The sequence below is a fragment of the Peromyscus californicus genome, unplaced genomic scaffold (assembly GCF_007827085.1).
Source record: "Peromyscus californicus insignis strain IS unplaced genomic scaffold, ASM782708v3 Scaffold_12__1_contigs__length_115047231, whole genome shotgun sequence".
Lineage (NCBI taxonomy): Eukaryota > Metazoa > Chordata > Mammalia > Rodentia > Cricetidae > Peromyscus > Peromyscus californicus.
In genome coordinates, this window is record NW_026294413.1 from 52,123,176 (window position 1) to 52,195,264 (window position 72,089).

The following is a 72,089-nucleotide window of genomic DNA, read 5'->3' on the forward strand; positions in this document are numbered from 1 at the left end:
ATGTATCTTTTTCTGGGTCTGGAGTACCTCACTCAGAATGATTTTTTTCTAGTTCTATCCATTTGCCTTAAAATTTCAACATGGCATTGTTTTTAACAGCTGAGTAATACTCTATTGTGTAAATGTACCACATTTTCTTTACTCATTCTTCAGTTGAGGGGCGTCTAGGTTGTTTCCAGGTTATGGCTATTACAAATAAAGTTGCTATGAACATTGTTGAGCAAGTATGATTGATCATCCTTTGGGTATATGCCCAAGTGTGGTATAGCTAGGTCTTGAGGTAGATTGATTCCCAATTTTCTGAGACACCATCATATTGATTTCCAAAGTGTCTGTACAAGTTTGCACTCCCAACAGTGATGGGAATGCAGGTTCCCTTTGCCCCATAGCCTCTCCAGCATAAGCTGTCATTTTTCATCTTAGCCATTCTGACAGGTGTAAGATGGAATCTCACAGTCATTTTGATTTACATTTCCCTGATGGTTAAGGATGTTGAACATTTTTTTAAGTGTTTCTTGCCATTTGAGAGTCTTCTGTTGAAAATTCTCTGTTTAGGTCAGTACCCCCATTTTTAATTGGGTTATGTTTTTTTTTTATTTCTAGTCTTTTGACTTCTTTATACATTTTTAAAATTGACCCTCTGTCAAATATGGGGCTGGTGAAGATCTTTTGACATTTTATAGGCTGCCATTTTGTTCTATTGACAGTGTCCGTTGCCTTACAGAAGATTTTCAGTTTTCATGAGGTACCATTTTTTAATTGTTGATCTTAGTTTCTTTGCTACTAGTGTTCTATTCAGGAAATTATCTCCTATGCCAATGTGTTCAAGGCAATTTCTAACACTCTTTTCTAATATGTTTAATGTAAGTGGATTTATGTTGAGGTCTTTGATTCACTTGGACATGAGCTTTGTGTAGGGTGATAGATACGGTTCTGTTTGCATTCTTCTATGTGCCAACATCCAGTTATACCAGCACTATTTCTTGAAGATGCTTTCCATTTTATAATTTTGGCTTCTTTGTTAAACACTAGGTGCCCATAGATGTGTATATTTATGTCTGGGTCTTCAATTTGATTCCATTGATCCACCTTTCTGTTTTTATGCTAATACCATGCTGTTTTATTACTGTAGCTCTGAAGTAGATCTTGAATCAGGGATGGTGATGCCTCTGAAAGCTGTTTTATTGTTTTATCTACACTGAGTTTTTTTCCATTGAAATTTGAGTATTGTTCTTTCAAGGTCTGTAAAGAATTGTGTTGGAATTTTGATGGGAATTGAATTGAATTTGTAGATTGCTTTTGATAAGATGGCCATTTTTACTGTGTTAATCTTACAGATCCATGAGCATGGGAGATCTTTCCATCTTCTGATATCTTCTCCAATTTATTTTTACAAAGACTTGAAGTTTTTAATCATACAGGTCTTTCAGTCGCCTAGAGTTACCACAAGACATTTTGTTATTTGTGGCTATTGTGAAGAGTATTGTTTCTCTGAATTTTTTCTCAGACCTTTTATCATTTGCATATAGTAGAGCTACTGATTTTTTTTTTGGTTAATCTTGTATCCTGTCACTTCACTAAAGGTGTTTATCAGCTGTAGGCATTCCCTGGTAGAATTTTGGGGGTCACTTATGTATACTATCATACTACTTGCAAATAATGATACAATGATACTTTGACTTCTTTTCCAATTTGTATCCCTTTGATCTCCTTTTGTTGTCTTATTGCTTTAGCTTGAACTTAGAGTACTATATTGAACAGATGGAGAGAGTAGATAGCCTTGTCTTGTTCCTGATTTTAGTAGAATTGATTTGAGTTTCTCTCCATTTAATTTGATGTTGGTTGTCAGCTTGCTATATATTGTTTTCATTATGTTCTCATTTATTCCTTCTATCCCTGATCTCTCCAAGACCTTTATCATGAAGGGGTGTTAGATTTGGTCAAAAGCTTTTTCAGTATCTATGAGATGATCATGTAGGGTTTTTTTTCTTTCAGTTTGTTTATATGGTGGATTACACATTGACAGATTTTCATATGATGAACTATCCCTGCATCTCTGGGATAAAGCCTACCTGATCATGGTGGTTGATCTTTTTAATGTATTCTTGGATTTGGTTTGCCAGTATTTTATTGCATATTTTTGCATATTTGGGTATTAGGGTGACAGTGGCCTCATAAAAAAATAATTTGGCAATCTTCCTTCTGTTTCTGTTTTTGGAATAATTTGAAGAGTTTTGATATTAGCCCTTCTTTGAAAGTCTGGTGGAATTCTGCATTAAAATCATCTGGCCCTGGGCTTTTGTTGGTTTGGAGACATTTAATGAGTATTTCTATTTCCTTAGTGTAACGTAAATCTTAAAAGGTCTTGCCAGTTCCTCAGCTGATCCTGTTTCCTCAGACTGGAAGCCTCTGTGTCCTCATCCAAATGGATCTCAGCTGAACTGCTGCTCAAAAGCCTAAAAGCTTAACCAGGCTATAGTTCCTCGCTCTCATGCCTTAAATATCTTTCTGCCTCCTGCCATTACTTCCTGAGATTGAAGGCGTGAGTCACCATGCCTGGCTGTTTCCAGTGTGGCTTTGAACTCACAGAGATCCAGGCCGATCTCTGCCTCTGAAATGCTAGGATTAAAGGCATGTGCTACCACTGCCTAACCTCTATGTTTAATATTATGACTGTTCTGTTCTCTGACCCCAGATAAGTTTATTAAAGTGCTCAATATTTTGGAGAACACAGTATCACCACACCGTAGAGTTTATAGGTCTATTTAAATTGTTTATCTGATCTTGATTTAATTTTGGTATGTGGTATAAAGAAATTTGTCCATTTATTTTAGATTTTACAATTTTGTGGAGTACAGGTTTTTGAAGTATGACTAAATGATTCTTGGGTTTTCCTCAGTATCTGTTGTTATGTCCCCCTTTTCATTTCTGATTTTGTTAATATGAATATTCTTTCTTTGCCTTTTGGTTACTTTGTATGATGGTTTGTCTATCTTGTTGATTTCTCAAAGAATCAGCTGTTTCATTGATTTTTTTGCATTGTTCTGTTTCTATTTTATTGATTTCAGCCCTGAGTTTATTTCCTACCATCTATTCCTCTTGGTTGTCTTTGCTTCTTTTTGTTTTAGAACTTGCAAATGTGCTTCCAAGCCACTAGTATGAGATTTCCACAATTTTTTTGTGCAGTCACTTAATACTTTGAACTTCCTTTCTTCTTAGAACTATTTTCATCATGTTCCATAAGTTTGGGTATGTTGTGCATTAATTTTTATTGAGTTCTGGAAAGTCTTTAATTTTTCATTTCTCCCTTAACCCAGTGGTAATTCAGTTGAAATTTGTTCAGTTTCTATGAGGTCATAGGCTGTCTGTAGTTTGTGGTGTTGTTGAAGTTCAGCTTTAAATCATGATGATCTGAAAAGATTCATGGAGTTATTTCAGTTTTTTTTTGTATCTGTTAAGACTTGCTTTGTGATGAGTATATTGTCAATTTGGAGAAGGTTCCATGAGGTACTGAGAAATTATATTCTTTTGTGTTTAGAGTAAATATTCTATAGATATCTACTAGGTCCATTTAAGTCATGAACTGTTAGTTTTATTATTTCTCTGTTGAGTTTCTGTCTATATGACCTGTCCATTGGTGAGAGTTGGTATTGAAGTATTCCACTCTTAATGTGTAGGATTCTAATGTTTCTTTTACAAATGTGGGTACCCTTATATTTGGGGAATAAATGTTCAGAATTGAAACATCATTTTGGTGAATTTTTCCTTTGATGAGTATGGAATGTCCTTCTCTATCTCTTTTGATTAATTTTGGTTTGAAGTCTATTTTGTTAGATACTAAGACAGCGAGACCAGCTTGCTTCTTAGGTCTGTTTGATTGGAAAATCTTTTTCCAGCCCCTTACTCTGAGGTAATGTCTATCTTTGATGTTGAGTTATGTTTCTTGTATGCAACAGAAGGATAGATCCTGTTTTTGTATCCATTCTCTTAAACTGTGTTTTTATTGTGAGTCAAGTCCATTATTATTGAGATATATTAATGACCAGTGATTGTTAATTCCTGTTATTTTGTTGTTGTTGTTGTTGTTGTTGGTGGTGGTGGTGGTGGTGGTGGTGGTGGTGTGTGTGTGTGTGTGTGTGTCCCTTTTCTGGGTTTTGCTAGTGTGAGATTGTCTATTGTCTGTGTTTTTGTGGATGTATCTAACTTCCTTGGGTTGCAGTTTTCCTCCTAGTATCTTCTGTATGGCTGGATTTGAGGATATTGTTTAAATTTGACTTTGTCATGAATATCTTTTATTCTCTATCTATGATGATTGAAAGTTTTGCTGGGTGCAGCAGTCTGGAATGGCATCTATGGTCTCTTATAGTTTGGCCGATGTCTATCCAGGCCCTTCTGGCTTTGAGGGTCTCCATTGAGAAGTCGGGTATAATTCCGATGGGTCTGCCTTTATATGTTCCTTGGCCTTTTTCTTTACAGCTTTTAATATTCTTTCTTTATTCTATTAGTTTAGTGTTTTGATTATTGTGTGGCAAAGGGACTATTTTTCTGGCCCAGTCTATTTGGTGTTCTGTAAGCTTCTGGTATCTTTATAGGCATGTCCTTATTTAGGTTGGGAAAATTTTCTTCTATGATTTTGTCGAATATATTTTCTCAGTCTTTGAGCTGGGATTCTACTCCTTCTTCTATTCCAATTATTCTTAGGTTTGGGCTTTTCATTATGTCTCAGATTTCCTAGATGCTTTGTGTTAGAAATTTTTTATATTTAACATTTTCTTTGCCCAAAAATATATTTCCTCTGTTGTATCTTCAAAACCTGAAATTCTCTCTTCCATGTCTTATATTCTATCGATGATGCTTGTATCTGTAGTTCCTATTAACTTACTCAGATTTTCCATTTTCAGAATTTCCTCAAGTTTTTTTCTTTATTGTATCTATTTTCATTTTCAGGTCTTGAACTGTTTCCTTCACCTGTTTGTTGTTGTTGGCTTTATTGACATTCTGTACAGGATTTCCTGATTTCCTTCAATTATTTTGTTGTCTTTTCCTCAATTTCTTTAAGAGATTTTTATTTCATCTTTAAGGAGCTCTATCATCTTCATAAAGTTATTTTTAAGATTGTTTTCTTATGCTTCAGCTCTGTTGGAATGCTCAGGTCTTGCTGTCATTGAATAGCTGGCTTCTGATGGTGCCATATTGTCCTTTCCTTTCTGTTACTGTGTTCTTACACTGGTGTGTAGACATCTGGGTTTGGGATGATTATAGGTCTATGTGTTTGTCTTTGTTGGATTGTATTTTGTTTTTTGGTTTCTGTTTCATCTCTGGTCTTCTGGCCTAATTGACCAAGGATTCTTGTGACTGGCTGTAGCTAGAGTTTTCAAAGGTTAAATCTACCACAGAGCAGCAGTGTAATGTGCAGCTTGGAGATGCCTCCTTCCCGCCATACTGCTGGTCAAGCTCACATGCCATGAACCCACCATAGAGTAGCTTAAACCCATAGGTTGCCCCTAACTTGAGAGAGACAACTAGGAAGCTGTTTTTAGCTCTGTTTTAGAATCTTTTTTTCTCAGGTTTTAGGTGGAAACTCTTGTCAACCTGTTGGGTGCCATTTGTAGCTAGAGTTTTCCAGTCCTGCCTAACCCACTGTCAGGACAAATCTCTCTCAACTAGCGAGTCTTATGTTGCTCTTGTTGGTATCCAGCTTTAACCCATGGTGGTCAGATAAGATTCAGGGAGTTATTTCCATTTTCTTGTATCTGATGAGACTTGCTTTCTTTCTGAATATGTGTTCAATTTTGTAGAAAGTTTTATAAGGTGCTGAGAAGAATGTATACTTTTTTCTTTCTTCCTTCCTTTCTTTTTTTTTTTTTTTTTTTGGTTTTTTGAGACAGGGTTTCTCTTGTAGATTTGGAACCTTTCCTGGATCTCACTCTGTAGCCCAGGCTGGCCTCAAACTCACAGAGATCTGCCTACCTCTGCCTCCCAAGTGCTGGGATTAAAGGCGTGCACCATCACTGCCTGGCCTAAGAATGTATATTCTTTTGAGTGAAATATTCTGTAAATATCTATTAAATCCACTTGGTTTATGTCAGTTTGCTCCTATATTTCTCTATTTGGTTTTTTTTCTGGGTTACCTGGCTATTGGTGCGAGTGGGATTTTGAAGTCACTCACTATCAATGTGTGAGGGTCAATATGTGATTTAAGATGTTATAGTTTTTTTTTATACAAACTTGGGTATCCTTGTGTTTGGGGCATGGATGTTAAGAACTGAAATGTCCTCTTGGTGAGTTTTTCCTTTATTGGATACGTAGTATCCTTCCCTATCTCTTCTGATTAGCTTAATTTGAAAGTCTATTTTGTCAGATATTAAAATGGCTATACCAGTTTGTTTCTTAGGTCCATTTCCTTGGCATATATTTTTCCAACTCCTCACCCTGAGGTAATGTCTCTCTTTGATGTTAAGGTATGTTTCTTGGATGCAGAAAGAGAAGAAGAAGAATGGGTCTGTTCTCACATTTGTCCTGTTAGTCTGTGTCCTTTTTTTTTCCCATATAGCATTTTTATTGATTCTTTGGGAGTATCATATCATGCATCTTGATCACAATCCCTTCCCAGTCCTTCCATGTCCATCCCACCTTTGTAAACACCCCTCAAGAAGTAAAAAATAAAAATGAGAAAGAAAAACAAAACAAAACAAACATACAATAACAAAGTCTGCTTTGTGTTGTCTGTATACGCACTGGAGCCTGGTCAAATTCTTAGTGGCCTGTCCCTTAAATAGAACTGAGTCCTTTCTCTCCCATACCTCTGGCAGAAGCCATCAGTTGTGGAGAGCTACTCTTCAGCATCTCCATTACCCTTTTAAAGAGTTCTCTTTGGTGGCTTCCTGTCTAGGCTGTTACTTCTTTGGTGGGTTGGGAGATCTAGGAATTGTCACAGAAGCCTTCCATGTTTCTCTCAAACACATGTCTGCAGTAATCAATACCACAACAAAAGTAGCTTCCTTGCTCTTCACAGTAGTGAGAACATGGATCATGGACTTCCACGTGATTTCTGGTGATAGCAGAGACCATGAACATGACCCCCTACTACAGTAGGACCACAGACCCATACAAGGCCCTTAGAGACAGCCCAGACCTCAGACCTCAATGTGGTCTCAGGTAGTAGCATAAACCACCCACATCAATGTGTCCCTCAGTGGTAGCACAGCCCACAGACATCAGGCTGAGGCACATACCATGGACATCCCCATGGTCTTGGTGGTAACACAGGCCATGGACCTCAACACGGACTCTGACTACAGTAGGACCATGAGCTCAGTCATGGCCCTTGGTGGCAGCATGGGACTGGGTATCATCATGTCCTCAGGTAACAGTGCAGGCCATTCAGATCAGTATGGCCCCCAGTGGCCACACAGCCTAAGGACATCAACATGGCTTCAGGCAGCAGCACAGACCATGGACATCTGTGTAGTCTTTGGTGGTAACTCAGATCACAGACATCAACACAGGCTCCAGCTGCAATGGGCATTGGACCCTGATGAGGCCTTGGTGGCAGCAAAGACCTAGGTATCACAATAGACCCTAGTTTCTCAGAAAATAATTCCATTAGTGAACAAATCAGATTTAAGATATTAAGAAGCTTTTGGACAGTATATGCAATTATCCCAAATATCCCTCCAAATCTAAAATCTAAAAATATTCTTAGTCCCAAACATTTCAGATAAAAGATACACAGCCTATATCCCACTTCATTTTCCAGTTAGAGATCACTTATTCTGGAATTACATACTTTTCTTTCTTATGCATACCTTTATGAGGTTATAACTGTGTAAGTAAATTGGTTGCAACTCTGTAGGTTTGGTACCAGGTTTTGCCACCAAAATGTGACCTTTCAACTACTTGGGGAGTCAGGCAATACCTTGAGCTGCTTGGGACTGCTCTGATAGATGGAGCTGCAAAGAAACAGCTCAACCCTGGAGGGCAAGGTATCCTGGACACCTTGAACTGCTCAGGACAGCTCAGCCTTGAAGGTGGCCAGGACACCTGGAGCTGCTTAGGACAGTTCTGACAGCTGGAGCTGTAAAGGGACAACTCAGCCCTGGAAGTTAAGTTTTTCTGACTGCTCGAGAGTCATGCCTGGAACTGTCTCAGCAAGGAAGGGTATCCTGACTGGGAAAGTCAGGCCTTGAACTGCCAGGACAGCTCTACAGGAAAGGGTATCCTGACTGGGAGAGTCAGACTATACCTGGTGTGATGGGGGATGGTCTCCCTGAAGGATATAGCAATCCTGTTCCTCTCCTGGAGAGCCACTACAGCTAAGGTTTGCTCAGCCCCCACATAAGGGGGTTTCCTAGCAGAGCTCTGCTTTTCCAGCCTAAGATGTTGCTTCTTTTGCTTCACTCTGCAAAAGGGGAAACCCCTGCAGAAATGTAGCAATCTCCTCTGGCTCTGGAGAAAAGTGTTACTTTTTCAGCTCTTTCAGCTCTCCCTTGCTCTGTCCATTGAGGGACATCTCAGCAAGGACCTTATGCTCATCTCCTCCTTGCTCTGTCCACTGAGGGACATCTCAGCAAGGATCTTATGTTCAGCTCCTCCTTGCTCTGTCCACTGAGGGAGTCTCAGCAAGGATCTTCTCTATATCAGTGAATGAAGATCTTCATATCCAAAACTCTTTTGAGAAAGAGATTTATTTGGGATGGAGGAGTCCAAGAGAGTAGCTGCCTCTACCAGGGTAGAGAGAACAGCCCCCAACTAACCAGACAGGGTGGTTTATATAGGGTGTTTTGGGGGCAGAGTCAAACGAGGGTTGACTTGGGGCCCAGGATTCTGTGACTGGTTGGTTTCACAAGTCAGTTGACCAGGGGCAGTGATGGCTCTGACCTGAGCCAAACTGTGTTTCTTTCACTGGCCATATCTGAGCCATCTTTCCCTAGTTCTGGGCTCTAGGGTCATGGTGGGTTTCTTTAGCCAGCCCCTTTTCCCTAAAAACTGTATCTCTAAAAAGAATGTAACATTAACTTTTATACTTTAAAATTACATTTAAACATTACCTTAATGCAAGAAGACTCTGTGACTTTTTTACAGTAATTTTTATCCATGTGTTATCAATTATTGTTTTTGACCATTGGGGCCAAGAAAAATTTTCATGCTTTGCTTAGCATATCACTAGGCCTAAAATATGAATTCAATAAGATTAATCTAGAAAAGGATGGTATTGAAAAGATTGTTATTGTTATCAGTAATTTTTACTAAAGATGGGCAATTATTATTCTTTTACTTTAACACACAGAAATGTTTGCAAACATGGTAGCATAGATTTCTTGTAGTTGTACTTTAGAGCATAAAGAGATTACTATCTACATGTAAAACAATTTTCCTAGATGGACACAGGTCTTTCAAGTGCTGTCTTAGACTTTTCCTCTCCCACCTTATTGCTACTGAGTTGTTCAGTCTTGTCTTACAAAGATTATCTCTATAGAATTTAAGACAAGGAGGAAAATGAAAGTCAGTTTGTAATGTGGTTTCATCAGATTTTTTTTTTTGCTAGGAAATGCATGTGCCAGAACACATATATATCAGAGGAGAACCTGTGGGAGTTGGCTATCTCCCCATAGCATGTGGGTACTAGGGATCAATAACAGGTGACCAGGAATGGCAACAAACATCTTTAACCACTAAACAACCTTGCTGGCCCTTGTTCATCAGACATTTTAAAATGCAACAAAAAAATAGTCCTGTTAATGGCTGAGATTAGGAACGAATAAAACATTTTTTTAAATGTAAATAGCCAGGTAGCAAATGTTTTAGGCTTTGGAAGCCTACAGTCCCTGTTGCAAATGATCAGATCTAATGCTATGGAGTGAACGACAACCATAGATAATATATGTATGCAACTTGTATCTAGGTGTCAATAGAAATCTATTTGCTTCTGGGCCTGAGTGATCATGTCTATAATTCCAGTACTTTGTAGGTAGTTTAGAGAAAGTTAGATCTGTGAGTTCAAGGCCAGCCTGAACTACACAGCAAATTCTAGCCCAACCACAGCTACACAGTGGGACTTAATCTCAAAAAGTAAAATAAAATTAAAAAACATATTTGTAGAACTAGGCATCAGGACCCATGCATCACTGCCCCAGTTGCCGGCCAGCAAGGAACACTTCTGCAGGCAAAATCCCCCACCAAAACCCACCATCAGATCCTGCAGTCTACAACACCCATACCATATCCCAAACCTACCCATCCCCCTGTGACCCTAGCAGCTACCCAAGACACAGAATCTGCCAGTTCTCATTAGACCAAGAGGTGAGTGACTCTTCTCCCACCCAGAGAGTCCTGCCTCTAGGACCTAGGCCCTGGGATACAACCAGTCCCCAGGAATCCATTGCTACCCCAGTTGCTGGCCAGCAGAGAAGACTCCTGTGGGCAGGCACCCCACCAAAACTCCCCATCAGACCCTGCAATCTACAAGGCCCATGCCCTACCCTAAACCTACCCATCTCCCTGTGACCCCAGTGGCTCCCTGAGACACAGAATCAGTCAGCTAGGATTGGACCAAGACCAGCTCACTGATACACAGAATTCACCAGCTCCAATTAGACCAAAAGCTAAGATTGGACCCAGAGTGGCCCACTGAGACACAAACACAACAAGCACAGGTTGAACCAAGAGCAGCTTGCTCAGACACAGGCACCTCCTGCACCTATTGGAGGAAAAGATGGGTAGACACCAGTGCAAAAATACATGCAACAACATAAAGAGCAATATAGCATCACCAGAACCTAGAGTTCTACAACAGCAAGACCTGAATATCACAACACAGAAGAAGCAGAAAAAAGTGAAAGACCTGTATTGTAACTGGAGTTGTCTCTAGTTCTGCCTGGGCCCATAGCCACTCAGACCCAAATAAACACACAGATACTTATATTATTTAAACTGTTTGGCCTAATGGCTCAGGCTTCTTGCTATCTAGTTCTTATATCTTAAATTAACCCATTTCTATTAATCTAAAAGTTATCACGTAGCTTGTAGCTTACCGATACTTTACATCTTACTTCTCATGGCAGTGGCAGCTGGCAATGTCTCCTGACTCAGCCTTTCCTTTCCCAGAATTCTCCTCTCTCTTTGTCCTGCCTATACTTCCTGCCTGCCTACTGGCCAATCAACTCTTTATTTATTAACCAATCAGAGCAACACATTCACAGTATACAGATATCCACAGCACTGTGTGACCAGAAACTCTAAGTCTCTGAAGAAATAAATTGAAGAAGATATCAGAAAGTGGAAAGATCTCCCATGCTCATGAATAGGTATGATTAAAATAGTAAAAATGGCAATCTTATCAAAAGCAATATACAGATTCAATGCAATCCCTATCAAAATCCCAACACAATTCTTCACAGAATTGGAAAGAACAATACTCAACTTCATATATAAAAACAAAAAACCTAGGATATCTAAAACAATCCTGTGCAATAAAGCCACCTCTGGAGGCATCACCATCCCTGACCTCAAGCTCTACTGTAGAGCTATAATAATAAAAACAGCTTTGTATTGGCATAAAAACAGAAATGTGGAACAATGGAATTGATTGAAGACCCTGACATTAATCCACACAACTATGAACACTTGATTTTTTACAAAGAAGCCAAAACTGTACAATGGAAAAAAGAAAGCATCTTCAACAAATGGTGCTGGCATAACTGGAGGTCAACATGTAGAAGATTACAAAGAGATCCATATCTATCACCAATGCAAAAAACGCAAGTCCAAGTGGATCAAAGACCTCAATATTAAACCATATACACTGAACCTGATAGAAGAGAAAGTAGGAAGTAGTCTTTAACACAATGGGACAGGAGACCACTTTCTAAATATAATACCAGTAGCACAGACATTGAGAGCAACAATTAATAAATGGGACCTCCTGAAATTGAGAAGCTTTTGTAAGGCAAAGGACATGGTAAATAAGACAAAATGACAGCCTACGGAATGGGAAAAGATCTTCATCAACCTCACATCTGACAGAGGGCTGATCTCCAAAATATATAAAGAACTCAAGAAACTAGACATCAAAATACCGAACAATTCAGTTGAAAAATGGGCTACAGACCTAAACAGAGAATTCTTAACAGAAGAATGTCAAATGGTGGAAAGACATTTAAGGAATTGCTCAACATCCTTAGTCATCAGGGAAATGCAAATCAAAAGGACTCTAAGATACCATCTTACATCTGTCAGAATGGCTAAGATCAAAAACACTGAAGACAGCTAATACGGGAGAGGATGTGGAGCTAGGGGAACTCTCTTCCACTGCTAGTGGGAATGCAAGCTTGTACAACCACTGTGGAAATCAATATGGCACTTTCTTAGAAAATTGGGAATCAATCTCCCCCAAGATCCAGCTGTACCACTCTTGGGCATATACCCAAGGAATGCTCAATCATACCACAAGGGCACTTGCTCAGCTATCAGCATTATTGGTAATAGCCAGAACCTGGAAACAACCTAGATGCCCCTGAACTGAGGAGTGGATTAAGAAAATGTGGTACATATATATATAATTGAGTACTACTCAGCAATAAAAAAAAAATGATATTATGAAATATGCAGGCAAATGGATCGAACTAGAAAATATCATCCTGAGTGAGGTATATCAGACTCAGAAAGACATAGCATGTACTCACTCATAAGTGAATATTTTTTTGGGGGGGGGGTTTTGGTTTTTCGAGACAGGGTTTCTCTGTGTAGCTTTGCGCCTCTCCTGGAACTCACTTGGTAGCCCAGGCTGGCCTCGAACTCACAGAGATCCGCCTGGCTCTGCCTCCCGAGTGCTGGGATTAAAGGCGTGCGCCACCACCGCCCGGCCCATAAGTGAATATTTGATGTAAAGCAAAGGATAACCAGACTACAACCCATAACTCCAGAGAAGCTAGCTAACAAGTGTGGCCCAAAGAGGGACATATCATTTGCCCTGGGAAGGGGAAATGGATGAGATCTTCATGAGTAAACTGGGGATGAGAGGTAGGCAGTAGAGGGTTGGGATGAGAACATAAGGGAACAGGATGGTTGAGCTGGAACAGAAATGGAGTGGGAGAGCAGTGAAAAAGATACCATGATGGAGGGAGACATTACGGGGATAGGGAGAAACTGGATGCTAGGGAAGTTCCCAGGAATCCATAAGGATGACCCCAGCTTAGACTACTAGAAATAGTGGAGAGGGTGCCTGACCTGGCTTACCCCAGTAATCAGATTGGTGAATACCCTAACTGTCATCATAGAACCTTTCTCCAGTAACTGATGGAAGGGGATGCAGAGATCCACAGCCAAACACCAGACTGAGCTCCATGAGTCCAGTTGAAGAGAGAGAAGAGGGATTCTATGAGCAAGGGACATCAAGATCATGATGGGGAAACCTACAGAGATAACCAAACCCAAACAGTGGGAACTCATGAAATTTTGACCAACACCTGTGGAGTCTCCACAGGAGTGGACTAGGCCCTATGCATAGCAAGACAGTTGTGTAGCTTGATCTGCTTAAGGGGCCCCCTGGCAGTAGGATCAGAATACATCCCTGGTGCATGAGCAGGCTTTTTGGAGTCCAATACCTATGGTGGGACACCATGCACAGTCTTGAGGCAGGAGGAGGGGCTTGGACCTGCCTCTACTGCATGTACCAGGCTTTGCTGACTACCCATGGGAGGGTTTACCTTCTTGTAGGAGGGAATGGGGTGGTGGGTTCAGTGGGAGAGGCTGGAGGGGTGGGAGGATGGAAGAGGCAAATATGTGATTGGCATGTAAAATGAATTAAAAAATTCTTAATAAATAAATAAAATGAACTAGGCATCAGGACAGATTGACATCTGGCTGTAGTTTGCTGTTCTTTGGTCTTGTAAGAAGGAATTCCAGAGTGAGTTTGAGAGACTAGAGTAGTAGGTTTGCTGATGTACTATTGGACTGATCTAATCTCTGAACTCTAGTTTATGAGCTGATGAATATGCTTTGCAGGGGTCTCCTGTCGATATTCATTATAAATGGAAACTACTTGACTTCCTAAACTACCACAACACCAACTGCTAAATTTCCTTTCATCTGGAGTTGTTTTATTTTGTTCTCCAGATTTTGACTAACATGCCAGCTATGTGTAACCCATGTCCTCAATCAGTATACCTTAAGGAACTATTTTAGCTCTGAGCATTACATAAATTAACAATTACTTTCGCCAGCATAAATATATACAATGTTAGTTTCCCCTGAGCCACATAGATTGAGAGTACAATCATGAGAAATTGGTTATAATGGCAATATTATCTGGTTTAGAGTCTTCTCCAGCAAATGAGCCAGAAAAGCAGCCCTACAAATTGTTGCCTTCTATATTTATGTACCCCTGTGCTTGTCTGGAAGCTGTCTTTCAGTAGCAGCTGTTATGATCATCCATTTGGGTACCTGGTCGCCATCTGTTTTCTCATTCACCTATACATACAGCTTTTGTTTTGTGGGAGCCCCTTGTGAACATGTCTCCAAGATAACCTTGTTGGAAGACCCCAAGACAAAGCAAAGGAAGACAATGTAAGTGAAGCCAAACAGTGCTGCTTCTCAAAACTTTCCCCACCTGAAGTTCTAGGCATGAGAGTTTCTTGATGTAGTTCATAAACTCTGATTCTACTCAGTCTTAAAGCAGAAGACAGTTGATACATTCAAATGGAAGAACACTTAATGACGTGGTATGTGCAAACATAGACAAAGTATAGCTACACAAGATGTGGTATAGAACTATTATAACTAGATACACAGCTGGGACTATAGGGGAAAGGGTAGTGAGTGCTTTCTAGTACCTTGAGGGGGTGCCTCTATCAACAGGAACAGTGAAAACTCAGTTGCTCACAACTGAACAAGGCGGTGGCTATAGGCCTTCCCTCCAAATTCCTATTGAAATGTATATACTTGTCATTGGTAATAATTCCCAATATACCTTCTCTTCCTGCTCACCAAATCTAACCAGAGGTTAAGATAGGAATCAAAGTTAATCTCATTATAAATTAGCTTTCCAAAGCATAGAGCTGAAAGGATAAGTCTCAACATAGACAGTGAGGGGATAGTAGAAGTGCCCAGGGACCCTACTTGTCCCATTTGCTTTTCGAAAAGATAAGGATCCTTTGATTTTTGGATTCATGATTTATGTGAAAGAGGAACTATCCATCCTTCCCTCTCCCACTCCATGCAGAAGCTTCTCAAAACTAGCAATGTAGTGTCAGCAATATTGTTTCTAAAACTGCATTCCCTATGCTTACATCCCAGCCTCATGCTGTCTGGGTGTTTGCACAAGTCATTTAAAGCTTCTGTGCCTCAGTTTCCTCATTTAGAAGGTAAGAGTAAAAGTATCTACCTTACAAGGTTGGGAATGATGTGTAAATTGCTCAAGAGTGTTCAGGAAACTTTAAGAAGGCTTAGGCTGTTACAACAGACTTATTTGACTGGCATCATTGTAGTGACAATCTTTGGGTTTAGTTCTGGTGTAACATACACTGTAATTAGTGCATAGTACAAGGTTGGCGATATTCCAGATTTATTTTAAATGCCTTGACTTTAGACTTGGTGGAATCTAGTTTCTAGTAAAGTCTTGATTTCTCTCTCTCTCTCTCTCTCTCTCTCTCTCTCTCTCTCTGCTTCATTCTCTTTCAGGCATTCCATATATTGTGGCTGCTAGCTTACAAACAATTAATGGCCTTTCTGTGTTTTGGTGACTGACAGGCTAAACTTACCAATGTCTGTGATGTTAAAATATATTTTCATAGCTCCATATGTTTCAGTTCTAATCTGCTGGTCTACAGATCTGTACAAGGTGGATGCGTAAAGCTGTTTCTTGTATTCTACATAATTTTTTTCAGTGTTCTGCTCTGACCACTAGCCATGTGAGAAGAGTTCTACTTCCTCCACTGTGGAGTACCTGCAGTGGTGAATTGGCAGTTGCGGTGGTGACAAGCCTCCCACTTCAGGTGGTGGCTTCAAGCAGTAAGTGTGTACCATTTCAGAGTTTCTGAAGATCAGGAATACAAGCAAGACAGAGGTGGGAATCTATGACTTACACCCTATAAAAAAATTATCATTGGATAACCAATTTGGGGCTCTTCCCCATGGAAAACTATTTCTCCAAGTGTCATATACATACAAATGACATTACGAAAACTGAATAACATTCCCCAAACAATGCAATAAATAGCGGTATGAATTTAGCAAAGGGGGTTCATGGGCAGTGTTGGAGTGTAGAAAGAGAAGTGGGGAAAATAATGTAATTGTATTTTAATATATAAAAGATTATACCTGGGTGGTGGTGACACATGCCTTTAATCCCAGCACTCGAGAGGCAGAGCTAGGTGGATCTCTGTGCGTTCGAGGCCAGCCTGGTCTACAGAACGAGATGCAGGACAGGCACCAAAACTGCACAGAGAAACCTGTCTCGAAAAAAAACAACAAAAAATTACTACACAGCTATCAACAAGAGCTGTTTCTGGGGCTCATTTGGGACCGAATGACTTCTCTAGATCAAATCCAAGATTGTCTGCTGAAGGGATAAATCAGTTCCTTACCACATGGGTCTCTCTGGAGAAGCTCACAAAAGGGCAGTTATCTTCTTTCAGAGGCAAATAAGTGAGCCATAGGGGTATCCAGATTTGAAAATCCTATTAACAACTTCCACTCACCTCTGCTTTGTCTCTACCACAAATAAGATACTCTAAAGGGCCCATACTCAAGAGAAGTACTTAAAGATACATGGCAGGAGGTACTTTCACTGGAGAGCATCTTTGAGGTTTCTTGTTGCAACTGGCAACAAGTTTCGCATAGATGTCTATGTCTTGAAGTGAGAAGAAAAAACCCCTGCGTGCTGAGAGCTGATGAAAAGAACCCCTTACCAACAAGCACTGTAGTCACCCTGGTTATGTTCTCTTTGGCTTTCAAGATTATCTGAGTGAAGCTACCAGGTCTCTGCAGTCTGATGTTTGCATGTTCTCGCTATGTGGACCATAAATACAATGTGTGGACTGTAAGCTATTCATATTGGTCAGTTCTGGAGGATGTCAATTGCTCCTGTAGCTTTAATAACCACTTCTGTAGGTGAACTCTTGCTGCCCTCTATTATCTACAAGTTCACTCTTTCAAGTTAGACTGGTCTATTAAAACTGTAGGTAGAATAGCATGTTGGCAAGTCCAACATTGAGTTCTTCCACTCCAGATTGCTCTCTCCTCCTTGATTTGTAAAGGATGGACCAGTTCATGATTCTGGATGGAGACTTTAAGGAGATCACCAGTTTGCCTCTTTCCCCACTTCCTATGTCTAAGCAGTTGTCAAACGTAAAACATCTGAAGATCCAAGTAGACAGTAGAAATGATAGAAAGTTTAAAAACTGGCAGGGTTAGTCTAAAATTCTGGGTCCATCAATTGTTACTTCACCATCTAAGTGTATAGAGAGGAGAGTAGGGGGTAAAAAGAGAAATAGAAAAACTGTGGATATCAATCTAAATTATATATATATATATATATATATATATATATATATATATATTTACATTGATGAGGATTATTGAAATATTTTAAAAAAGGTTTAAATTCAGAAAACTATTTCTTTCCCTCCTTTCATTCCTCTCTTTCCCTATGCCTTGATCTCTCTCTTCATCCCTCCTTGTCCTGATGCCTTTTCCTTCTTTGCTACTTCTCACCTTTTCCCTGCCTTCCTATTTGTGAAGTGCAAAGAATAGAAAGAATTCCCTGATTAATATCCACCAGTGAAGCGCCTTGTTCTCCAATAGCATTGCCTATGGGCATTTGAACTACTCTCACAATGTTTGTGGACACACTTACCTCATTAGTGTACTTGGGACTTTTAAGGAAAGGAAGTTGTCATTATTAAGCATGGAATTTCTCATGGTACTTACCCCAAGCATGGCATGTGGTAAATGATCCATGAATTATTCTGCAATATATTAAGGAAAGAAAAATACAAAGAGTAGGATCTAGAATTCTTGACGATCAGCATGGTGGGCACCTCCGGTGTAACCTCAGTGATCCTTGCTAATCATGCCATCACTTTATCATCTTAAGTAGGAATAAAGACTTGATGACTGTCATCTAGTGAAGATAATATGGAAAAAGTGATGAATTTTGCTTCTAAGTAGATGACAAAATAATTACAGCTACTTTCTGGGGACCCTTTGTTGGTTTCCCTTGAATCATTTACCTTATAGAAAGTCAGCTACCACCTTATGAGGCAGCCTTGAAACCCTGTCAACCTCAAATGAGTCCTGGACCACCAACAGCTTGAACTCAACTTAGAAGGGCTGGTGATCCAAATGCATCCACCAAGACACCTGGATTGACCTACAGAAATCATAAACTAATAGAAATTAACTTTCTATTCTATAAGATGCTAAAATTTGGGTAATTTGCTACACAGGAATGGACAACAAGCACAGGAAAAAATAATGGAAAAATGACAACTGTTCTACCCAGCTTGGGCTGTAGTTTAGTGACAGATCTTAGGTTCAATCTCAATACTCTCTCTCTCTCTCTCTCTCTCTCTCTCTCTCTCTCTCTCTCTATATATATATATATATATATATATATATATATATATATATATATATATATATATATATATATAGTGTGTGTGTGTGTGTGTGTGTGTGTATGTGATTTACACACATATAAAACAGCAATAGGAGAAAAGACAACAGAAACCAAAGAACTAATCTGCCCTACTTACCACTCATCCTTGTTCTCACTAATCCCATTACCTTCAGTCTCTCCATGTTCTATATACCTTGCTGGAGTGTTGAAGCTCAGGGATAGGAAGAAAAGAAGACAGAATCTTACAAATCAACAAGTCAGCTTCACAGTCATTCAGAAAAACAGAGGGTAAGGGATGAGGAGCTGGCACCAATAGGAGCAGACAGTTGATCAAGCCATCAACTCAACATAGCTCCATCTCCAAGGTGACAATATAGAATGAGAATGTTGAGAACATTGTTGATGTCACTGAGACTATGTGTTCCGTCACTCCTAGCCACAGGGGTATGTATACTTGGGCTAGTTTCACTGGAAAGCAAGTGTGGGTAAAAATGAGGATTCCATGAGATCCTTATATTTCAAAGACAACCTGCAGGTTGTTCTCACCCACCTCTGATGCTTATCTGAAGCCTGAGCCTAGGTCTCTAGGTGCAGCAAACAAGACTGTGGTACTCCTGGGAAGGAACAATTAAAAACTGGAGAAACCTCCAGGGAAGCAGATTTGTAAGGCAAGAAAGGTATCTGTGAAGTTGGTCATGTAGAGTGTTTTCATCCTCATCTGTCCTTGCTATTTAGGGGAAGCTGGTCTGTCAAGTGACCAGTGATGCTGTCACTCCCCGTGGGCAGCAGCTTGTTCTATTAACTAATGAGAGTGCCACGGGGGGATAAACACCTCTTAGGCAGGCTCTCCCCTGGGTGCTTGGCCTTTCCTGCCCAGACTGCTGCAGACTGGCAGGTCTGGGTGGAGGGAGGAAGAGACTGAAGTAAAAGCAGAAAATACCTAAAGAGAGGGCCTGGCTTCTGCAAAGAGGGCCCTGTGATGCTATGCCTTTATAATTTGGCAAACAGAATGTGATGCTGTTTGAATTTGCAAACTAATGATAAGAAATAATTGCTAAATAGCTCAATAACTGACAGGAAATTGCCCTTGTTTATAACAATGCAGCAAGACAATTCAATTAGGACTACTGTAGATTAAAAAAAAATGTTTGTTTACATGATTCATTTCCTACAATGACAATAGATGAAAGAGATAGACAGGATGGGGAGGAGAGAGGCCTGGAAGAGTTTAAAAGCCTTCTTGTTTCCAGAGGAGGTCTATGGATCCAAGGGAGGCAGACCAGCAGAAACCTGGTTTTCTTCTTTGGGCTGTTAAGGAGAAAGAAATGAATGATAATGGTTGCCACAGTAGGTTTCTCCCTGGACTCCTTGGTGGGAAGAAGGGAGGTTGAGTGGGAAACTAGGAGAAAAGTCCCTGAAGGTTCCTTCACATGCAGGCACACACACACACACACACACACACACACACACGCACGCACGCACGCACGCACGCACGCACGCACGCACTCGCGCACACTGCTCATTTTCTCTAGAAGCTCCAGATGATGGCCATAGTGACCAGGGCTGCTGTGCGCAGTTTACTGATTCCAATGGATTCTTAGAGCTGATGGGCATCACATTTTGACATTTGTTCTGACCCACCTACCGCCTCCTTCCAGGTTCAAGGTTCTTGCCCCCCACCTCCCACCCCAAACTCGAGCTTGGCTCTAGCTTTCCTTTCTCAAGAACCTAGTGTTAAGAGAACGCTTTACAGGTTTTCTTTGTTTAAGGTCCTTCCCAAGTAGAAAACTGGTTCTTAAAACCAAAATTTATTTTAGCCACAAGGGAGTGTATCTGTTGTGTTAGAATTACTAATATTGGTGGGTAGAGAGCTGAGTGCTTAAATCCTACATGTCTTCCCCTGAAGGGCTCACCCTGAGGCACCAGGTTCATTACTCCACAAGAACAAAGAGGAACACTGAATTATCAGGCAGGGAGAAAGAAAGAATTCCAGAGCTCATTGAAAAAGCCATGGTTGAAACTATTTGAATCTTTGAACCGAAGTCTCCTTTGTGGTGTACGTGCAAATAAAATATAAATACCACTACACTCTCCTTTGGCAAAACTATTTATGTAAATCGCAATTTCTACCCAATGACTCCTGAAGAGTTACAACAATATTTGAAGGGTAGGAGAGAATTGGAGACGTGACAGCAACTGATGGAGAGATTTATGGCAAGTATCTACCAAGAACTATCCACTGGTACTAGATACTTTTCCATTGCTAGGATAAAACACCTTGATGAAGGCAGCTCATAGAAGAAACAGTTGATTTGAGTTTACGGTTCCAGAGGGTTAGAGTCCATGATGCTGGAGCAAAGGAATGTTGGCTGAAGCAGCAGTTAAGAGCTCACAATATTGAACTTCAAGCAGGACGCAGAGAGAATGAACTGGAAATGGCACAACTCCTCTTTAAACCCTCAGAGCTCATTTCCAGTGACATGCTTCCTCCAACAAGGCCACATTTCCCCAAACAGCACCATCAACTGTTAACCAAATAGACTATGGAGGACATCGCATTCAACCACCAGACCACTTTGTCCTTTAGTTCTGATAATGTCACATAATAGAGATATCTCAGATCCATTTTTGTGAGGGTGTCTCTCCCACCAGTGAGGACCAGGGGCTCTAAGGAAATGATGGGGGGGGGGGGGAGCAGGGAGACAGTGTAGCACATGTTATCATCTTAAAACACCCATTCCCCTCCTTGTGAACAAACCCAGGGAACCAGCTAAGCCTGGTGTCTTGCTCTCCTTTGCTTACAGAAGTGAAGGAGTATTGCAATTTCTTGTTTCCTATTGCAGGAATTTTCAGAGCAGAATGTTAAACTCTTACCTGGACATTCAAGTATAATTCCATCCCTTCTCCCTTCCTATTCTATTTCTGCTTCCCTTTATGGCCCCTCCACCATCCACCAGAGAGGCTAAAACTGTGGGAGAGGTTGTTTGGCTCACTCTTCCTGCCTTGGAACCCAATTACAGCTGGCTGCTGCAAAATTAACATTCACAGGCATGGAATTATGTTATAGACGCTTTATAGAAATCACTCAATCAAACAGAGTGAAATCTTTTTTATATGGCAATCATTTCCCACCATCAAATTTCATAGGAAAGAACAGTTTGATCGAACCACCTAGTTAAACTGCGTATGAAATTAGTCATTCCCACCATAAACAGTGTTCTGCTGCCTTCCCGGACAAAAGCTAACAGAATCAAGGTAGTAATTGGTTAGGAAACGACAGGTCCTAATTCTGTCTGAATTGGATCCCTGTTCCTTCCTCCATCAAACTGGAAGTTCTAGAGCCAGGTCCACCCCCTTTTTTCCTAAGGCAGTCCAATAGAATGGACAAAACTCAGGTTTTAAAGTCCTTTTCATATTAACTAGTGATGGGATACCAGGGAGACTCATAACTCTTTCTGGACTTGTGAGATTCAGAATTAGGCTTGGTGTCTTTTTGGTGGAATCAGTTTCTGACTCTGTTCCCTGAAAAGATGGACTCCATGGGAGTGCTTAAATGAGCCCACTCCTTTGGGATAAAGCAAAGAATGTAATGGAGAATAATAAAGAGGGGATGAAGTCAGCCCCTTTACAATAAGCCAGTGTTGTGTGTTCTTCTGGGCAAAATAGTTGTCCTCAAGATGAGTGACGTCTAATTTTTTATTAAACGAACATGAGCCACCACATGTCTGTTATCAGCATTCTGCTCCCTTTCAGGTAGCTCTTTGGATTATGACTATAAGACCCCATTTCCTTCTCCCACTGAGTCTATGACATTCTTCTCTGCCCTACCTGATTATTATGAAGCCACACTTGCCCTGCAGGACTAAAGGCAGTTCCTGGAGAGGGTCTCAGGTGTACCCATGCAGGCACAGCAGCCTGCAGCTTTAAGATGTTAAGGATTTAGGCATAATAGCTTCTGGCTGTGAGCTCTCCTCATTTGCCTCCCAGCAATGCTGTTAGTTAGACAGCATCTTATATATTCTGGATCACATGGTCTTAAATGAGATTCCAGGTGCAAAAGTAGTACCAGACTTATTTTTTTGGTACGGTGTTTAACAGTTTATAAATCAGTTTCACATACATATCTCATTAAAGTTTCAGAACCACCCCATGAGGTAGATAGTTGTCATTATTTCCAATCTTTGGGTAAGAAAATAAAGGTCCAAAGAGATGAAATGGGTTTGTTGAAATTCTCAGCCAGAAAATGAAAGAGTCAGCATGAGGATTGAGAGAATTGATGCATTTAATAGAAAATATGGAATAAGAAAATTCTAATGGCAATAGGAAGCCAAGGAAGGTCATTGGACTTCCCTCACTTGCTTGGGGTCATCTCTGGACTTTCCTAGTCATTTACTTACTTATAGACATCCATCTTATTCTCTCCCTAGACTAGCCCTGACTACTTCTGAGCACAGGAAGAGAGAAGCCACGTGTTCTGCCTCCCCCACCTCACGTGCCTGGACTCTTTAGCCTCTGTAATCTCACCTTATCACATTTTGTGGGGCAAAGAAAACCATGAGGACAATTTAGAGTCATGCAGTTAGGAAGTAGACTTTGCTATTGGATAGGGGGAGCTGAAACATTCTGTGGTCATAGTTGTCAACTCTCTCATTGCATAGTCTCCTCACAGCTGCACAGACAGGGGTCTTTTTGAATAGTCAGGTGCACCCACATTGGGCAGGAGAGAGTTCTAAAATTCATGGCCAGGCTGCTGAAATACTTCAAGTCAGTAGAAAGAGCTTTGGACCAATCAGGGATTGGGGTTCCTCTTCCAGCCTGTTATGAGCCAATTGATGATGGGTAGCTCAACTTCAGTCTGGTCTTCTGCAATGGGAGTTTAATGCTGCTCCCAATCTTCTCCTAGCATGATTGACCTGATCAAATGAAACACAAGGTGGGCAGTTTCTGCCTCACAGAGCTGTGACCATCACACTGGGTGAAGGCAGTAACAGCTTTTGCAGTGACTGCCATTATTCTGTTGTTCAGTGAATCCTGATTCGAAATCCCTTTCCTTTAGGCTATATAAGCTTCTTAAGGGATTTTTACCTCTAGAGTCATGGAGTAACAAACACATAGAGAGAGAAGTGATTTGCTTAAGGACACTTGGTGGCAGAATACCCTTGTTCTTGTTCTTCACTGCCCCTAGGCCAGTGCTGCCATGTCATAAAAAATACCACCCAATAAATGGGTGGAAGAAGCAATTTTTTTCCCATACAGAATTTATGTCCTTGGAAGAGAGAGAGAGAGAGAGAGAGAGAGAGAGAGAGAGAGAGAGAGAGAGAGAGAGAGAGAGAGAGAGAATGGTTATCTGACTACCTAAATAATTTAAATAATTTCTCATAGACTTTCTTTGGTACCTCAGGAAGAAAACAGTACCCGATTCGTGGTTTTCTTTTTTCTTTTTTTTTTTAACTTTTTTTATTAAGAAATTTTCTATTCACTTTATATACCAACCACAGATCCCCCCTCTTCCCTTTTCCTACCCCCAGCCTTCCCTGCAAAACCACCCCCAATCCCCACAATTTTCCAAATCAAAGTCTCCCATGGGGAGTCAGCAGAGCTTGGTACACTCAGCTGAGGCAGGTCCAAGCCCCTCCCCCCTGCACCAAGGCTGTGCAAGGTGTCACACCCTAGGCATTGGGCTCCAAAAAGCCTGCCCATGCACCAGGGACAACTGGGGACCCCCCAAACAGTTCAAGCAAACAACTGTCTCCCATATCCGGAGGGCCTAGTCTAGTCCTATGGGCCTTGATAGCTACAAGTCCACAGTTCATGGGTTTCCACTAATGTGGCTGGTCATCTCTGCATGTTTTCCTATCATGATCTCCACATCCTCTACCCACAGAATCCCTCCTCTCTCTCACTGGTTGGATTCCCAGAGCTTAGCCTGATGCCCAGCCATGGATCTCTGCATCTGCTTCCATCAGTCAGTGGACAAAGGCTCTATGATGACAGTTAGGATATGAATTTCTTAGTGTTCTCACCTTAGGCTGACTCTTTAGTTCAGGCCCATTGATAAACTACACAGTGGTTTTCATTTGGAATTCTAATCAGTTCAAGACTGAGAAGCAAATTGTATACTACTTTATTATTTCTGTGCATATTTTCAGCAAGGAGGGACCCTAAGAGAGGCACATAGATAGCCCAGCAAAGGAGAAATAAATGAGATCTACATGAGCAAACTGGGAGTGTGTGGGAGGGTAATGGAAGGCAAAGAATGGGGATGAGAACATAAGGAAACGGGAGGATTGAGCTGGACAGGGACAGAGTGGGAGAGCAAAGAAAGAGATACCATGATAAATGAAGATATCATGGGAATAGGAAGAGGAAGGGTGCTGGGGAAGCTCTCAGGAATCCACAAGGATGACTCCACCTTGGATTGCTGGCAGTGGTTTTCTTTCTGCTATAGGAAGAGGGGCTTCATTCAACACAAAACTGGTTGAGAAGCTCGTGGACTGCACAGTAGAAGAAAGTACAGAGCTGTATGGGCTGGGCCCGATTCTCTCTCTCTCTCTCTCTCTCTCTCTCTCTCTCTCTCTCTCTCTCTCTCTCTCTTTCTCTCTCTCTCTCTCTCTTACGTGATCTTTGTCACATCATCATATTCTGGGACTCAGAATCCTCTCCTGCAAGGTAAAGAATAATGGTATGATCGGGAATCAAACTTGTAAGGTTCTTCTCAGGTTTAGTATTCCTCAAATGCAATTCTACACTGAGTAAGTTTCCCATACAGCGTTACATCTCTTCCATCTCTTCAAGAGATGCAACTGGGAAGAAAATGGGGAAGATGCTGGCAAAAATTTACAGTTCTCATCACAGAGTGGCTATTGCATAAGTCTTAGGTCAAAAGCCACAAGGTTTCTCTGCATAAGTAAGTTCAGCATTCTCTTGACAGCTCCAACTTGCCTAGCATCCTGAGAACCCCAGCCAATGAACTTTTGGTGGTAGGCTGCCTCCAGCCTTCTGAATTCTTCCAACTGCTCAAACAGCTCTAGACACTTCTTCACTGTTGTAAAAGGCACATGCAAGTCTGGTCTCTTTCCCTCTTGGCAAGGAACCTCAAAGTCCGGCAATGTTGTGGAGGTCCCTGCAAGTGTCACAGCCAGCCTCGAAACCATCTGTAGGAGAGGCAAAAATGAAACTTGGTTCAGTTCACCTTAGTTACCCAGCACTGGTTCAAGCTTCTGGAGTCTGATGCCAAGTATTTTATTTTATTTTACATATTTAAACATAGTAAAACTCGGGGAAAAGTTTCCTTGTGATGATTATCACGACAAAGCTTTAGGTATGCCTACATCCAAACTTTGCAAAGTACATCTCTATAGCAAAACACCTGTGACTTCTCCCATAAGAATAGGCTGTATGGACTGTGAAGAGTGCTCAGGATAGGGCCAGGCAGGATGGGTTTATAATAAGTATAAGGATGGGTCCTATTGACTGTGAAGAGTGCTCAGGATAGGGGCCAGAGAGAATAGGTTTATAATAAGTATAAGGATGGGTCCTATTGACTGAGAAACAGTGCTCAGGATAAGGGCCAGGGAGAAAGCATTTGTAAATAAGCATAGCAAACTCTTTTGCAAAGTATATGGAACCTCTTTCATGAGAATGGGTTCTCTTGACTGAAACAATGCTCAGGAGTTTGGGAGAATTGTGGTGAGGGCTAGCTCCATAGACTAGCAAAGGATCACCAGTTATCAAACATCATCCACTCCAGCCTGCCAGGTGAATAGGTGTTGATTTCTTCCATTGAAGAAAAAAGTCTGAGTGTTTAACAATTCTGGTTTCTCTAGTGTTTATCTGTGAGCACATGAACTTTATATCCTTCTAAACAATCTGATCATCAGGTAGTGCAGATTTCCTGGAGCTGTTATGCTGGATGCTGTTTTCTGAGTATGTGAAGAGTATGCTACAGCCAGCATTCCCAGGGTGTCTTCTGGAGAACTATCATACAAAACTGCATGCTACTTCTGTCTCCTCGGGTGAGATATCAGGTATGAGAATGATAGAGAATGGAGGTGAAGTAGAGAGATACAGTTGAGAATCAAAGGGCTGGGAGAACTCAGAGATCAAATGATGACAGTATTGAAAAGGGTGGTTTTACCCAGGAGCAGTTACCACAGGTTCTTTTTGTTGTCTTTCTCCAAGCATCATGATATCCATATTCATGCCACATCTGCATTTTTACATGGAAACCCTCTTTGGGTCATTGTTTTGAGAATTGAGAAGACCAAGGATATAGTTCACTCATAGAACATCGGCTTACCAGGCCTGAAGTCCTAGATTCTGCCTTTAGCAAAGCAGAAAATTAAATGTAGAGATTGGGTTTGTGGTAGGTCAGGGACAGCTGTGCTCATGACAGCCCTCCCCCTGGCTGGGTGGGTGAGGAGAGGTGGTGGTAAACACTCTAGCCAGATTCACCTCCCTTGCATTGAGCAGCAGCCAGCACTTGCTGCTACTGTTTCTGCTATACCATGTCCTTGACAACTACAGATTCTATTCTTATGGAAGATAGAAAGCTCACACCCTGGAAAGTAAAATGCTTATTCACTGGTGCCCAGACTACAAAGCCTTGAGCATGAGGTTGATAATGTGAGATCTTCTCATGGCTTTCTTAATCAAGACTGAAGTGTTGACATTACTCTGGGTGGAAACAACAGAGAGAAAACACTTGAGAAGAATGAATTCCCACTACTTTTAGACTTTGTGGCCCCCATATTAGATGTGGCCCAGAACCAAAGTGCAACCAAAAGGATTTGTGGGAGATTAACCTCCAAGATCTATTGTTGAAAGGAACTTTTGGCTATGTCGATAATGCAGGAGACATGAGCTACAATAATCTTAATAGTGCTAGCCATAAAATCAAATGTCATCCAGAGGAAAATGAATAAATAAATCATACAACATTTATTCAATTCATTCAATGGCATGTTCTATAGCAACAACACATAATCATACAAATAATACAGATGTATCTCAGCAATCCAATATTAGTGGAAAAATAAATCCTGAGAATTACATACAGTATGGTGCCCTTATAAATCATTGTTATTTGGGGAAAGATGTAGATAGCACAAAAAGAAAACAAAAACCAAAGTTGAAAAGTGATTCAGTTGGAGGTAACCTGGTCCTGATACAGGAAGCTTCCTTTGGTGACAAGAGATGGCCAGTTGGGACTATGTCTCCCCCATTATTTCGAGACTTCATTAGAATTACCTTCATATATTTTAGGAAGATTCTACTGAACTAGGTTTCCATGCCATGCTTCAAACACCCTGCTATTCTAGCTATCTCTCCCAATAATCTCTTTGTCAATCCCATCCCCTCCTCTCCTGATCCTCCCATTCTCACCTCCCCAGTCCACCCATAAAATCTATTCTCTCTTCTATTTCCCCATCCCAGGGAGATTCATGTGTCCCCCTGGACCCTTCTTCTATACTTAATTTCTCTGGGTCTATATTGTAGTTTATCATTTACTTAATGGCTAATGTTCACATATAAGTGAATACATTTCATATTTAATTTTCTGGATATGGGTAACCTCAGGATGATTTTTTCTAGTTCCATCAATTTGCCTGCAAATTTCTTGCTGCCATTTTTCTTTAACATCTGAATGATAGTCCATTGTATAAATGTTCCACATTTTCATTACCAATTCATCTGTTGAGTGTGGTGGTATTGTGTTCCCCAAAATATTGTATACCCTAATAAACTTATCTGGGGTCAGAGAACAGAAAAGCCACTAGATATTTAGGATAGGCAGTGGTAGCACACGCCTTTAATCCTAGCATTGAAGAGTCAGAAATCCGTGTGTTCAAGGATACATCCAAGAGGTGGGATGGGAGGTTTTTGGTTGTTTGAGTTATGGATATTGTTATTGTTTATGACGGTTGGTTACAAGTTGTTAATTAAGCTTCAGGCTTTCGAGCAGCAGTTCAGCTGAGACCCATTCGGATATGAGGACACAGAGACTTCCAGTCTGAGGAAACAAGATCAGCTGAGAAGTTGGCCAGGTGAGGTTAGCTGTGGCTTGTTCTGTCTCTCTGATCTTCCAGTTCACCCCAATACTTCGCTCCAGGTTTTTTTTTATTATTATTAATAAGACTCTTTAGATTCATACTACATCTGGCGCCAAACGTTCGTGGTACGAATTCATGAAAAAGCTGCTTGTCTGTGGCCTTGTGGGCCCCATCTCAGGCCTGAGCTACACTCAGCTGGGTGTGGTGGCGCATGCCGGTAGGATTTACTGAAGAAGGCAAAGGCAGGAGGATCCCGAGTTTGAGGCCAGCCTAGGAGAAGCTACGACCAGGGCTGAACCACAAACAGTGGTGGGACAATGGAGGCAAAAGCTGCTGCTCCAAGTTGCTGGCTCCTTCTCATCGTGTTGGTGACTGCAGTGATGCTGCTACCTGGGACAAAGGGTTTACTGCTGCTTGTTCAGAGAAGAATTGCCAGGACCATTGTGTTACAAGAAAGTATCAGCAAAGGTCAGTTTGGAAAAGTTTGGCAAGACAAATGGTGGGGAGAAATTGTTGTGAAGATTTTCTTTTCTAGGGAAGAACGTTCATGGTTCCAAGTGACAGACATTTATCAGACTGTGATTGCTGCAAACCACAGGAGGCACCAAAAAAAAAAAAAAAAAAAAAAAGGCTACAGGGAACCATAACCATGCCTAACAGCAAATTTGAAATCTTCAAAAGGATGATGGGATCCCACAACAATGATTCCACCTGGACTATGGTAAAGCCATTAAGACGATTAACACCACTGAAAGATATCCAATTTTTGAGTTCTTTACATATTTTGTGTATTAGTCCCTTAATGTAGAGTTGGTTAAAAAAAATGAAAATAAAATAAAACAAAACAAAACAAAAAAAAACACACAAAAACTTTTCTTTTCTGCAGGTTGCTGCTTTGCTGAGTGATGGTGCTATTTGCCTTACACAAAAGCTTTTCAGTTTCATGAGATTCTATTTATTAATTGTTGATCTTAGTGCCTGTACTATTGGTGTTCTGCTCAGAAAGCCAATGTGTTCAAGGCTGTTCCACACTTACTTTCTAATCAGGTTCAGTGCATCTGATTTTATGTGAAGGTATTTGATCCATTTGAAGTTGAGTTTTGTGCATAGTGGTAAATATAGATCTATTTGGATTCTTCTACATGCAGCCATCCAGTTTGGCCAAAACCATTTTTTGAAGATGTTATTATTTTTCCAGTGTGTATTTCTGATCTCTTTACCAAAAAATCAGGTGTCCATACATATGTGAATTTAATTGTCTGGGCCTTCAATTCAATTCCATTGATCAATGTGCTTGTTTTTATACCAATACTATGCTGTTTTTCTTACAGTAGCTTTGTAGTACAACTCGAAATCTTGAAATTGGGAATGGTGATACCTTTGATAGTTCTTTTATTTTTCAGGATTGTTTTACTTATTGTTCTAGCTAAGATTTCAAGCATTATATTTAATATGTATAGGAAGAGTAGACAACCTTGTCTTGTTCCTGATTTTATTAGAATTTCTTTGAGTTTCTCTTCATTTAGGCTGGCTATGGGCTTGCTATAAACTGCCTTTATTACATTGAGGTATTTCCCTTGAATTTCTAATCTCTACAGGACTTTTATCATGAAGAGGTTTTGGATTTTGTAATAGGCCTTTTCTGTATCTAATGAGATAATCATGTAGTTTTCTCTTTCAGTTTGTTTATATGGTAGATTACATTTATCATTTTTTTATATTAAACCATCCCTGCATCTGTGGAATAAAGCCTACTTGACATGGTAGATGATCTTTTTTATATTCTTGAATTCAGCTTACAAGTATTTTATGGATTATTTTTACATCTGTGTTCATAAGGAAAATTTTTTTTTAATTCTCCTTTTTTGTTGGGTCTTTATGTGGTTTGGGTATCAGGGTAACTGATGCCTCATGGAATGAATTTAACATAGTTCCTTCTGTTTATTTTTGTGAAAAAAATTGGAGGAGTAGTGTAATTACCTCTTCTTTGGAAGTCTGGTCACTAAACAAAGCTTCCAGGACCAGGATTGGGTTGTCTTTAATTGAGATACCAGTCAAAAAATCCGATGGAAATCTCCAAACAACATAGGCTGTTGCCAAGACTGTATGTTGCTCTCAACACACTTATATCAAGGTCCCATTGCTGAAGACAACACTCACCCAACTTACTGAACATGTAGAAGTCGAGCTTCTGCCCATGTAGAACCTTCACCCCTAGCTTCTAGCATCTTTGGTACAGGAAGGTACTCAGAAGGCAACTAAAAAAGAATGTTAAACATCAAAATAGTCATAAACCCTTGGATTTATAGGGCTGTCCTGCCTGCAAAATATGCAAGGGCAGTAGTAGCACAAAACTTGTGAGTGTAACCAACCAATATCTAATTTGATATAAGGCCCACTCCACAAGATGAAGCCCACACCCAACACTGCTCGGGTGACCAAGAACCAGAGAGTAGATGCCCCAGGGACTTAAGGTATGATAAAATACTACTATTCTTAATAAAATGTGGTGATAAAATGACTCCTAATGATATTCTGCTACACTTACAGATCAGTGCTTTATTTGGCTACCATAAGAGTTTAACCCTGTAGCAAATGAAAACAAATACAGAGACCCACAGCTAGACATCACAGAGAGAGAGAGAGAGACAGACAGACAGACAGAGACAGAGACAGAGACAGAGAAACAGAATCCTTGGAACACACAGCTCTAAATGGGATGTATTCATTAAATCTCTCCTATCGGAGCTCAGGGAACTCCACAAAAGAGGAGGTAGAAAGAGTATAAGAGCCAGAGGAGATGGAGAACACCAGGAAAATAAAGCTCTCTAAATCAACTGAGCAACATTCATGTGAACTCACAGAGACTGGAAGAACAAGCACAAGACCCGCACAGGGTTGTGCCTGGTTCTCTAAATATGTACTATAACTATCAGTTAGTATTTTTATGGGGATCGTCAGTGTGCAAAGGAGTGGGTCTCTGATTCTTGTGCCTTCCCTTGGGTTCTTTTTTCTGTTGGTTTGCCTTGTCCAACTTAAATGTGGTGGATTTTGTTTCTTCATATATTTTATTTTGTTATGTTTTGTACTTATTTCTTAGAAGCCTGTTCTTTTCTAATGAGAGGCAGAAAGACAGCAGATCTGGATAGGGGGAAGGAAGGGAAAAACAGGGAGGAGTAGAGGGAAGGGAAACTGTAATCGGGATATACTGTATGAGAAAGAATCTATTTTTCAATAAAAGGGAAAACTTCAGAAAAAATAAAAGACAAATTTCTCAGGATGGTGGTTATTTCTCATAAAGAAATGGGATAGAGTCATCATATTTTCAACCTAGGTAATTATTTGCATGGTGTATTTGTAAATGCATGTCATGTTATGGAAAACATACAATAAGTAAATAAAATAAACTATACCCAATTCGAAACTGAGAGCATGCCATGAGCAGAGGTCATGATCATTCAACTCAAGCATCTATTTTACTTGGTTCTGTCCCACTGTGAATACCTGATAGAAAAAACTTGAGGTCAGATTTCTTTCATGGTTTCAGAGGATTACAGTCCATTCCAGTATTGGGGAACATGGTAGAGGCTTCCCATACCACGGCAAACTAAGATGTAGAGAATGAATCCAGAATTTTCCAATACTCATCCTTAGTGACCTATTTCCAATAGCTCTGCCATACTTTCTAAAGTTTCCACGACTTCTTAGAATAGCACATTAGCTAGGGTACCACAAGCACTCAAAAGACAAGGGTGTGGGGGATGTTTCAGATTCAAATCAGAAAAGCACTCAAGAAAAATCTCTCTGGGGAGGCATATAAGGGGATCTCAAATCATCTCTAAGAAAGCCACAAAGCTGGCTATGTGTTTGGCATCTTCTTTTCTACTCTGAGCTGATAGCAGGATGAGAGTGCAGCCCAAGGCCACTTTCAATCATGTGAAAAGTCAAAATCATTGCCCCTTGTATTGGTTTTCTATTACTTCTGTGACAATTTGTCACAAATTTAATAGTTTAAAACAGAAGTGCATTTCTGTAAATCAGAAGTCTAATCCATGTTCTGCAACATGTCATCCACACTGTGTTTCTTTCTGGAGTCTCTAGAGGACAATTATTGTTGGATCCTCTCAAAGACAATCTGTCTTTCCAGATTCAAGTGTCTCTCTCATTCTTTCATGGCCTTTCCTCATCTGTATAGCATCAGTAGCAACTTGAGTCTTTCTCACATTGCATCATATGGTACTACCTCTGTTTTCCTGTCCATCTCTAAAGATACCTGTGATCACACATGTAATATAATAATCTCTCCACCTCAAATCCTTAACTGAAAATCACCTGCCAGGGCCTCTTTTGCCACGCAAGGTAACACAGCATATTTGCTAGTTCAGAAAATTACACAGGACCTTGATTAGAGAGCCATCGTTCTGGCTACCACACTCCAGTGAAGACCCATCCAATTAGCTCATTTAAACTAACTTCCTCTCTCTCTTCAACCCTGCTTCAGTTGCTTTGGAAGCAGCTGCTTTGAGGGTACAGAACTGGAAGAAAGGAATGAGAATTAATAGACTGAGAAGGCAGGAGCAGGATACATTAAGGGCTTGACTCCATCTCAGAAATCACCAGCCCCCGAGTGAAGTCAGGCTGAATCAGTCCCTAACTCATTTCATTGAGCAGGGTATTGAAAGTCTGGGCCACAGTAGCTGAGTGCATTGAGGCATGTAGGCTTGCTTTGGAGACAGGGAATCCTGACAATATGGATTTAAAAGGAAAGTCAAGAAATTCAAACTCTTTTATAGAGATGTAATATTGGAGCTGGCAAGCCATGTGTTGGAGCCTAGATCAATGTGTAGAATCAATAGCCTCGAGCCAGGAACTGGTGGAGATTCCTCTTTTCTTATCACATTTTGTGTAGCAAGATTCTTTATAGAGTCCATTTTAGGGCCACACAACTTGAAGTCCTATGGAGAATATATAAAGATGAAAGAGTTCTCAAAATAAATAGAATGTGTAAAGAGACAAGAAATATAACCAACTTGTTCTGAAAGAAGGGATCCAAAGCAGTGGTACCCATTGTCTTCAGATTAGCTTTGTCACACAAGTCACTGGGACAAGTCAATACCTAGTTTCTCATCTAAGCATTGAGAATTTTACCTATGAAGTTTGATGAGTGTAGTGTTCCTGGCATAAAGCATGTTTAACCTATTCTCTGCTGTCTCCAGTTTGATAACTGACATGCCTTTTCCTGCTGCACAGCCTTCCTTCTGCCTCCTGCACCTACCCACTGGGGATTTTGGAAGAGACACATGGCTCAATGGTAAACAGGAGATGACTCCTGTAGGCTCAGAGTTGAATTCACCCTTTTCATCCCAACTCCATGTTTACATTGGTAGCTAGGTATTATGGGAACATTTACACCACTGAAAAGGACAAACGACACCAATAGGATTCTACCTATGAACTCCATTGGAGCCACTTACCAGAACCCATTAATGGATAGCATTATTATTTAGGCTGGTGTGCTCATGAGGAATAGGACACTGTTAACAACACAACTATAGAGGATGCCATCCAGCTGTCTAGTCTATACCTGTACCATTGTAGACCTTATGTAGCATGCTTTGAATTTAATAATGTTGCTATTGAAATCAAATGAACTGATATATAACACTTTTAGCCCAGGACCTTGTATGTCATATCCCTTCACTAAGTGTGCTGTTGGGTTCTGCTAGTACCAGTATCATGGCATAGCAACTTTACCAACACCGTTGTTAGTGCATGAAGGAACAGGTTTTTTTCTTTTGTATTTTGTGTATTAAAATGGAAGCAATGCAGCATTCTTATGTGTTGGTAATCCACAGAGTTAAAGTGAAAGCCTCATTTCTGAATCCCATGTTTTCCTTCCCCAGTTATAATATATGGAGGTTGGAAGTGAATACAGAGACATACCACTCTTTCTCTCTAATCAGAAAGGCTTTATTATTAAACTAACCAGCTCACACTTTCTTCCCTAAAGATCAGTTCATTGCTCAAAATAGAGACGTGTACATTTCAGCCCTAAGACTGAACAGCCAGCTCACAGAGCACACTAGAATTCCTGACACCAATGTTAGGGTGCCAGGCCCACAAACAAACTGGAAAACCTTGTCATTAGAGGGTCTATGTGTCTACTGGGACTCCATCTCACTAAGAATCAAACAAAAACAAAATCAGGTTGTGTCTTTGAGAAAGAGGCAGCTTCTCAAATGAAAGGCATTAAAAGAGAATTCTTGAGGGAAGCAAGATGGTTTTTTCAAGGGTAACTTTAAAGTCAGAAAAAAAAGAGTTCTTGTTTTTCAGAATAGTCATGTCATGAACTGGTAAATACTCAGCATGAGTACTTAGTCTTCCCATGGGTGTCATGGCAGACACACCTAATTGATCATGGCCCTCTCTTCCTCCAAGCTCATAAGAAGCCCAGAATGCTTCTCAAAGCAACACTCTAGGCAGCCATTATCAATCAACCAGAATGGCAGGTAGTATTAAAATATACTTGACGTCTCCAGTTTAGATGAATCAGGGGAATGGAGGGGATGCTATTAAGGGGACCTTTTAAGTCCTAGGATTCCATAATACTCAATGATGGCATTAATATTGAATTGGGTTCTCAATCATGTTTAGGAGAGTTTTTGTTGGCTCCTGTATACGATAGGATCTCAATTTGCCACATATTTTCTGCTGATGAAATGTTGTTGATGGCAGTAGGCTGCTAATTATTATTACTACTATTAATAACAATAATCAGCCACTCTGATTTTCCTGGTTTACTAAAGAAGACAATTTCTTAGATTCATAAAGCATAACATCCCTGCCTCCCTCCTGCTGACCCCAGGCCCACGGCTGTTGTATGGAAGATACTACCTCTGCAAGATACCTTCTTCACTCTTCTGGGCTTCCAGCTCATGGCCTTTCCAAGGCTTTTCTCTTTACACTTTACAAAACTGTAAAGTCAAAACTGAGAAAGGGACTGCACAAGAAGTTGGCATCAGAGCACAAGAGAATCCCTATCTCCTGGCCATTGTAAACTTGAATCTCAGATCAGCTCCTTCTGTGTAACTCCATTCTTTGCAGTGACGTGCAATCATGATTGCATGGAAAGGTTGGATGCTCTAATTAAGTAAGATCTCTTCTCAATTACAAATTGAGTACATCTCTATTAGAAAAGTCACTGTGGGTTAACACTATATTTAGAGGCTGGGGGATCAGGAGACAGCACTGTGGAACGTAGCCACAGTTATACATAGACATATACACATCTGTATTTGCATTCTCTCCCACACATGAACACTCAGCACAGCACACACTTGTTAATTTAATTTATTTATAAACATAACCTGCCAAATTTTGAGATGATGGATGATCTGGAGCTTTAATAAATCTAACACTGAATGAGCCCAAGAAATTGTCTAGTGTCAGCTTTTCACTAAATGCAATTAGTCATGTGGAAATATTACAGATATAAAAAATAATCTTCAGCTGAATTTCATAAATTTGGTAGAGTACACAGAATGGTAGGAAAGCAGCTCATCCAGAAGGAGATGCATTAAGGAAAGGTAGAAAGAAGAGAGTGACTGAGGGAGGGGGTGTAGCAAGGGAAGGAGAGCAGAAAGAGAGGAAAGGGAAGGATAGCCAGGTGGAAGAAATGAAGAAAGGAGGGAACTGGGAGATTAAAAGTGATATTGACTTAAAAGAGGGCAAAAGAGCCCGCTTAACCTTGCGATTGCATAAGGGCTGGTCTATGATGCAAGCCGGACTGCCTTGCAGGTTCCTCACCCAGCACAGGCATGGTAAGGGTTAGAGTTTGGAGCCTTGTTTCTGCATTCTCCTCACTTCCCCACCAGGAGACACACACAGGAGCAGAGTTGGCTGCAGTTCTGTAGCAGAACCGTGGTGGCTGGAATTCTGCCTGCCTCCTATTCGATTCCCAGTTTCCCCCAGCTTTTAGAGGCCTGGCTTTACACCCAGGCTGAGACAGCACTAAGGGACATGTTCCATGAAGGGGATATTTGTGAGGTTGGGGACAATGCCTGACACATTGCCAGGGCAGTGGTGGCCTTGTGTGGTGAAATCAGTTCTGAAGAAAGAGATAAATGTGTTGACTTCCATCTGAATGCAGAGGCCAGCAGCTCAGAACCTTCTCTTCCCTCCCTCCCTTCCTTCCCTTTCCTTCCTCCCTGCCTTTCCTCCTTCCTCTCTTTGATTTTCACTTTTTCTTTTCAGCTCTTTGAGACATCTCACTCTGTAGCTCAGGCTGGCCCAGACTATGTAGTCTCACTATGTAACCCAGGCTGACCTCAAACTTGTGGCAAGCATGCTACCTCAGCCTCTCAAGTGCTATAATAGTGGATGTGTGACGACATGCCTGAAGAAGCACTGATTTTCTAGTAGCGGAATTCTACCATCTGTTTTGGTGGATGGAATTCTGGAGCCCATTTCTGAGACAGTCCTAGATCCTAACCCTCAGCTCCCATCTGCTAAAGAGTCAGAAGTTTGTATGATAAGGTGAGCTGCTTGTATGCAACACCCACTCCAGTGACCCCACTGTGCCTGACAGAAAGCAGGACTTCAATGCTGCACAACTAACAGCATCTGTGACCTTGGGCACCTGAAGTCACGTGAACTTCTAGGCCTTCGTTTCTTTCTTTTTCTTGTTCATGTGTGAGGAAAAATCACTTTTATTTGATAATCTTACTGAGATGAAAAACTCAAGGAAGTTGTCTAATTCTGTCTTTAAGTAGGATTTATGCCTTGGTTTTTATGTTTGTTTGTTTGAATTTAGAAATAGGGATAACGAACCCTCATCTAAAGTATTTATTATCAGAAGAATTCTAGTTTTCAGAGATTTTGGATTTGGGAATACATACACATACACATTGATATATCTCAGGAATGAAACTCACCTCTAAACATCGAACTATCCTTGTTTTATATACACCTGGTAACTTAGAATTTAGGTAACTTCATAGAGTATTTTTAGCGCATCTGCATTTAGGCTGTGATCTGTTCTAGGAGGTTAGCAGGGGAATTTCCACTTGTGAGGTCATGTTAGTGCATGACATTTCAAATTTTGGAGTATTTTAGATTTTCAGGTTAGGAATGCCCAGCCTGTCCTTACATTATAAGGTTGTTAATGTGGATTCACTGGGGGTGATACAGGGTGCTTTGAAAAGCACCTGGAACATAGCAACTATTGTGAAAGAATAAGCTGTTCTTTTTGTTAGACTTCATCCTAAAAGACTATGAAATGGGAAGAATACACAGCCTCACTTTCCCATTTAAATGAAGGTGGTACTGAGACTAACATAGCAAGTACCCTACCTGGGATGATGTCTATTCAGTAGGGTGGAGCGATGATGCCTCTTGTGTCATTGAAATGTAGAACTGGAAATGAGGTGGTGAGGAGGTGTATGTGTGTGAGAAGCATTTACATTTAGGGGAAAGACTGTCCTCAAGAAGGATGCAGAGAGACGCCCAGGTTCTACCCCAGATTCTAAGTAACTGAGTGCGCAGCACTAAAATCCCACCAACAATAAATGGAATTAGCTGTATAAAGTGTGATTTGAGGAGCTGATCCTGCGGTGAGGTTGGGGCTGGCTTTCAAACTTAATTATGCACATGCGTCTCTGGCGGAGTTTATTGAATCATATGGTGTAAACCATAAACAAACACTAAAAACCTGGCTGGGCTGACGGCTACAAGCTACAAAATGATCTTGAAAGATCAAATATTTATTCTAAAATCCCAGGAGCTAACCTCTCTGCATTAAAGGAAAAAAGCAAGTGATCCATTCTTCCTCAACAGTAGCTTATGAATCTTCTCCGTGATTGGAATATGCACAAACAAATTACTGTTTCTGAGTGCCGTTCTGAACAGAAGAACCTGTTTGGGTGACACACCCAATGCACAATCTAAAGGATTAGTAAACTGTCGTGGCAGTGAATTATTTCTGCACCTTGACATATATCAACCCCGTGATGCCCTGCTCAGGGAATACAGGCACCTGGGCTCCCCAGTCGTTTTCTGCATTCCTGTGACAAGGCCTCATTAGGCCTGGGAGGACTGAAACTCTCAGCAGGGTGGCTTCTGAGGGTGGCTAATGGGAAGTGGAATTCAGACTTCCCATCCACTGCCTTCTATACACAGTGTCATGATGAGGTGAAAACTCAGGCTTCCTTCTCATTTCCTGAGAAAACAGGCTCTCAGCTGCTCCCCACCCCAACCGAAATGGCTGTCATATTGCTCATTTCCATTCCATTTGGGAGCTGAAATGCAAGCTTGGACCACCAAACTTTGCTGCAGTTCTGGGATGCATCTTAAAAGGTGTTTTCTTCCCTCCCTGTGCACCCACACCCTTCTCATGCATTCTTCTTCCTTCCTTGCTTTTTTTTTTTTTTTGACAATTTACCAACCAGCTCAAAGTTCACAAGTCCTAGTGGCTGCCCGCTTTGTCTATGTTTGTGATGTTCTCTCTCTCTCTCTCTCTCTCTCTCTCTCTCTCTCTCTCTCTCTCTCTCTCTCTCTCTGTGTGTGTGTGTGTGTGTGTGTGTGTGTGTGTGTCATATATGTGTGTGTGTATGTGTGTGTATACATATAAATATTGTTGCTTAAGAGCCCACAGGAGAGAAACTCCCCTCCTACAGGCAGCTCAGACTATCTACAAATGACCACCTGGCCCTGCTCCTCTCTGTAAGACTTCACAAATCCATCCAAACTTTCAAGATAATAAGTTTTATAGAAGTACACACAAGTCAAGAGGATGATTTCAAATTAAACCAGGGTCAGCAAGAATGAATGAATAAACAAACAGATACAAACTTTTTTTTTTTTTTTGAAGATTTAGTTTTAGAACTGAGGTTTCCAGGATTGTGTTTAGGATAGCCTTGCAGTACGTAGGAGATATAATGGGTGACTATTGTTCACACATGGAGGAAAAGACCAGCATTATTGTTATTGTTGTAAAGTGCATGGTTACTTCTGCATCATTTGACTTGCCTTACTTAGTTAAATATAACTTTTGGCTCTCTAAACATGTTAATTCTAGTTGAGATCCTGGGGCTGGTTATACCTAGAAAGCAAATTTTGTTTACCACTATTAACAAGTCAATATTTCAAGAAAAAAAAATGAGGTTGGACCTCGTTAGCTTCACTACACATGACACACCTTATTGTGGATGTTCCTTCCCATAAGCATTGATCTCTACTGTTCCCTGTTACCCACTGATCCTAAACCCCTTTCAATCAATATGTCCCTAGCCACTGTAAAGGGGTGAGAGCATGCATCCTGCTCAGATCTATGCTTTCCTGCTGGAGCTGGGGCAGGCCATCCTTTTTTGAGGGGAATGCCATCTCCAGAGTCCTCTGTCTTCGTATCTACTTTTGTCATTCATGGACTACTGTTCTCTAATGGTGTTTTTCAGGATCTGGTCACCTGAGAGGCTTGGGTGTCCTTTCAGTTCTAACACCATGGTAACAGTGGAGAGATGAGAAAGTCCTGGGATGTGGTCTTTGTGCAGGCCTCCTTGGTTTCAGTAATTCTTTTATCAGACAGCCTGGATAAATTAGGTGAAACTGAGACCCTGGAGGCAGCAAATGAGGAAGGATGACAAATGTCCACTCTGGGGGGTTCTTCCTTCTGGAGACATTCAGAGAGATTTCCAAACATTAATAGAGGATGAGAACCCATGTGGACCCAGGAGTTAGGTAAGTATAGTAAAGCATACATGGAGCTAGAGACAATGTTCATGTGCACTGGGAAGCAGGGAAGCTAAGTGTGTCATGTATAGGCCCTACCCAAGAACATCTGTGTTCCATGGATGCTCACAAGCCTTTGAAAACACTGACAAAGCTCACTAAGGTCTTTTAGCCCAAATTTGCCACTGCATGTCTCTTCATTTTTCAAGATGTTTGAAGGAGTCCCTTTAGCTGCAGTATACAAGACCATTCTTTTTCCAACTCCTGAATACCCAAGTTGTGGCTGCCCATTCCTTGCCAACCCTCATCCAGTCCCAACTTACGCATATCTGGCAATATCTTGTGATGCTTCCACCTAGAAGTGGCACAGTTAACTTGCATGCTGCCACTCCCATTTGTGGGTGATGACATCATTTGTGCCCATGAAATATTAAACCACCTGAGGTTGAACTGAAGACCTGAGTCTGAATCTCTACTCTGGTCTGTCTATATACTAAGTCTCTCAAATCTCTGCCCAAATCGCTTATGTTCATGTCTACTACTCAGTACTGGGAGTAACAGACATCCAAAGTTTATTAGGCATGATTCTAATAAGATACTTAGTGCTAATTCTCCTACTCTCAAAGCAGTTTTAAGAGCAGTAAGGAGTGTACAGTAATTGACTGGGACACCCGAGCAAGAGGGCTACCTGACTTTCTGATACCCAGAAATGCCTGTTGCAAAGACTGCCATTTTATACTCTGATGTGGTGCCACACAATCCTTTTTGATTCTGCTGTCTCCTTTTGGCTTTTTGACTCTATAAAGCCAGGTTCACAGAATCTTTTCTCTGGACCAAGACTGGAGAATGTTGAGCTGATGGGAGAATGACTGCTGAATTCCACACAGTGACCAGCCTGCTTCTGCTACATGCTTCTCTAAGACCCATGAGCACAAGAAACAAGCTTGGGAATTCTTTTCCACACACTGACAGTATATAAGAGTGTACAAACAGTTTTCATTTCACCCGAAAAAGTCTGATCTGTCTCCATCCTGGGAAAGAGCCAAGGTCTAGGGAGAAGTGGTACCCAGGATGCCACTCATCCAGGCACAAGCAGTCACTGTTGTGTCAGGCCACACTCAGATTCACCAACATCTACCTCCAAACCTCTGACTTTCACATGGTTCCCCACCCCCACCCCAGCTTGATTTTAGACAAACATCCCAACCATTTCAGTTGATTTGAGGTAAGGGATCCATCCTGAAGAGATGTTTGTTTCCCAGATCAGTATTAGTTACTCATGACCATGGGAGCAGCCAGACATACTTCTTGAGCCATGTCTTAGCAAGTTTACTTACCTTCTTCCTTGCTATTCTTTTGTTAAAGTCATCAAGAGCCTAACTTTTGAGTGTTTTCTGGGCCCCTGGCCCACTGTCTGGCTGAGGTGTTAAGGGATGAAGAAATGTTCCTACAATAGGCCACAGATGGATGCAGCTGCTACATCGGGCAGGGTAGGTAACCCGCAAATTGGAATGTGAGCCAATGAATAAACATACATTGATTATGTTCATTTAACTACCAGTGTAACTGCCTATGGGGAGGATGGACTAGTGGAAAAAAAAATTGATGAGCTGGTTAATGTGGCTTATTGGCGAGACAGTTTTAACGTCATGCGGCTTTAAGAGTCCTGTTTAAAAAAAATTAATGTGGAGATTGCATTTTAATGGGTCTGAGTCCGTAGGCAGAGAGTTGCAAATATGTGTCCCTAGGGGCAGTTCCTGCATTAGCTTTTTGCTGAGATCTTTTGGGGTGGGAGAGGGTAACGTATCATCATATTGAATACTTGTTAAGTGCCGATGCTGCTGTCCATGCTGTAGGGCTGAACAGGGAATGCATTCGGAAGGATGTATGGACTGCAGTGTATGGCTCCCAACTACTGAGCAGGTATCAGTGATTGAATGTTCTGGGGCTAGAGATCTGAGATGGAACTGAGACAAAGATTGATAAATGAAATGGGCCCTGAACTGATACTTGATACTGAAAGTGATGGAAAGGGGGAGATCAAACTATACTGGATTTAGAGGACTTAGATGATATTACACAGGAAAAAGAGAGAAGGGGGAAGGAGACAGAAAAAGGAAAGACAGAAGAGAAGGAAAGGAAAGAGAAAGAGAAGAAAGGAAGGAAAAGGAAAGAGAAGGGGGACATACCAGCTGATAATCTTCTCCCCTACCCACTTTTTCTCCTTTGATTTCCATGTTCCTTCTTAGAGAACAGGTGTCCATCAGAAGGGACCTCTCCTGATGTCTTTGTAATAATCTCAGTCAAACATGCTCATAGATCCAATATTTGACCTCAGGTACCACAAGAGGTCTTCCCATCCAACCAAAATCCAGTTAACCTCTCTCCCCATATTAGGAAATCCTGGTGAACTCTCCTACTTACCCAGTTTCTGCACTGTGCCTGGAGCCCTCTGATTACATGATTCTTTTCCTATGATCAGTTACATGGGAAATCACATCTACTTCTGCATTTGGAGATACTTCCGCTGTCCCTTCAAGTTCCTCATTGTGCAGCTGACCAGTAAGTCATCTTGTCAGCTGTCAAATCATCTTGTAAGTCATATTTTTCACAGAATTCCTAATTATCAGAGGGAGAATTGGACAGAACCCATCAAACACCCAGCCTGGGCAAGAAAATACAAGCTGCTCTTCTGTGCAACCATCCTGTCCCCAGGAGGTGCCCCAATGGGCAAGAAGCTGTGATCAGAGCTCAAGACACTTGATACCACCATCATTTAGAAGAGCCATCTTGTTGCCCCAAATATAGAAATGATGACTTGTCTTTTCACCCCCAATTTCCCTTGCCTGGAGGACTTCTTAAACCCTGGGTCTCTTTACACTTGGCCTAAAAGCAACCTTTTCCCATTCTCCTCTGATCCTAACGCTATCCCTGAGGTAGGTAGAACAGATATTATTAAGCTCATTTGAATAATGAGCAAAAGAGACCCAGCAAGATGAGTGCTTTGCTTTATGTTCCTTGAGAAGGAATCCTTGTCTGGTTGACTCTCTGCACAGGGATTTTTTTCATCATTCTAGGAACCTAAGAGACTCAGTCATCCTCTTTTCAAGCTCTCATGTGTTCTGACTCCATCCATCAGGAGAGGGAAGAGAGGAAAGGGAATATGAGGATGGAGGTAGGGGACACGATGCAGTAAAGAAGACTGTCCAGAAGGGGAAAATGTTTATGTGCCTAACGTATCGATGACTGCTCATTAGTCAGGGAGAGGTCAGGGCACCTGCCGATAATGATGTCTGCATTATGGTACTTAATGGAAATGGTGCAGGACCTGCCCCATCAAAAACTAATCTGCCTGAGAGACACCCAGGCCCAGCACAGCAAGAATGTGATCCCTGCTGGGGCCAGCTCCAGGAACAGAATCCAAAGCCATTATATCCGAAGGCCCTGCTGTATATGCAGTGGGTCCTGCTGATTCAGACAGTGAAGAGACTTTAGCTATTAACAGGGCCAGGAGAGGACTGGAGAACAGCTATGAGGCAGGAGGCTTAGCCAAGGTGCCTATAAGGAAGCTAAGGATGAGGACACAGTTTCTTTCTCCAGTTGCATGGGGGTCTGGGGCTGAAGGATCTGCAAGGATGCAAAAGCACTTTGTTTCTCTCCACATTTCACCCTAAGCATAGCCAGGTGTAGGTCAGTCCCATAGCTTGTAAGCTTCACTGGCCAGCAAACTTCAAAGCACATGCTAGAGAATTCTTACAATATCTTTCTTCAAATGTATTTCTCATATGTGACTACTTTTTTGTGGGTGATGTACTTCCCTGGCAAAGGAAGTAATTCTATGTCAATCAATTACTCTTTTTATGGGTTTTTATGTTTTTTTCAGGGTTCCTATTTGTTAGAAGAGGAGTAGAGAAAGATTTCAAAACTCTTAACCCCTAGCAAGTCCATGGCAGTCATAACAGTTGGCTTGTAGGTGGGTACCACTAGGAGTAATTCTGCATGGAGAGACCTCAGAGGTCTCTGTCCATGAAGAAAGGTCCTATTATGACTTGAATATGAAGTTTACTCTACAGCTCCTATGTCAGAGAACTCATTCTCCAGATGGTAGAGCTGTTTGTGGAGGTTGTGGAACATTTAGAAGTGAGGAAAAAGTAACTCACTGGAAAAATGAAAACGTGTAGATCCAGACACTGTGTCACATCAAATCATGAGCAAAAACAAACTTCCACCTGCCTAAGTTGCTTCTTCTCAGCTATTTAATTGCAACATCAAGAAAAATAACTGATAGAGAATCCACCAGGCAAGTTGTCTTTGTGTTACGTCAGAATGGCTAAGATCAAAAACACTGAAGACACCTTATGTTGGAGAGGATGTGGAGCAAGGGGAACACTCTTCGACTGTTGGTGGGAATGCAAACTTGTACAGCCACTTTGGAAATCAATATGGCGTTTTCTTAGAAAATTGGCAATCAACCTCCCTCAAGACCCAGCCATACCACTCTTAGGCATATACCCAAGAAATGCTCACTCATACCACAAGAACACATGCTCAACCATGTTCATAGCTGAATTATTTGTAATAGCCAGAACCTGGAAATAACCTAGATGCCCTTCAACTGAAGAATGGATAAATAAAATGTGGTACATATACACAATGGAGTACTACTCAGCAGAGAAAAACAATGACATCATGAGGTTTGCAGGCAAACGGATGGAACTAGAAAAAATCATCCTGAGTGAGGAAACCCAGACTCAGAAAGACAAACATGGTATGTACTCGCTCATAAGTGGATACTAGATGTAAAGCAAAGGATAACCAGACTGCAACTCACAACTCCAGGGAGGCTACCTAGTAAAATGGGACTGACTTCTAACTTGACAACAAATGTGCAGTGTAACATTGGGCATCTCTTCTCTCTCTTCCCTCTTCCTCCTCCTTTTCTTCCTCCTCCTCCTTTTCATTGTTGATAAAGAGTCTCACTATGTAGTCCTGGCTGGCTTGGAGGGACCCATTCTGTAGATCAGGCTGGTCTCAATCTCAAAAGAGATCTGCCTGATTCTGCCTCCTGAGTGCTAAGGGTCAAAGGTATGCACCGCCACTCTGTACATGCAAATGGATGTCTGAGTTTCAATATCTCCACTTGTACCAAAAAAAACAATTGTCTCAGAGGACAAATTGGAAGCTATCTCCCAATCTAAAGTTGCATGTGTATGAATTTTGACCTTTATTATTATATATCTGTGGAGGTAACTTGTTATAGAAGATGGGACCCTAACTAAAAATTTAGGGCACTTTTGGACACAGATAGTCACTCAGTAGAGTCATCCAGACACACAAGATCTCCTGAGCACAAGGGATGAGGTTGGGAGTGGATTTGCATAGGAGCTGTGCCTGCTGGCTGCTTCTAAAGTGCACTTGGCAGAGAGAAAGACCTCCACCTTCTACTGTACTGAGATAGTGGGGATGTCTTTTTCTCCCCAGGTTTCTCCATCTTCAATGGATCACTTAATTGCCTCCTCCTTGAATCCCAGCCCTAGAGTTCTTACCTGCAACATGGAAATAGAAGCTGAGGTCCCAGAGTTTGAGAGAAGTATGAACTGCTCCCATTTTCTAAGTCTACAAACAAGAAAAACAAGCCAAACCAAGTTTATCAAAGTCCAATCATAATTTCAATGTTTATACTTAAAGGGTGTGATGGGTTTTGGTTGTCAACTTGACCACATCTGGAATGAACTAAAACCCCAAAAATGGAGAGGCACACTTGTGATGGATTTTTGCTTAATTTGAAGTGGGAAGAGTCACTTTTAATGTGGTCTTTTCTGGGTTGAAGATACAACTTCAATCAAGAGTTTTTGAGGTGGGAAAGCTTACCTCTAATTTGGGCCATGTCTTCTGTTGGAAACCTATATAAGGACAGGGAAGAAAGAAGATTTTACTCTTTGCCAGCTTGCTCTCACCTTGTTAGCAAGTCCATTCCCTCACTGTCATTAATGTCCACTTTTTTTTTGTAATTCCAGAATATACTGAAGATTAGTGGAGACATCCAGCCTCTTGAACTGAATGACTATTGGATTTTTGGACCTTCTATTCATAGGCACCCACTGTTGTATTAGCTGGACTGCAACCTATAAATCATTCTAATAAATCCCCTTTCTGTATATACAGAGAGATTCATTCTGTAAGTTCTGTCACTCTAGAGAACCCTACAAAAGCTAACACTTTGAATATATACAGATGCACAGGTTTAACAACATTTTGCAACATTTATAACAGTGAAGGCAGATAGAAAGGCCCTTCTCTCCATTAAAGTCCTCTCTCCTTGCCCTCTCTTGCCAACTAATCTTACTTGTGGTAAAGGATTCAATGAGAAAATGTTCATAAAGTGCCTGGCATGACATAGAGAGGTAGGCACTCAATAAACAGTAGCTATTATCTTGATGATGATGTATGGGTATGTCTGAAGTTCTGTGAGACCTTGTGAATACCTCCAAGTCACTATGGGGAGTGCAGTTTAGACTATTTTCAGACTCCCTCCTTCAGGTGCAGACCCCTCCTTTGGTGGCCATCCTTCTCCCATTTGCCCTATAGACACTATTAAGCATCCTTAAGCTTTAACTCCCCAAATGGGTGTTTCCAGCTTGCAGGCTGGCAAGTCAGTCCCCACAAGGAGGTCAATTCCAGGCTTTTGGAAAATACATGAAATTTTCTCTGCTCCTTGGCATTTATTTACTGCAGATTATTTATTGTGGAAATATGAGATGGATGGTTATGGAGGGAGAGAACAAACAAACTTACCTTCCTCACTTCCCTTAACGTGTCTGAGTTCCTATGTGCATGTGCTGAAATGTCTATAATTTACTCTTCAGTTTTACAATGTTTATAGCTTTTATGTCATTTTAAGGTTATTTATAACAATTATATAAGGAAGCAAAGTGCCATAAACTGAAGTAATTTACTGTAAAATATCTGAAATGCTAAAATATCAAATGGTGCGTTACTGTAGTACTAGGGCTGTTCTTGGAGAAAAGGAAAGGGGGGTGTCTAAAAATATAGCCTATTCCCCATCAACCAGTCTGTTACATCATCTTGCAGAGATTTATAAACTCAAGAGCACCTGGCAAGTATTAATTTAATTGTGTTGCAGGAGGGGCTGGAACTGAGAAAATATGGTTCCTTGTCACAGCATTCATTCACGTGTATGGATGATATTGAAGCCAAACACAGAACATGAAATGGACCACAGCCTTCTGCCCTTGCCTGTGAATCCTGAGCCCAGGGCATCACACTTTTCACAGCAGGGAGATAATTAGGATAAGTCCTGTGCAAATATGATTTTTCTAGATCCAGAAAGCCAACTGTACCCATTAGTTCTGATTACCCTTCTGTTGTGATAAAATACCACAATCAAAAATAACTTAGGGGTAGAAGGGTTTGATTTGTTTTAGCTTACAGTTTCAGAGGGAGGGAGTCCATCAGGGTGGGCAAGGCATGGCTGCAGACATAGTAAGCATGGTGACAAGACTAGGGGTCTGGCTGATGACATTTCATCCACATACAGAAAGCTGGAGAGGAAACAGGAAATGGAACCAGGTTACAAAAATCTCCAAGTCTGACCCCCCAGTGACATACATTTCCCAGTAAGTTTCTGCCTCCTAAATGGTCCATAACTTCCACAAACAGCACCTCCAGTTGGAGACCAAGTGTCGAAGTACATGGGCCTATGCAGAAGATTTCCCACTCAAACCATCACAGTATCTTGAAGACTTGAAATCAGTGACATGTGACAGGGGCCACCTTAGGATAGACAAGAGCCTCTTCAATCTTCAGAAAGTCCCGTCTCAAGTCCATTGCTTCTTAAAGCCACCTTGTTTCATCCATCTTCCCATTCATTAATTCAATGACTGTTGAATACTTAAACAGGTTTAAAAGATGGAATATTGCCCCCAGAATGTCAATGGAGGAGCAGAACTTGTGGGAAATACCAACCAATGACTGGTCTAACCTGAGGCTCACACCATGAGAGGCAGCTCATGCATTTCACTGCCTGGATGACCAGAAACTGGAGACCTAGGGTAGAACCAAACACAACTGGGAAAAAAAATCAATGAAATGATTCCTAATGATGTTCTACTACACCTACAGATTAGTGCCTAGTCCAGTCATCATCAGGGAGGCTGCCTCAAGCAGCTGATGAGAGTAAATCAGAGACTTACAGACAAACATTAGGGGGAGAGAGAGTCTACATCGGAGGTCTCCATTGGGTTTCTCACTTCAGAGCTCTGGGAACCCAGGGAAGAGGGTGAGGAGGAATTGTGGGAGCAAGAAGGGTCAAAGAGTGCTCATGGGGGTTCCCAGAGGCTGAAGCAGCAACCACGGAGCCTGCATGAGTCTGTGCTAGGTCTTCTGCATGTAAGTTGTTGGCTTATTGTTTTTGTAGAACTCCCGACAGTGGGAGTGGTGGTGTCTCTGACTCTTCTGCCTGCTCTTGGGGCCCTTTTCCTTCTACAGGGTTGCCTTGTGCAGTCTTGATGTGAGGGTTTATGCCTGATCTTATTATATCTTGTTGTGCTATGTTCATTTATGTCCCTGGGAGGCCTGCTCTTTTCTAGGGTGGGAGGTGGGTCTGGAGGAGAGGGAAGGTGACTGGGAGTAGTATAGCAAGGGGAAGCTGCAGTCAGGATGGATTGTATGAGAGAAGAATAAATAAAAATTAAAATTAAAAAAGAAAGATGTAATATTGAGCAAGATAGCAGTATCTCTCTAGGGCCTCTAAAACGAAAAATGTTAATACTAAGAACCATGGAGCTGTAGTCACTGTAAAGCTGATAATCCAAAGGATTCCAGGCTTCATATGGAAGGGGCTGATTTGTTAAAGCACCCAAAGAGATCACAATTTTGAGGTGAGAACACGAATAGAAGGGTTCTTTCAGAATATGATAGAGTGGCCTTTTCTCTGAGCTTGGGACCAAGGCTCTGAGTTGGTGAGCAAGGACCAATTCACAGCCATCTGCCAAATCCCAGGCTTCAGCTAGAAGAAGAAAACAGAGTAATTGCAAGGTCTAAGCATGTACACCTTTGTTGAAAGTAAAAACTGCCTTGTGTTAATTCATCAAGCAAAAATAGCCACACGAGAATAATGGATTCAGGTCAACACCTCTGTACACACGGGCGTGTAGACTCAAAGGAGCCTGTGATAATAGCCAATCCCTGAATTTCTACATAGGTATAGATGCAGGGATTGTCTTTGTGGCTCAAACAGGAAGGCTTTCTTGAAATAAGGACAGATTTGGACAGGGTAAAGTTATTCTGACATTTGCCTACTAGTTGGGATTCAGTGAATCATGAATAAGAAACACAGGACTTCTGTCCCCACACATCTCCCTTCATCTAGTGTCATTCTATCTCCCAAATCCTCCTTCATCTCTGCATTCCTTGAGATTCACTCTGTCTCTTTCCTACAGGCCCTCTAGCACATGTGTTTTGAATTTTCTTTATTGAAAATAAATGTAATTTGACATATAACGTATGTGATAATTACAAATGAGAATACATGATGAATGAGCACCTTGATGGATTATCAAAAAAGTTACATAAAGAACAGAGCATTCCAGCATTGTATAAGCCCCTTCTACTCCCTCCCCATGACTACCCCACCTCCATTACAGAGATCCCCACTATCTTATCTATATATTACATTCCCTTGTTTGGTTTCATTATTCCTACACTATGTTTAAAAGTTCATTTCTGTTGCTTGTAGTAGTATAAAAGTTCATTCCTTTTTATCACCATATAGTATTTCATTACAAAATTATACCACACTCTATCCACTTTAATAGTGATGGACTTCAGATTATTTTTATGAGTAATGTCACCATAAGTATTTTTGTATGCTTTCTGGTGCATATATACATGTCTCCAGTAGGCATATGCATACCAAGAAATAGGATTGCTGAGCCATAGTATAGGTATATGACCGGCTTCAGGGAATACTGGCAAATGGTTTACATTCTTAAGTGTGTTTCTCTGATTTAATTTCACCAATTCTTGCAAAGACTTGGGTTGCTGAACACACTTATCAATCCTTAATGTTGTGAATACATTGAACTTAGGTCATTGTGGTGAGCATGTATTGGTATCATCTTATATTCTTGATTGCTGTTTTTTAAGTCAAATTTTTGAGATACAATTTACATAAATCCAATGTCTATTTTAGAAACATAGTTTAATTTTTTGATGAATATATACTTCCTAGTAAGCATAGCCCCAGCCAAGATAGAACACATTTCAGTGTATCAGAAAGTTTCATTTTGTTTCCTTTGTGGTTGGAATGGACCCTGGTCTGATTCCCATCACTATGGGTCAGGTTCGCTATTTCAGAATTTTATAAAAGTTTCATCACACTACACACGTCTTGGGTCTTGATTGCATAATTCAGTGTGCTGTTTTTGAGAGTCCCCTAGGTTGTTATTGTGTATGTGTAGTTGACTCCTTTGCAATGTGTGTCTGATCCACTTCCCACCATGCTGGCCCCTTGGTCCTGACAACTCTTTTGAGTTGTTTCTCATTTGAAGCTTATATGAAGAAAGCAAGTAAGCTTCTCTCTCTCTCTCTCTCTCTCTCTCTCTCTCTCTCTCTCTCTCTCTCTCTCTCTCTCTCTCTCTCTCTGATATGTGTGTGTCTGTCCCCATGTGTGCAAGTACACATGTGTGCATGAGTATGCAAAGAACAGAGGACAAACTCAGCTGTTACTGACTTTTGGGAGATAGCAGCCCTTGCCAGCCTGGAACTACCAAATAGTATAGACTGGCTGCCTAGCAAGTCCCACGAAGTCCCATGAATCTGCCAATCATGTACTGTCATCACCAGCTACTTCTGTTTTTACAGTAATTTTGAGAATGAACTCAGATCTTCAGGTTTGAAGAGAAGTACTTTACTGGTTGAACTATATGCCCACCCCAAGTATTTCTTTTCTTTCTTTCCTTCTTTCTTTCCTTCTTTCTTTCCTTCTTTCTTTCTTTCTTTCTTTCTTTCTTTCTTTCTTTCTTTCTTTCTTTCCTTCTTTCTTTTTCTTTCTTTCCTTTTCTTTCTTTCTTTTTTTTTTTTGGTTTTTTTGAGACAGGGTTTAGGGTTTCTCTGTGTAACCCTGACTGTCCTGGAACTCACTGTGTAGACAAGGCTGGTCTCGAAATCACAGAGATCCACCCGCCTCTGCCTCCCAAGTGCTATGATTAAAGCCATGCACCACCACCACCCAGTTCCCAAGTATTTCTTTTAAGCAACTTGTTTCCTATCTCTTACGTAAATATATGAAAGTAGAATAAGTAGGTTACAGGTTAGTCATATGCGTACCTTTAAAAAACAGAGAACTGTTTACCAAAGCATTTGTATCATTTAGTATTTTCCACTGTCTGTAGGACTTTCAATTATTCCTCACTTTTGTCAATGCTTGATCATCTTTAACATTTTAGTTAAAGTTGTTACTATGTCACTGCTATGAAGAGCTATCTATCTCCTTGTGGTTTTACTTTGTGTTCTCTTCTTAAGTTTACTTTTGTAAATTTCATACAAATACTATATTTATATCACTTCCCCCCCTCCAACTTCTCATGTGTTCCCCCATCCCCTACACACACACACACACACACACACACACACACACACACACGGAGAGAGAGAGAGAGAGAGAGAGAGAGAGAGAGAGAGAGAGAGAGAGAGAGAGAGAGAGAGAGAGAGAGAGAGAAGTAAAGCCTGCTGAGTCCATTTAGCATCGTTTGTGTATGTGTTATGGCCAACTGTTAGGGACTGGAGAATCTATCGGGGAGCTTGTCCCTGGGGAAGACTGACTCTCCCTCTCTCAGCGTTGTTAGCTGCCTATAGCTCTTCATATAGGAGTAGGGCCTTGTGCGATTTCCCTCATCTACACTGGCATGTCAGCTGACGTTGTCATTATTCAGATCTTGTTTAGATGGCCACAGGTCCAGCTCCGCTGTCAAATATAGAAAACTCAACACCACAGTAGACATCCTTGTCCTCTGGCTCTTGGAGTTTTACAATGTTCCCTGAACTTTAGGTGGGGGGCTAGTGTCATAGATGAATCAACTGGGGCTGGGCACTCCACAGAGTTTTTTTTTTTAAATTTTGAACAGTTTTTGGATTTCTGTTATGGTTTTAGTCTACTTCAGAGTGAGAAGAGAGAGTTTGGGGGTTTTTTTGTGGGGGAGGTATAAGGGGTATATGCTGCTACCCTTATCTGTGAGTATAAGGATAAATACTTTGAATGAAGTTAGGAGTTATGCTGGTTTAGGAAAGTGGTGGTCATAGATTCTCCTCCGAGATCCATGAGCTCATCAGCATTGCCTCCTTAGCTCTGTTGTTCTGTTAGCTGCCTGTTGTGTCTCTTCCCAGTTTTTGAACATTGGATGTCAATCATTTAATGTACAGAATATTAGGGATTATTTGTGTATTGTGAATTCTTTGTTGACTCTCCATTACAAACAGTTTCTGAAAGTCTGCTTTCAACAGACAAATCCCACTGAAAGTGAGCTCATGCTGAGTCACTTCCACAGAAGTTAATGCTTGAAATCAATTCTGTTCTTTAGTGGTGGAATTGGACTGTAGGATTTATTGAGCAATGAAGAGGGGAGGGAGAAGGAAAAACAGAACTGGCCAGAGCAATACATTTCAGACTGAGGAAAAAACAGTTGATGTGTTGCTCTGGAGGAAAAGATTTGAGGTTGTCACAGCAGCATGGCTCAGCACATACCCGGTGAGTCGTGGCTGCTGGTGGCAGGAAGGCTGTTGTTGAATATGAGTTAGATGTGAATTAGTGCAAAGGCTGATACAAAATAAAACGTGTCATTGGTTTTGAAGTGGTAAATAGTGGGTCAGTGACAAACCCAGAAAAAACTTAAAACTTCAGAATTCAGAGAAGCCTGGGACTTGTCTAGTCTCATCCTCCTCATTTTGAGAAGGACAGCTTTTAAATCAAAACAAAATGAGTCACACAATGCTACAAAACCACATCTATATTTGAAAGACTGTTGTACTTTTCTCTGGGTCTGAAAAAAAAAAGGAGAAAAAAAATGTATGTACAGCACCTTGATGGACAATGCATGATATTCAGTTGGGAGCTGTAGCACCCAGTTTTTTCTTCAAGGAACTTTCCATTTAATTAGGAGGTAATATACTCCTTCAGAATAGTTTTGAGAACAATGCAAGGACCCCCTTTTTCAAGTGAAAAAAAAACCAGAAAATTTGAGTTAGTACAAAGAACTCTGGCAGCAATGAGCTTTCTTGGGGTTGGACAAAGTAATTGCAGGTTTGCACATCAGGTTCTTTACCCCCCAGTTAGTTTCAAAGCTAACCATATTACTCCTTTTCAAAGGCTGAAATACATACTAGCTCTCTGCTTCCCTATGTTTTCAAAGACCTGCCCTAGATGTGGGAGTTGCAGAAACTTCAGCAGGAATGAGTGCTCAATAAACATTTGCCCATTGATGGATGGACTGAGTCAAGAATAGCAGTGGGGAGAAAACTGCACTAGACTTCGCCCATTCCCCAGAGCTACGAGTATAGGAGACTCCATCCCGGAATCTGTAAGAGACAAGGATCTGCTGAGACAGGTCATTTTTCAAGGGGCATCAATGTCACAGGTCAGCACTCAATGAATATACCTGGTAATGATAGCAGGATTGCAGGATGAGCAAATACTCCTTCTAAAGAATAAGCAATAAGAGCGGTTATCTGTATACTGCCTCATTTCTTATCATCGTAAGAAGTGCTGCTTATAGAGCAAATTCTGATCTGGGCAGAGTTCTAAGATAATTTACATATAGAATAAGGCATTCACAAATTTTCCTTAATCATTCTAGAAATGCCCTGTGTTTTACACAGGACAAATGATAACACGTAACAGGTAAACAAAGGAAATAAGACATTTTTATGATGTATGGGTGTGGGGGTGTGGAATGTGAAGGCAGATAAGGCTGTATCTCAATACTAAATGTATTTTTTTCACAGTCTATTCAATTTAATACTCAGTTGACCTGAGGTATGAGTGAATCTGCACTGTCATTTCCAAGAGCAGAAAGGGAAACTGAGGCTCACAATGTTTACGAACAAGTTTCTGTAAGGCTTGGAGTAATCTCAGGCTTCTACCCTCCAAGCAGCCTACTGCTCAGTTTTGTGTATTAGTGTTGTGGCTATTTGACTTTTCTCATCCATACCTTACTGGTGCATATGATTTCTGTATTCGTGGCCAGTGGCATAGAGTTTCAAACAGGAAAGAATGGTGTGGCTGGGAATCTGCTTTATCACTAGGATTAGTTAAAGAAAAGGAAGATGTTTCGAATTAAGAGGGGTCAGTCATTGTGCCCACTATATGAGGGGTTAGCTCTGCCTGTCACATGACCTCTTGGAAATTATCATTCTAAATAGCCAAAGGAGAAATGGTTTGTTTCTCAAACTGGAAAGAACATTGAGGAGAAGCCAGCTGTACTATGTGTTGGCTCATGGGAGAACACAGGAATGAGGATGCTGCAGTTCTGCTCTGGAGAAGAGTCCTTCAATAGGGAGGGGCACTCTGTTCCACCACCTGCTGGTCCCCTGCCCCCCTCCAGGTGCTCAGAGCTCCCCAAGGTGCTGCTTTCTTCTTATCTTGCCTTTTGACAAGCACCTATGTTCTCTCCCCCTCTCGCACAGCCTTGCATCCTTTGGTCATCTGCGCTGAGATGTGACCCTCTGAGGGTCGGTCCATTAGATTAAAGGCCTGCTCTCCAGGGTGGCCCTACCCAGATGCAGTGGATGCTTTAGGGGCCCAAAGCAATAGGTCCACTCAGACTTGGACTAAAGCCTCCAAAAATGTGAGCCTTTCATGTTCTCCTTTATTTTTGTTTTTTATTTTCCTTTCAAATTTCCTTTCTCATTCTCACTTTTTGATTTTCTGAGACATTCTCTCACTCTCTAATCCAGGCTGGCCTGCAAATCACCATGCAGTCCAGGCTGGCCTTCGGCACATGACAATCCTGGTGTCTCAATCTCTCTAGTTAGTCCTGGGATTACAGATGTGAGCCACCATCTAGCTACTCTTTTTTCCTTTAAGCTTGTTTCTTCAGGTATTTTGCTCTGATGATGTAAAACTCATATAGGCTAATCAAGCAGCTAGCACCAAGACATCGCTGAGCAGAGGCTACCCTCGAGGCTCCTATGATGCAGGAGAGGCTGTGTGGCCCTGAAGAGCCCAGTCCAGGAAAATGTTAGCATCTCACCCTCTTTACATTCTGTGACTTTTGGCAAGACATTCCATTTCCAGGTCCACTATCGTGAGGCTAACAGTTTCGAAGTGTTAGTGTATTCAGGCATTTTATAAATGCTAAGGCAATGACGGGATAATAACAGGGATTACACAAGATGACATTTGCAGAGTGATCCTAAGTAGCTGACTCAGCATCTTGTGTGTCAAGGGCATCTGGGAACAGAAACACACTGAAGAAAATAAGCTGGCTGTGAGGCAGGCTCTTGAGAGAGCAACTCCCATTCATAAAGGTGGTGCCTGGTGTTCCACTCAGAACTTCAGTCCCTGATCTAACAAGACTTTGATAGTGTCTGGGAAACAAACCCCCTACACCCCAGAAGTGAAACCACAGAAGGCTTATCTTCTAGATGTTTTGAGAAAGAAAAGAAGGCAGGGCCATACAGTGATTACACGGGGTGAGAATTGAAACTGAAGGACTTCCTTCTGCCTCACTGAAGGATGCCTTGGTCAGAGACCACATTTTATCTCTTTCACATGAAACATGTGATGGTGTCTTTGCAGGCACTTGGAGCTGCATAGATAAGCATTGTTCTCCATCTATAGAATGGCTATCAGCTTGAACCTACTAGAGTTAAACAGGGAAAGAATATATATATACTCATTTTTCTTCCTGCCAGGTGCTACCAATCATGTTTTAGACAGAGGAAAGGAAAAGAAAGGAAACAGGATTCCTACCTTAGGACCCCAGTGCCTTACTTCCAGGCCACCAGGTCCTGCTATGTGAAAATTCCCATTTGTCTCCAGTGAAAGAATTACTACAAATTCCTACCCCTAAAAACAAAGACACTTGGCTCTACCTTTAAGATTTTTCTAGCCCTCAAGATGGCTGTACGCACAGCCAGGAGTGACTGTTCAGAAAACAGCCCCCTTCTGTGTAATTCGAGGCAGCCATGTTCAGGGAAGCAATGCTTAGCCCCAGAAATCCCTGGTTCACAGTGTGGGTCCTGCCCTGCAGGAATACTGGCATCAAACCCCTACACCACCTCACCCTTGGCCACCTCGGAGTCTCAGTTTCTCAACTTGTCAAATGAGGAAGGTTCATACAAAGACCTTTAAGGGCCCTTCCATCTTTAAAGTTGAATGATTTCTAAAAGGCTAAATAAAACAAAATGCCAGAGTTTGATAAATTCATCAAAAAGAAAAACTTCAATTCATTATTAGACACAGCATTGGAGGGAAGCCAGCCAAATTCTGATATAGCCCTTGCTTGCAAGGCAATCTATCCATCCACTTCTCATCTGCTGTTCTGGCCTTGGTTCCACTGGTAGCTTACAGAGCTCAGGAGACAACAGGCTTGCTGCACAGGGATCAGAAGACAGGCAAACCAAAGCACTAGGGGTACCTGTTTGCTGGGTGGCTGAGTGGCCAAGCCTCATTCCTCCTGGAAACTGCAGGAGACTGTAGGAAACTAGCACATCTTTCCCCCTGGCAGTCATTCTGGGTGGAGGGTGGACCACATTCACCTCTGAGATGCAGAGTATGAGAGGAGGGGACTTTGTTGTACACATGGACAGGGCTCTTCTCCTTTGTCTTTGACTGTGAGGCCTTGAACAAACCATATCTTCCTTTACAGAAGCCTTATTTCTATATCCTCAGTGCTGACACAGATCTGGGCTGTCTGCTTACTTCTGTAGCATTATTTTGTATGCTTGAAAGTCCTTGGGGGCTAAAGTATCATCCTAATGTGACCTCTTGTCACCCCTGATAGCACAGACATGTTTGAGGCTTTGACCAACCTGTACTCATGTAGCCACTTCAATGATGCTGGCACAGTTTCCATGTGGTCAGAACACTCTGCACCTGGCAGGACCTGAAGATAAGCTGAAGATCCTTCTCCCTTAGGCTGCCTTGGGGGCAGTGGTTGAGCTCAGAACTCCTGGGGTGAAAGGCTAACTAAGCAATATTATTTATTTCCTAAAACAGCTTGACACAGTTGCCCGAGTGGCTGACCCTGGCACATGGGTTTTCTCTCCCTTGCAGCTCAGTGAGGGGAAACTATCAAGGCAGGTCAGGCCATTATGTTATGGGGAGACAGAAAGAAGACAACATTTGTCCTAGAGATCTTTTTGCCTTCCCTTCACACTGCAGGTGGCATCATGAGAATCTCAATTCGTCAGGATGAATGTACGTGAGAAGTACATGAGGATGCTGTAGTTCTGCTCTGGAGAAGAGTCCTTCAATGGGGAGGGGCTCTCTGTTCCACCACCTGCTGGTCCCCTGCCCCCCTCCAGTTGCTCAGAGCTCCCCAAGGTGCTGCTTTCTTCTTATCTTGCCTTCTGAAAGCACCTATGTTCTCTCCCCCTCTCTCAGAGCCTTGCATCCTTTGGTCATCTGTGTCACCTCAATTCATCGAAAGGGGCACCCCACTCCCACTTGGGCATGAGTCAGTTGCCTCCCTAGGGATGAAGCTCTATTAAAACCAGGAATGAGATGACTCTCCCAAGACATAGCCTTCTGTCTAGCTGATACAACAGTACACATTTACTCTGGGGTTCATGAGAATTGGTGCAGCTGGGTTGCTCTGAGAAATGCTCAAAAGCCAGGCAGCCAGGCCACTATTTTGAACTATAGCTTAGTGACCCACACTGAGGTTAGCTGAACTAGTTATTTCAGAATGAGCCTAACTGTTAGAGATTCTGGTAACTCTGGGAAGGAACCCAAAGGGTAACCACCCTGACTGTGAGGGTCTGGTAGGCTGTCATTCGTTGCTGGTGTCAGCCAGCCTGCTGGTCTCTATCTGATATTTCATTTTATACTTGGTGTTCATGAGCACCTCTTTATGGGTGAACATTTCACACCACTAAGATAAATGACCTTCTGATTCTTCTTGTCACCAGGGGAGAAGCACACAGCAAGCTGACTAACTCTCCATATGCCCCATACCTATAAATCTGAAGCCCATGGACTTCTGCCATTGAGGATGGTCACTATCTGAGTGCATGAGCTGGCAAGATGGTTCAGTAGGCAAAATTCACAAGCATGGACACCTGAGTCCAATGCCAAACACCCACTTAAAAAGCTGGAATGTCAGTGTTCAGCTGTGATCCCAGCCTGAAGATCAGAGATAGGCAGATTCCTGGAGCTTGCCAGCTTGCTAACTAAAACAAGTTCCAGGTTCAGTAAGAAACCCTGCCTCAAAAAATAAAGTGGGGAGCAACTGAGAAAGATACCCAGTGCTAGCTTCTGACCTCCACACACATGCATACATATATAAGCACACACATATACATACACCAATATGAGTATAACACATCCCAAAGCAACACACACACACACACACACACACACACACACACACACACACACACACACACACACACATACACACACACACCAGAATGCAAATGATGTGTTACAGCACTCATATATGACCAGGTATTATGCATTATTCTGAGATCTAAGAGAACAGTTTTTCTTTCTGAGAGTTCCATGGGGCTCATCATCCCTGGTTGATTCTGTTTTTTTCAAGACAACTGCTCCATCTGTCCTCAGTGTCTGTCAACAGTCACTGCTCCTCTGTGACTAAGACACAGACTCACACTGGTTGACAATACAGAGCACTTTCCTCCTCTGTAGGTCTTCTTAGCATTGCCCAGCTCCTGGTCAGAAGGCTGATTGGCGTGATGATAATGAACCCGATATGCAGGTTGATGATCACCGTGCCCAGGACAGTGCCCACCAGGACAGTAACAGATGTGTCACAAAGCACTGGGGCCAGTGTCAGCCTCCCCATGTTACCTTTCTCTCTTTCTCACTTGGTTCTATACCTTTTGCTTCCCCAGCCTCATACTCCACCATCCACCTATTCTCATTTTCCCTCTAGAACTTTGTTATTCACTCACTCTATGTGATGATATTCACCTTGGAAACTCGTCTATGCCTGAGAGTCTCCCAGGAGTGTGGATATGTGTGCGTACCTCTAATTGTCTATAAAATAACAGTAGTATAGACATAGAAAGAAAAACATGTTCATGGAAAGTTGAACAGAGAGCCTAAGTCCACTGGCTACAGAAGATATGGGAATTATATGTGTCCGGAAGCTTCCTTTAAACCAGAGGGAAAAGAGAAATAAGGTATATTTAGATAATGGACAGAAGGAAAAAATTGTGATTAGGTAAAGTTCACTAGAAGAACAGAACCAAAAGGGGAAAGTGTGTGTGTGTGTGTGTGTGTGTGTGTGTGTGTGTGTGTGTGTGTGTGTGTGATTTTTAAGGAAGATTTGCTGCATTCCCTTATAGGACAGGAGCCTAAGAAGTCCAACAATGGTTATCTGCATGCCATTTTCTATCTAGGGAGCAGGACAATTACAGTCTGTCTTCCATCCTTCTCCACTCTCACCTGGGTAGTTTTCTCATGTAAGGGCCCTGCCCCTATTCCAAACAAAATCAGTCTTTCTACTAGATTCTCTCCCACATGCTAGACTTCTCTGAAGAAAAAATTATCCACACATACATAGGTGTGTTTTGTCAATCCTAGACAGGTAATCTGACTACTCGCATCAACCATCACACATTGCATATTCCAGAGAAGAAAAAGTCACCTTTCTCTACAATGGGCACCAATGACTAAGTGGAATGTATCTTCAGAAGCACTGTAAGGAAGAAAAGGAGTCTAGTGCACAGTGTCTGGCATTGAGACAGTGGATCATGGAATCAGAGAGGAAAAACTTGGAAGCAGGCTGCTGATAGGACAGGTGACTGAGGCTTGGGGGTGTAACCAGCCTGGTCCCCCATGCTGAGGAAAGGTGAGGAACATGACCAGGTCAGGTCTAACTGAAATGGCTGTGGGAGTTACTGAGCGGCTCCGAGGGAAGTGGACTGGATTTCTATTTCTTGTTTGCACTGTTAAAACGTTCCTTTAATGTGAAAGCCTTTCTGTTAAATGGAGGGGAAAGAGAACTCTACAACAAGTAGAGCTGTAAAACAAAGAGAACAAAAGGAGGAGGCTGCTGAAATGGGTTTGTTGCTATAGATATACGGAGACAGATAGCGGAGCTGATGGATGGATGGAGACAGCACTTGTAGCTCAGAGGCTGAAAACAGGCAAAAGGAGACAGTGAGCAGAAAGAGGAAAGACACTTGTCTCCAGAACTTCCGCTGGGAGTCAAATCAAATAGCTCAAAATAAAATAGCCAGGTCAGATGTCACTTACAGGTGAAGAGTTGAGGGAAGGTACACCAAGAATAAGGCAAAATTAGAAAGGACTTTCGGCTCATCCCATTTAATGGGCATGCTCCCTAGGGTTGGCTCCAACAACTGTAGACAGTAAGGACAATCCAGAGGAAGACAGGACCATCTCCAGGCACAGGATGGGAAATCAGAGAGTGTTTTAGTAAATAAACCCAACACAACTCTCCATGTTCAGTCTATCTCACTGAATGCACTCATGGTCACACGTGTGCACACACACACATTCAAAATGTAAGAAATAAGCTACAATAGCATAGGACACTCAAATGTGAATCTGTCTTGCTATAGGTAGGGAGAAGAATAAATTTTGTGGGAGAACCAATAAAATGAAGCCACACTCCTACAGGAATGGGACCAGTTAGTGCATCAAAGGTGACCTATAGCCACAGAAGACCTATAAATTCCAGTCTTTATAGAGTATTCACTCCTGCTGCAGGTAATTAAATTGTGGGGGCATGTCTCGTAAACTCCAGAGGCTTCACCATAAAGTCCTCAGGCTACTAAAGATTCAACCAGAAGCCCACAGCAGACTGAGGAAACCATCACCATCCTGAGCTGGCTGAATGGCCCCATTCAGTCACATCTCAGTGCCAGTTATAATTTATACAAAGGCCACCCTGTGGAGTCCACATAGGCAACTGGAAGAGAACACACTTCAGCTTCTAGAAGTTGGTGTTTGGGATGGAAAGAGACTGTCCAGCTTCCAATCTTCTCTCTTTTACTGTTCTGAAAATCAAATTCACCTGCCCAACACACAGCTCTATGCTTAGATCCACCTTAGTCTTGACAGAACATGAGACTCCGTGTAGTATCAAACACCTGTAATCTTGTCACTCTGTAAGCAGAGGCAGGGAGAGCAGCAATTCAAGAATAATCTCAGAGACATATACAGTGAGCTTGAGACCACTGTGGGCTACATGAGAACCTGTGTGTGTGAAGGTGAGGGGTGTTGTGAGAAAGAATGAGAGAGAGAACTTGGTCAATCGCTTCTACCTCTGAGCTCACAGTGCTCCTGCTAAAGCATGTGTTTATCCTAGAAGTAGCTTTCCCCAACTGTCACCTCCTCCGTGTATGATTTGCTCTCCTCCTTCTCAGGATAGAACCAGTTTCTCTTGTGGGAGTCCAACCCTGACTGTTCTCATCTTATCATTGTTACTAGTTAAGTGTCTCTCCAATCAACTTTCCAGTCCAGGAGCACTGGTCCTCTCAGCTGCAGAATCCCACCTGGCACCTACATGGACCCTACAATATAAAAGGAATGGCTAGGTGACTGTGAAATGAGGGTGTCAGGACCCAGACAAACCTAGAGCTCCTGTGCCTTCCGGATCAGGCAAGTCTTCCCACAGCATGCCCGGAGAAGAAGTAGAGGGCATAGGTCAGATGTCTCCTCTGTTTGTGCACTACCCAGCATGTACAGGCCAGCCATTCTGCTTGAGGCCCATCAGGGCAGAGGCCAAATCCTCCAGCCCATTGTTTCTTCCACCAGCTCTGCCTAGGAGAAGGCCAGATTGCCCAGGTCACCTCTCTCCAGCATGCCGATGAGTCATTTCCAAACAGCTCTTGCTAGGGTCAGTCACTTCTCCTTCTCCCTTCTCCTGTCCTGGTAACAGCTCATTGCTCCTGTGACCCTGCTGGGCTGTGCTGCACCACTCTCTGAGACACGATGCATTTCACTGCTTTGTTTCCCCTTCTCCTAGAAGGCAGGCTTTGTTTTTGTCCTTTCACGTAACACCTTATCCTGTTCTATGGGAGGGGTCTAAGTGGGTAATGGTGAACAAACGAATGAGTATATACTGATGGTTTGCAGACTTGAAGGTCACTATTTCCTCCTGGATTAGACCTGAAACCCCATCTCCCATAGCCATGTACCATAGGCACCAGGTCAGAGGATTTGCATGTATCAGATAGACAGCTAACAGTCCACTTTTAGGTTCCTACTACTGGTCCATGTTAACCTCAGCTCCCAGCTTCCAATTCTTTAGGCTGTTCCATGATGGAATTAGCTCCCACTGCTCAGTGCTTTGGGCCTGGGTGGGGATCTCCCTATTCTCATCTCATGTCATATTCTGGGAGGGGGGCAGCCCAAAGATAGGTAAGGTCTCAGTGTGGTTTAGCCCCAAATCCTTCCTATCCAAATGCATGGACTTCTCTGAATGACTTTCTTCAACAGCTTACTTGGGGAAAGGTAGATGGAAAGATCACTAAACAAATGAATAGATACTCATGTGCATCTGAGCTCTGCATTTCCACACACACTGTTTCCTGGATGCTTCTCCATCTAAAACTCAGATAAGACCTATCAGATATCTTGTTGAAATCACACAGCAAGGAAAGAGTAGAGTTCAAATCCAGAATCCCTGGACTGTGCAGGGTGGAATCTTTCTAAAGGAGTTGTCTTGATGGAGAAATCCAGAGCAACAGGAGGAAGGTTTATTGCATATAAACTGCATTTACCTTGAGGCCTAATTTGCATATGACTTACAATGTGAAAATGTAGATAGTCTATTATGCTGTGGGATGGTCTGTATGTCAAATTGCTCTGATTGGTCAATAAATAAAACACTGATTGGCCAGTGGCCAGGCAGGAAGTATAGGCGGGACTAACAGAGAGGAGAACAGAGAAAACAGGAAGGCAGAGGGAGTCACTGCCAGCCGCTGCCATGACAAACAGCATGTGAAGACGCCGGTAAGCCATGAGCCACGTGGCAAGGTATAGATTTATGGAAATGGATTAATTTAAGCTGTAAGAACAGTTAGCAAGAAGCCTGCCACAGCCATACAGTTTGTAAGCAATATAAGTCTCTGTGTTTACTTGGTTGGGTCTAAGCAGCTGTGGGACTGGCGGGTGACAGAGATTTGTCCTGACTGTGGGCCAGGCAGGAAAACTCTAGCTACACTATTAGGCTGGAGAGAATCTAGCTGAAGTGGTATGGATATGAGTCCCAAGAATCCCAAGAACAGACAAGGAATGGAGACATACTTCTAGTGCCAGAAGGACCCAGGGCTGGAGAGGGAAATGCTCCCATCTAGAGTTTGAGAAATATTAATGAGACCAATGCAACTGGGTGCTGACCTCCTATGTCTGCTTTTGATAGCCTTGACACGCAGAGGTAGATGAGTTGTTCTTGACCAGCACACCAGATATGGGATTCACAGATACAACCAAAATCTGCCAAGACCATGGATGCCCAGAACCTACTGGCATCCAGCATGGATTCAAGGACAAGAGGGTGGTAATGGGTAACACATGACAGAGGCAGAGGAGGGATAACATGAATGGCATCCTGGACTCCACCTGGAATCCAGACCAGCCCTTTCTCCTCTTCATTCCAAACCATGCCCCACTTTCCATGGGGAATTGCTGTCATTGCAACAGATGCTTCCCAAGACCACACCACACTGACCTCTCTTAGCTCCCCCAGCAAAACCACAAATCAGGAAGCCTCTTGGGGAGCCATCCTCAGGATGAGACACTTATGGCCCCGCTCCAGAAATCCAACTCTCAGTCAGTTTCTGCCTCATAAGCAGACCTGCCCACGTAAAATCTAGCTATCGGAGCAGCTGATTTACGCCTTTAATACCGCCAGCTTCATTTAGCCAGTCTGAAAAACACATTCCGGCGCGTGAAGCTGGAGGTTTTCTTTCCTCATCCATACTCACTAGGCATTAATTTTCACCGTGGTTTTTTTTTTTTTTTTTGCTATTGTTTTCAGCACTCCTTTCTGAACAGGTCTATTCTTCTGCCTCAGACAATGTGAATACTGGCCAGAATGGCCACAGGCTTCTCTGATGCCTTCATCTACAGGAAAGAGAACCAACTGGTAGGTGGATACACTCTGGTGACAGAAGGTTAGGGATGCTTTCTGAGACATCAAAATTCCCCACAAAAGACACCACACGCAGAATAGCAATTACCTCCCATCCATACACAGCCAGATGGAATTGATAGCACCCCAAACATCCCCACCCACTCCATTTATCCAATCAACCCGCATTCACATGTGTACAGCAAAGCTCCTGTAAATACTTAAAAAGGTCTCCCTCTTGCCGTCATGGCTGCCAGGTAGTGAAGTCTCAACAGGGGAGTTTCTCATGAGATAGAAGAGCAAGACAGTGAAAGATTTTGTAGATTTCTTTCTTATCCCAAGATATCTTTAATCATTTCCCTCAGCAACAGGCTGAAGAAAGACATACTTGATGGCTCGCAAGCCCTATTATCTCTCCAGGTCCCCTGGGGCTTTGTTCATTTTCTTTTCATGGATTCTCCAGGAGTTATACATCAAACCACGCACTCTTCATGTTCTCCTGGGTTTCGCACTCTCGATTTGTTTTATCTTGCTCTTCCCTGAGTTTTTTCTTCTTGTTCTGCTCTTCCTTTTTCACTTCCCCTTTTCCTCATAGTTCTTTTCACGAGACCTTGTCATCACCTTTCTCCGTTCAACCAACACAGGCATGCTTGACCCCTAGGAAGTGCCCCTCTCCATCCCGTCCATGCTGTGGGTCTCTACCATGAAATCATATGTTGTGACATTCTGTGCTGACTGGAACCAGCAATACTTGGTGGGCAGCTGTGAACCTTGCTATATATTTGATCAGGAACCTTCTGCTTACTATCTCATCACCAATAAGAGGATGCTCTATCTTTGCAAGTCTGTAACTTCTTCAGGATGGCATATCATAGTCCCAGTCCTAATCAAGGCCTAAAGACTTTTCACTTTGGCCTCTTGCTCACTTGGTGGTGTTGGGAAACCAGTAGGGTGAGATGAACCTAGGATCCCTGGGTGGAGCTTTCAAGAACATTAAGGGATGTGAGAGATCTGAGGGTAGCAGAAGAGGACATTCACAGACAGGGACAGATGATCTATGGAGTTAAGAGACAGTTTAAGTCAGGCCATTCATTCCTGTGCTCCTGGATGCTTGAAGCCAGTTGTGGGTAGGAAGTTCAAAGTATGAAAGTACCCTTTCTTGCTTTTCCCTCATCTCAGCATGGCCCTTTCATGGACATAGAGCACTGTGGCAGCACAGGCATTCAGAGAAGTGTATTTTCAGGGTGAGACAATTATTGTGGCAGGCAGTTCACTCTTCCATGAACCTCTGAGGACATCAAGTAACTAAGAGGATGAAAAGAAATCAAGTCGCCCCTGCTGTCCGTCTCCTACTCCCAGCTCTCTCTGGGATAAGGAAGGTGAAGCTGAATCAGAAAGGGTTCTTCTGTCCAAATTTAAGATGGGTTTTTTCTTTCTCCATCTCAGTTCAACTCTCTTGTAGACACAGCAGTCCTCTTATCCAGTGTGTACCCCTTGCTGCTTGTCCTAGTGCCCCAATCACAATGACAAATGGTACTCAAAGGAGTCCCCGCTCAAGGCTTCCTGCTCCTAATGAGAAAAGGGAGGGCACAGTGGGCTAGGCCTGAAGTCACCAAGGGCCATCTCCCAACCATCTTCTCCAATCACAGCATCCCAAATCCACTAAGAGCTCCTGCTGCAGCCTACAACCACGATTCTCTGGAAGCCAAGAACCCAATCAGTCTGCCTTATGAGGAAAGAATTTCGAATTACCTGTGGCCATGAGGGCAGCCAGAGAGAGCTGGGATGTTCAGAGTGTATGAGAGAAAGGGGCAGAGGGAGGGAGGAAGGGAGAGAGGGAGAGAGAGAACAAGTAAGTCAGGAGAAGGGGGAAAAAAGAATTCAGAGAGAAAAGAAAATTCCTATGTTCTGCACATGTTACAGAGAATGGAAGTTGTGAGGACATGGATTTATTGCAACACCACGTGCGCATACACACACACACACACACACACACACACACACACACACACACACAATCTTAGGGGCATGGTTTCCCTTGCTAATCTAGCTCTGGGGACAGGAGAAAAATGTCTTCTTCCTCCTTAACTCCCAGCTGATCACACTCCATTTCCTCTCTCCTGTTCTCTAAAACCGGCACAATTGCTGTTTTTCTCTCAAGTCAAATGAAATCCATGTAATTGAAAATGACTTTCTAAGTAAGTACCAAGAGGGAAAACCCATGTGCACCCACATACACAGGACCTGGAGTTCAGCTTCCAAATCCACCATGTGTTTTTTGTTTTGTCTTTTTTTTTTTTGAGGGGGGGGGGTTGGTCTATTTTGCTCCCAGGAGGAAAATGTCCCTGCTTCCTCCCACTGTTTGCTTTGGCAGGAAAGAGAGAGAATTATCTGGATGGAGGCTCGGGGGGTTGGTCTATTTTGCTCCCAGGAGGAAAATGTCCCTGCTTCCTCCCACTGTTTGCTTTGGCAGGAAAGAGAGAGAATTATCTGGATGGAGGCTCGGCGGGGAGCTGCCTTCTGTCTGCTTTGCATGCTGCGCCATGTGAATTGATATTGTACTGATAATTTGGGGGAGGGAGGGGCGTGTGTGGGGAGAGAGGAGCCTGCATTGTGAGCATCTGTGAAAACCACTTTGCTAAGAAATGATCTTTTCCCTGCACACAATGACAAGATGTTACCCTCCGAATCTTCTCCTGGCAGTGGCTATGGCGGCAGAGTGAGCATAATTTCCCGTGTCTCCATTGAGGTAGTTATTTATACTATTCCACATTAGAGTCAAAGCCTTTTTTTTTTTTTTTCAAACTTTGCCGGCTGTGGCTTTTGCAACAAAATAATTACTTTTGTGCCAAGTACTTAGGTAACAAGATAAACAAGAGGCAACATAAATGGAATGTAAATATGGAGCAAGTATCTGTAAGGGAAAGGCGATAGAGGGGTGTGAAGATCTTGTATGGGTTTGCTACTTCTAACATTGCCCCCCTTGAGGGGAGTACCCACTCAAGCTTCTCTCTGTGCCCACCCATGAGTCTGTGATTCATTAGGGGAGGGGCTGATGCCACATCCCAGGTCAATGGGCACCACTGTCATCTGTCAGGAATAAGGAGAGGCAGAAATTGGGGGTGCCCGGGAAACATGAACTCAATCCATGATGTCCACAGCTGCGTGCACTATGCCCTTGTTAGAGAAAGAATGCAGTGCCGGAGATAAACCCTGGGAGTCAATTCTGTGTTGTGACTTTGGCACCATTCTCTGAGTGAACTTGAGTAAGTCATTTCTCCTCTTTGGATTTCTGTGTGCTCATTTCTAATGGTAGGGTGGAGTGGGAAGTGTTGCTTGAGTTTTCCTGCCTGGCCCACAGTCAGGACAAATCTCTATCACCCGCCAGTCCCAAGCCGCTCAGACCCGACCAAGTAAACACAGAGACTTATATTGCTTACAAACTGTATGGCTGTGGCAGGCTTCTTGCTAACTGTTCTTACAGCTTAAATTAATCCATTTCTATTAATCTATACCTTGCCACGTGGCTTGTGGCTTACCGGTACTTTACATCTTCCTTATCCTGATGGCGGCTGGCAGTGTCTCTCCCACTCAGCTTCCTGTTCTCTCCATTCTCCTCTCTGTTAGTCCCGCCTATACTTCCTGCCTGGCCACTGCCAATCAGTGATTTATTCATTGACCAATCAGCAACATATTTGACATATAGACCATCCCACATCAGGGAAGAATGGCTGGATACCTCCATTCTACATGATTTCCAGTAGAATTATGACTGAACAGCAAGTAGAATCCACCAGTCTGGAGCTGGAGAATGGAGGTAGAATAGTCTCATTCTAAGTTTCCATATTTTCCCAGCCAGGCAGTTGTCAAGATAATATCATCAGTGACACCCTCTGCCACTACCAGAAGGTACATCTTTGGGACTAGACATTGAGTTGGAGTTAGTCTTTTTAGATGGCATTGTGTTGCTGGTGTTGAGAAGATAGTATCTGTGGTTGTTTGAATGAGATGTTCCCCCATTGGCTCCCAAATTTGAACAATTGGTGCCTAGTTGGTGGCACTGTTTGGAGAGGTGTAGGAGGTGCAGCCTTGCAGGAGGAAGGACATCATTGGTAGTGGACTCTGGAGGTGTGAAGTCTTGCACCACTTCCAGTCTGCTCTCTGCTTGGTGCTTGCTATTGAGGACATGAGCATCCACCTTTCTGTTCCAGACACCATGCTGGCCTGCTGCCATGCCTCATTCTGAAATCATACACCAAATAAACTCTTCCTGCTATAAGTTGTCTTAGTTGTGGTATTTTATCACAACAGAAAAGCAACTAATACAGCATGTTTTACAAGCACTCAAATGACATAATGCCATTCAAGCCCAAGATAATAAATCTCCATGTTTGGGCTTTAAGATTAGTTGACTCAGGCTGAAAGAGAAGATCCTGTCTCAACAAATAAGGAACAACAGCAACAAAAAGACTATTTTTGTGATAACTGTGGCCCCCACAATCATCAACTGTAATGTTACACAGCACTTGCCCATGAGCTTTCCTTCATAGGGTTTCTCTTTCCTAGAGGCCCCTCCTACCTGGACAAATGCCCTACACTACAATTCTGTTCTTTCTTATTACCAAATAAAACCTATAGCATTGAAAACTGTCTCTATACTTTTTGTTCATTTTTGACACATAAAGCCAGCAGTAAAGAAACTTGGCTTAGTCTAGCCCTTTCTGATGTAACCCCTTGTGGCTTTGACCTGGAATATAACACTTCACTTTCCAGAACTTCAAATTCCCTACAGGTAAAGTGAAGACACTTTTCCACTTGGTCAGTGGTTTCAAACCAAACACTTCACAATAATTTTAAAAACTACTATCACTCAGACAACAGAACCTATCTCCACTTATAGTTTAAACCAATGACATAAAGGAGGAATGATTGAGGGGGAAAATTCTTTATAAGGAGGTTTTTAATATACAGGTGGCCATATGTTTATGCTAGACTGACAACCCACCTACAGGACAGACAAGGTGCAGTCTTCAGGGGGTTTTTACTAATGGCTCAAGTCATATGGCCACCAGTGACTTGCTGTTATACAATGGTGAGCCACTTCTGACATGCTTTGGGCAGCATAATCTTTCCTAGATTTTAAGGAAGTTGTACTTCTGGAAAATACAGTCCATATTAACATGATATTTTAGAAGCAATTATGTGGTCTTTGGCCATAAAATGGAGTTAGATTCTGGGACTGGGTAATGTGATAAGCTGACTGGTTTGTGATTACAAAAAACTGAGAAATCTTGGAGAGGGAAGGACAGATCCACCTTAGGAAGACTCCTCCACACAGGACAGGGACCCCAGCATTCCTGCCTCCCTCTGTCAATGCCACACACCCTGCCCTCACTCATTGTGATAGACATGACCTCAGGAAAACACTAACTTTTTATGGATCACAGACTAAGATATTCCCTGAAGGCTCCACTGGTCCCTGTACTGAATGTCTACCCCCCACCGCCTCCCCCCACTCACTGTATCAATCAACAAATGTGTCTGGGCTCATAATCTACTCTGCCCTTCCCTGAAGCTGGAGAACAGCACAGATGCTGGTTGCCTAAGCGAGGCTGGTTGCCTAAGCGAGGCGTGGGATCTCTGAGGATCTGGACCAAGCTCTTCTTTTCTTTGCCCTGATTTCCTTCTCTTTTTATTTTCTTCACTCTTCCTTTGTGCTCTTTTCCCACCTCCTCCCTCCCTCCCTTCTTGTTCTTCCAAATGCCTCCTAAACTCTAGTCTAGAGACCAGGTGGTTTTGAGGTTTTTGTTCTCAGAGACTCAAATTTAGAAGGACTAAGTGTCTTAGAAGAACACTGTTCCCAGGTCCAGCCCAGCAGAAATGGGAGCCAGTTCCCAGTTCATTTTTTTAGATGATGACTCTATTTTTGAGCCTTAGATCTTTTCAACTAGCATTTACTCCAAGATGGTCCAACGATTATTCCTTTGGAAAAAATTACAACTTCAGTTGAAGAATTGGCTGAGTGGTAAGAACATCTGCTGAACAACCACAAGGCTTTGGGTTCAAAGCCCACTGCTACCAAAAGTAAAACAAATTCCAATAATAGTCACAGCTTAGATGCAAGAATTACTAGCAAAAAATGGCACTAGCCCCCAGGCAGCAAACATCTGGGGCTGAATTTGGAGTCATCAGAGGCTATGTATATGTATGTACGTATGTGTCAAACAGACAATGATAGCATCCTGATCTTACACACAAGGCTGCTTCTGTCAGCTACCAGATCCTTCAGCATACTTTGTGGCATTTAATAAGCAATGGAGATCCATTAGAGTAGTGTTAATGTATTATAGTGTTTAATAGCATTCAAAATAAGATGCCCCTAACCTAAGTTTGACTCTGTGGGAAAGAATGTGGTATGAACATATTTAACCAGGAATGAAAAAAGGAAGCCAGCCATAGTGGGATAGTGCAACCTGAGAAACTGGCCCTGTTGGCAGTCTGGTAACTGCCCAAAGAAAGGAGGCTTAGGCACTATGTGCTTTCAGTCAGGCCCACCTGGGTTTGAGAGTCTGGCCCTTTATTGCAGTCTGGGAACACAGGTAAGCAATTCCCTCAGTTTAATAAAATGAGGAACCCGGCACTGACACCTAGGCATCTTGTCTTCCTGAGCCCAGAGTGGACCCTGTCTGTGACTTCCTGTCTTAAGGACTTCCATAAGCCAGCCACCAAACCCAGATAACCTGAGGGAAGCAGTATAGTAGCCAAAACCTTTCCCTCTACTCAACTCTAAACGCTACATTCAAAGGCGTGTACTGAACCCCACTTGCACATGCTAGAATGTGGCTGCACACAGCTCCTTGCCACACCCTGGAGACATGGGCTTTCTCGGGCCTCTGTGTCATTGCATGTGCTCTGCCTCATTTCCTGTTCCTCCTTGTTGTCTGTCACCAAGCAGATCTATATCAAGTACCAGTATCAGTGTCATGCTTATCCGAGCATCCACCTCCAGAACTGATCTATTCTGTCGACCTGGACCCTTAATTATCTCTAATTCTTTCTTATCTCATCTGTTATGATGCTGACTCTGCCTGTTCTTCCCTCCACATCACTGCATCTTTTTTTTTCCACCTTGTCTCTATGATGTATTCTCGTTGTCTCTAGATCCATCTACAAGTATATGATTGAGTGTAATACACTTACACCTCTAATTATGGTGTGTGTATGTGTGTGTGTGTGTGTGTGTTGATGTGTGTGTATGTGTGTGTGTGTGTTGATGTGTGTGTATGTGTGTGTGTTGATGTGTGTGTATGTGTGTGTGTTGATGTGTGTGTATGTGTGTGTGTGTGTGTGTGTGTATGCAGGTATATGTGCAGGTATGCTCTCCCA

General features: G+C 42.1%; 1 long non-coding RNA gene across 1 annotated transcript; it reads right to left on the reverse strand.

The window, feature by feature from the left end:
- Positions 1-24,217: 24,217 nt before the first annotated feature.
- LOC128107891 (uncharacterized) lies at positions 24,218-47,953 on the reverse strand. Its single transcript, XR_008217240.1, has 6 exons — positions 47,846-47,953; positions 46,267-46,298; positions 45,942-46,011; positions 42,820-43,014; positions 30,832-30,929; positions 24,218-25,773 (listed from the first exon to the last, which is right to left on the reverse strand). It is a non-coding gene; the product is annotated as an uncharacterized LOC128107891 (long non-coding RNA).
- Positions 47,954-72,089: the final 24,136 nt, after the last annotated feature.